Raw genomic sequence first — 72089 nt, 5'->3', positions numbered from 1 at the left:
TAATACAGTAATAACACAGATTAATCAAATAAAATTTACTGCGTACTCCGGGATTTTAACCCGCGACCTTCGGATTACTAGTCGAGAGCCTTACCCCTCAACCACCTAATCCAACTACGTCAACCTACCTATACCTACATTTTTATAATTTAATCAACTGTATAGACTTTTTTTATTTGCATGTAGTTATATTTAATTGATGCATGATTTAGAGAGTACATGTGGTTTTTTGTGATATTTCACCATCCATGCTAGGAATTATATACATAGGTACAGGCTGTAAGAAAATAAAAACAATAATCATTTTTCATAATTAACTTATAATTTAATATGGAAATAAATATTTTCAATTTGGCATAAATTAATATATATATAACAGCAAAATAAAGCAATGCGAATAATACTCAAATGCAACATATTTATGAAAGTAAAGCGAAGTATATAAATGATGTATTTTGTACATAAAATGAATTTACATAAGAAATATTTCAAAGGAACTGAAAATAAAAAATAATTTACACGAGATATACGGAGACGGGACGAGTAATGCAAAGCAATTTAGATTGTCAACAAGGAAGAAATCAAGCATCCGAAGATCTCTTATGTACCAGGTCGTCCAACTTTACAACTTAATCCCGAATAAAATTACTGAGATGAGAATATAAGATTGTTTTTAAAAAAGAACAAGGAATGAACGTCTACCTCAAATATTGATGTTTTGTTTGTGATTAATACGTTTAAATTTTAAATATGCAAAGAGATATATATGTTTTTAAAACTATTAGCACATAAGACGATATGAACTAACTTAGGATTAAGATTAATAAATAAATTAACTTGTTACTTTATTGAAGCTTTGATTCAGAAGCTATGAAATCGGAAAATTCCCTTCTAATGCCAGCCTATCACGACAGAGTGCATGTTGTGAAGATATTATTGAATCAATCAATTTCAAGTCATTGCATCAAGTCTTAACGTGCTGCCCCCCGGGCTGTCATTTAGAGTGAATAATCATATTTAATTGCGCCCCTCAATCTATCTGCATTTCAAATGGTAAACAGGGTTTAGCTTTTGACACTAGGGGTACCTACTCTCGCAAAAGCTCGATTTAATATCGACTTTGTGAAAATGGGTAATGTTTTTCAGGCACTGGCGTAGCTATAGCATACACTGGGGGGTGAGAGATTGGGAGGGGGGTTTTGAAACATTTTTCAAGTTTTTTGGGACTTCTACTCACTTCACTTTATAATTTACATCACATTGATAAAAGAGATGGGAGCAAATACCTTTTTTTTCACTTTGCGCCTGTCTGTGACTTTAACTCGATTCGATGAATTTGGATTTATTGATTGTCGCTTTATTTAGTTGTTGAAATAAAAACTTCCATTTTTTAAATTACAGTCGAATCAATTCCATTAATTCAGAATGGAAATGATTCAAGAATTCATAAAAGCGATAAACAACCTACCTATTTAAAAACATTAAATAAATTAAATTATAAACTTTTTAAACTCCTTTATGCAAATTCTACGGTAATATACAAATAACAATATCTATAACTACAAGGTAACATGGAAAGTGTTTCTTTTACCTATATATATTGTTTTATATATATAATATATATATAATATATTTCTGCATTGTGTAAAATTAGACTTTTACACTAAAAACATTTTAACATTTTAAAAGAAAATTATTTTAATTGTCATTTTCAAAATTGGAACTGGTGTGCCAAGAGTTCAGACTACGCCATGTTTTTTCACAGATCTGCGCTATTAATATTCTATTTTTCCAGGAATATAATTACGTGTAGATACTATTTTTTTTTATCGGGGTGGGTGGAACCCCCTAACACCCCTCTCCTTTACGTAGGCCCACGTTCACAGGTCTCTTAGTCAATATGTGAATGGTAATAATGGTACGTCGGTGATACTGGAGGAAGGTCATCATCAGGGTGGAATTTCGCATCCTCCTTAACGTTTTTTTACCAGTTTCGATTCCCAGCAATTTGTGTCTAGTTTTCTGACCTTCTTTCTCTGCTCCAATCTTCTTCCCCGCAGTCAACCCGCCTCTTCCTCGGACTGCTTCTTGGTCGCTTCCACCCATGACACCAATTGGTTATGGTTGTTGGTGTCCTTTCATCTGGTTTTCTTTATACATAGACAGCCCATTACAGTTTTTGAGACCTACAGACTAGAAAGAAAGATGAGAGATAGGTATTATAAGAAAAACATTAAAATAAGACGCGTATTTAATAGATTTTATAAATTAATTCTAATTATACCATCAGAGTTAATTCATGTCGCTTGTCGGCAAGGGTAATACTAGAGATATAAAGTATATTAAAAATATTATACTAAAACACAAATAACTTTGTTAACATCACTTTAATATATATAACCTCTACATGTTTCATGAAAAAAGTTCACCTCATCAGGAGTCAGTATATACTGATGAGGTGAACTAAAGTTATGTAAACAAAGTTATTTGTAATATGTCATCAAAAAGTGATAAGCTTTCAGAAGAAATTTCCTTCGAAAAATTTATATTAAAAATATTACATAATGTATCAAAATAGACCAATAAGCGTGTAGATACAAGTAACAATGGACAATAAATAGCAATGAGCGGTGATTAATTAATTTTTATATATAAGAAGAAAAAAATGATGCAATTATTGTATTAAATAATATATATTTTTATAAATATGAAAATGATGTTATTAATACAAGAGGGCTAATTGAAAAAAATATATTTTACCATTTTTAATATTTAATTTACCACTTTTTCTCATTAGCAAAAATTCAAATTTATCTAATTGTAATTCTATTGTATTTGTATGAACAAAATTTAAGTCTTTATCCAAAGAAGGTAAACTTTATATTTGTCATCGAAAGTAAGTACCTAACTCGTACGTGTTACTAATTACCATTTAGGTGAACCACAGTCTTTAAGCAATCTTCCGAACAGGCCTTCCATTGATATGCTTGGTGTAACTATAAGTGACCAGCTCAGGTACGGGGGCTCCATCGAAGCCAGAGTAAAGTTGGCCTCTCAGAAGCTGGGCGTACTGTACACTGTACAGGGCCCGCAGATACTTTAATAGTACACAACTGCTGACCCTGTACAAATCGCAAGTGTGCCCTACTGTCGAATTTGGCAGCCATCTCTGGTCCGGAGCCCCTAAATACCTGAAAAAAACCCTTGACTCTGTGCAAAAACGGGCTGTCCGTTTGCTAGATTCCCCAATCTTAACAAACGGACTGCAATCTTTAGAGCACAGGCGTCAGCTAGGTATGCTGTCCTTGTTCTATCGGTATTACAATGGAAGATGCTCTGAGGAACTATCGTCATTGATCCCTTCGGCACCGGTGCGTAGTCGGGATACACGCCAAACGCGCGCCCAACATTTGTACACGGTTGACATCTGTCACATGAGAACGGGTCGCTTCTACGATTCGTTCTTAAGTTCAACAGCTCGGCTGTGGAACGAGCTGCCGGCCTCTGTGTTTCCTCTCTCCTACAACATGGGACTCTTCAAGACCCATGTTCACTCCTTCCTCTCCACAAAAAGACCCTCCACACAGCATCCCCAAAGATGACATAGGCCCTGAGGGAAATTATTTTCTTCAGGGCCTCCTGTGTGGAGTTAATATAAAAAAATATATATTCAATATCAGGTAGAATATTTGTTACAGTAGGTACTGTGATGGTTTTAATACAATATGACTCATTTGAGGAAAATGTGTACTGTTACTGTTTTGAGACCGGCCTACACTTTTCACCAGAGGGGATTTCTCATTTATATAGATCAGCAATAAATCTGTCAGTAATGCCTTCAATAATTTCAATACGCTCCCCTTAGAAAGAAAGAAGGCTCTAATGGCGCATGTACCGCTCGGAGTGCACTGCGCCAGTGCGCATGCCCGGGGTGCTATTTCCGCCTCCGCTGACCAGTGACCACGTGCTGCCTCGCCGCGGACCCGTGCCCGGAAGCAGGATCCCACGCTCGGAGATACAACCATACCACTTGAGGCAGGACCATAGCGGAGCGAAATGGGGTTACGTTTAATGGTGGTTTCCTGTTGAATATTGAATAAATATTACGTTTTATTTATACCTTCATACAAATTACTTTAAATTCCAAATAAATTCGATTTAGTTTATTACGATTCTTTGAGTTCCTATCCAATTAACAACTTGTCAGTCTTCGCCACATCACGTGCTTATTGTTATTCTGTCCTCCTTCTAGCACAAAAACATTTCATTATTTAAGCAGAATGAATTCTGAGAATGACACGTAACAATCACGGGATAGTCTAAATTCTTGACACAAATGTTCCGATTTTTAAAATGACAATTAAAACAATTTTCTGTTAAAATATTAAATTAATGCAGGAAGGTAATTTTTTCGCTTGTCTGAATTCTTCAGAAAGTTTCAATTTTGAAAAATATAATTTACACTTGAATTTAAAGAATATCCGAGTTCATTGAACCGGATTTACAGACCAAGTTCACAGACCCACAACTAAAAATAATATTTTTATGATACCGTTTGGCAAGAAAAATCTTGAGGAAGACTTCATTAGGACGTAAATAAATTAATTCTACTGATTTAATCATATAGATATTGCTTTAGCAAAGTTTATTATTATCGTTCAGCAAAAATAATTTTCGAATAAATAATTATCGAATACAAATAGATATTCAAAGTAAATTGCACAAAGAAAACATAAGTAAAACACAATGAAACGGGACAACCTAACCTAACCTAACCTAACTTTTATTTTTTTCTATCAATATGTTTTTTTTATAATTACTGTTAAATGTTCCCAATAAACAAAAAAACACATGAATAATAATATTTCTACTAAATAGAACAATACCAAAGAATGGCTCATGGTTCGCAGCCACTTACAGGGCTTTAATAGAGAGCAAAATTACACTCCAAATTGTCTCGGGGCTAAAAGCAATGGACTGGGAAAGCGGCCGTATACTGTGCATTATACATTGTAGATTGTTGTACATAACTCGCTGCAAAGAATGACAAAAATTCCAGCCTGAGGCGAGATCGTGTGCCTCAGCAGTCGGCTAATGGATTCATAAGATTATTATGTACCAATATCCATAATGCGCAAATTTCTTATGATTAACGACTATTTAACCGTGGCTGTCTCTGAAAGATAATTCATAATTAGCGATAAATCCACGCCGCAGTTTACCGGAGACCAGAGACCAGTTAGTTATATATATATCAATACCTAATGTCTTGCGTCGACAATGTAAAGGTTTTGTAAATGTAAACTGGAAGATAAGAACATGCTGACATCATAAATATATTATTGAAAAAACTTTGCGAAAGCAGAAACAAAATGTACATGACGTGTAGGTACATGTTTTCCTTCTAAACGACATATTATAGGAAATAGATTTTCTCTTAAACCCCCGCATACCCAATCTCTACCGATTTATAACAAGTTTCTCGTCAACTTTTTAAGTTTTTAAGTTCAAAAAAATAATTATGTTGTTTTTGAAGACAATATCTAAACATTTGTTATGCCTAAACGTTAATTATACGAAATTCCCTCAATAGAAAAAAAAACGTTTTTTGTTATTTAATATATTATAGGTATGAATTCAAAAAAATCATAATGTATCTTTAAATGCAAGTAAAGCATTTGACGAGAGACTTTTGCTCTATTTCGTGTCGTGTTTTATTACATATTTTCACCATTTTCGCTTAATTATTATCGTTTTTTTTTAATTAGCGCGCTTCCTCTAACATTCGTATTTACATATCTCCCTTTCAAACCATCTTTGAACGCTAACTATGGGGCCTTAACCGATTACCTCCAAAACTGAAACATAAAATGATTAAAGAGTAGATTATGTTGGTTAATATGTCCGGAAACTAAAAAAAAAAAGTTTTTTAATAAAACGATATATTCGTTTAAAAGGATTTCACCTGTATTATTTTTTCAATATACTCATAAACAGTACCGTACATACGTGTGACTGATAAAAAAATATATTTCAAATAATTTTAAAAGTAAAAAAGATGATTACTATGCAATTATAATAGTACGATTTTACACAAATTTAACATTGACGACCTTTTTGTGTTGATTGAAATTCGTTTTCCGCCATTAATTTTACAATAATTAAAAAAACTAGAGTATCAGTTTCCGTATCGCTGTACTAGCAATGACTGTCGGCATTGCTAACTGAGCTGAAGGCATAGACCACACGCACTGCCGTAAAAGCTCCAACTAATGGATAAGGAATGAATTGATTTCAACAACCAGCACGTAGATTTGCTGTTGTCTTTTGCGTTTGTTCTACATATTTGACTTGCGATTCAGATCAAATTCTCAATATTATATAGATTATATCAGTGTTGCGTAGAGGATACGGCATTATAATGACTGGTAACATATACTATCTCATATTTCAATATCATGTGTGGATATTGCACCATAAAAGTTACATTTTTTGACAGAATTTGTTTTTTACAAATTTTAAAAAGAATGTGACCTCACCGGGGTACCCAGATCAGAGGTCACATTGTGCATGGTTTTATGATTGAAGTCAAGATTTTTTTTTAAATATGTTGATTTTTTTAAAGTAAGTTTTGTAAGTATGCTATAATGTATATTCAAACAAGATGAAAATTATAAAGCAGTATAGAAGAAAAACATAACATTACGTTGTTCTTTGTTTGGTTTCAAAATTGTATCTAAATTCTTCCTTCCCGTGTCCATAATCCATATCTTAATACTTCTTTCGAAGTAGGTTATTCATTGAATGGTTTTTTGAAGTGAAACTTCTTTAGGCGCGTAATGGATTTTCGGGGACGGAGTAAAACCGAGTCAGGATCGACACGAAAATGCGGGTACCCCCACCACCGCTCACCGTTCACTGTCCCTCTCTCACCATATGCGCTTGTTGAGGTGGGGGAGCCGCTCACGAACGTTTTGCTTTGAGTTACGAGCGAGATACGAGTTCGGTTTAGCAGGTCGGCCGGTAGCGCACTTGCGCGGCCACGCCCACCACGGCCAGTGAATCAGTTAGCAGCGTGCTCCCGCTGTGATAAGTTGTGTTCGCGTTTTGTGTTGCGTTTACATTTACATTTATAGTTGTAGTTCATTTAATTAATTCATTTAATTTTTGATGAAATGAAAATAGAGAGAGAGGAATACTAGAAGTTTCACTTCTGTCTTGCGTAGGCTTGACACACCCACTTTTTTATTGCACGAGGGAGGATATTAAATAATTTTATAAAGAAATATTTGGCCAAAAGTTATTTTAGTTGTAGTTGGCTGGCAGAAAGCTTTATTACAATCTCTACAGTAGCCTACAATACAATACAATTTTTCACTTTTTTTTCGTTTAGAAAATTTATTTTATTTTATCAAAACATGATTTGGTGAGTACATGTTGTTTTTTGTGATATTTCACCCTCCATGCTAGGGATGACCCTGTGTTATAGCGGGTGAATTTTACAGTTTGCGGATATAGAATCTAAACATTACTATAATATAAAAAATAAAAATGATGTATAGCTAGTTTGGGTTGCAAGAAGAGGATAGAGAAGTTAGAGAATTATGAGAAGATGAAAAATTTGAGAAATTATTAGTATATAGATAACACTAATTAATTATGTACATACTATACCGCTAAGTTAAGGAATAAGGATATATTATGTTTTGTCTGAAAGGTGATTAAATTGATAGAGTGTAGAATGAATGGGTGCTGTAGTTGTAATGTATTCCGTGTGTAAGGATCCATTTCGTAATTTGTTTATTATAATAATGGGATTGACTCACAGTTTTTAGGTTTTCAGGGATAAGGTTAAAGATTTAAATGATATGAACATTTTCGTAAATAAAAATAAAAATGGTCACCTTTAGGAAATATTTTTAAAAAATTATTCTAAAAAGTAACACTTAAAATATTAACGAATCTGATTTTTTAATTATTAATACCGCACAATATTCCAAACTTCTTCCAATCATCTGAAAGCAGCGAGACTACGGCATCCCTAATTGGGTTATCTTGTGACAGAGGAGAGGGGAAGGTAAGAGAGAAAAGGTAAGTGGCTATTCAGATCTGGTCACCAAACATGGCTAAATCCTTTTCAAGCAATGTTTCAATTCTGAATGGTGCTTACACACGATTAGAAGTTTTCAAACATATTTATTTAAATTGGGTTTTTACTGATGATTTTACTTATGTAAGAAATATCTAGTTGTAAAAACATTAAATTTGCATACAATTACAAAAATCTACCCAGACACAATTGCAAACATCTTAATAAAGATTCAAATACAAAACAAATAAATAAAGAAATTAAATGAAAAATAATCAAATAGAGGCAAAAGACAAAAGATATACAAATAGAGACACAAGTAATACATAATAAATTATTATTTAGTACAACATATTTTTAGCAACAGCACAACATTTTCACTAAAGGCAGAACATTTTTACCTAATATGTTAGGCTATTATAGGTTATGTCCTATCATGTTACTAAAGTTTAAGAAAACCCGCAAAATTAAATAATTTATTCGAAATTGATTCCACTTTTAATCTAAATAGATTTGTTATTATTTTGGAAAAATATATCAAAAGATAATACATTTACCTTTTTAAAACCGTTAAAAGGATCCATATAATTTAATTGATTAAATAAATGCCCTGTCCCTAACCTACAGATGAACGTAACACAGAGTTTAATTTCCTTCATCATTGATTGCAAAACATCAATGGGAAAAGGTAGAAGTGGTCAATAGTTTATTACCGGAACTAATCGTTTATCATAACAGGGGAAAGCAATTTATTGTTGGTCATTGTTGGCCTCTGGTCGTTGGCAGTTGTTGTTGGTTGTTATGTAGGAACTGCGTGCTGAGATATCGATTAATGGCAATTGCAGACTAAGACGCCTTACCAGTGATAAGGTTGAGTCATTAGCTAAAGCCTTGCACTTCTAGCGGAGTATCTCAGGGTACCAGATGTGGTTTAATCAAATGCATTACTCTCACTGTTTAGTGCATATTGGTAGCACGGGTGAATCGTTATTCATTTGTGATCACTTTCCAGAACAGCTCATCAATTAGATGTGTGTGAGGGTATTATCACGTTGGACTAAATTACGGAAACGTTGCATGTAAATAATGGATTGTGTGCCTCTTATTCTTGTGGAGGCGGTGTGGGTACCGCCTCCCCGGCAACCAATCATTGGATAACCAACAACTTTGCCATAGGTGGCCTTAATTGCTTCGCTACATTGCAAGGGTGTCTAGTTTCATGGGGTGGGGTTTGTTCAGGTCTTGGTGGCGGACGCGTATGCCCACGGATTTGAATAGAGGAGGGAGACCCTTTCTCCTCTGCTGCCGGGCTTTCTCGACTCATTATCTTGAGGAGATGAGAAACTATACATTTCCAACTACTGGTGTATATGATTGTCAAAATTTATGTCATGAAGTTCAAAATACCGAAAGCAAAAAGAAAGAAAATTATGTTGAAAAAATTCATTACATTAATAAGTTTTCTTTTATACATATTCTAACTTTTAATGCCATTCTAAAAATCTTATGAATTTGAAGAGGTTCTTGTTAAACAAAATGTGATTATGGTCTGCGATTGAAAACCTTGTACACATATAAATCGAATCGAATATATTTTCCGTTAATTTTTCTATATTGCATTTTTTTCACTTGTGCTTCATTTTTCCAGTCAATATTGGCCGGCTGTCCGGTTGGTGTAATTATACATCTTTTTATTTGTATTATATAATTTAAGCCATAACAAAATGTTACTATTATGTTAAATTTATGAATATATGTAATGAATATGGGTATTTACATCTTTATGTTGTCAGATAGGAAAAAAAATGATAAACAACAATTGTATTGGAATAATTTTTGATGGTTAAACTTATCAATATATCGTTGAAAAAGAAAGATAATATTAATAAATTTAACGACGAAACATAAAATAGAAAAGTCACAGAAAAAATTGAAGAAAAAAAATGACGTAAAATAGTTAGATCCTAACGGCGGAGTTTGTTGAGGCGTTGTCCCGGGTCCATCATTTACAGTTAAAACCGTTATATTTTTCTGTGTCTTTATTTGTTTCATATTTCGTATAGATTTGTTAGTATTATTTTCTGTTTCAATGATTAAAAAAAACAAATAAATACTTAAAATAATTATGTTTATAAAAACTACTTAAAAATAGTCGGCAATGTGTGGAATTTTTAGAAAATATGTGTTTTTGTCAGTCGCTGAATCAATAAAAAGTTTTGACGTGCCAGGAAAATAATGTACGATAGAATAAACATTTTTTAAACTGTTAAAAATGCAGAATACATCAAGGATCGTAATAATAGATCAGTTTATATATCGGGACATTGGTTTGTTTGACTGTAAAACTGTGTTTTTAATAGCAGTTATTTTGTATGTGTTTCAAAGAAACTGTTTTACTTTGTGCTTCTAAATATATTGAAAGTTGAATAAAATAATTACGTTTTGATATTAACAATATGCATCATTAGATCATTTACTGTTTCATGATTCGAACGTATTTTTTGTGTCCATCATCAAGGAGAAAAACGTTGGCTCAAAAAGGAGGACGAAAATAACGTAGATTAAAACCCTGTAAAATCGACAAATAATTATAATTAATAATATAATTATTTGACAGAGAGAGTTTTCAAAATAAAGTTCAAATTTGTAGATATCTACAGTATTTGTTATGCTTTTTGATATTGCTGGATTTGTGCAGTTGTGACATCTAATAAAATAAATCATAAAATGTGAACCGTCTACTGCAAACTGCAACACAAACATGTCGTAAAATAACAACTATTTAAAGCTACCTTGAGTCGAATTTATTACCCATTGGTGATACTTATTTAATATATCTGTGCATGCAATTAACAAAATGTGTTGTTTATATTCTGAATGCCTAAAAAGGAAGTAATACGTGTGCAAGGTTGAAGTTGAGTGGCTTTCTATTATCTCTGCCTACCCCTGCGCGATGGGCGTGAACTAGTTGATTAAGATATATTATTATCACGCCTGAATTGTTCAACTTCAGGGTTAACTGCTGTTCAATTGTGATTTTAGCGTTATGACTGTGAATAAAACAATTAAACAATATTCCTGGTTTATGAATACATACTTTGTGAGGTTTTTTTTGGAAATCTGCATGATTTAATTGTGTTTGATTCTTTAAAGAAACACTCCTCACTAAAATGCGACAGTTGTGTTATACTTTCTAAATAATATGCATATATCGGAAAATCGGATGACGACATTACTGCAGTTAATATACGAAATAAATGTTGGTCTTACCCGATCGGCATTTGGTGAGGTCGGTAGTGTTGTCAACTCCAGTTTCGGGTAGGAAGGTTTAATCCTCAGTCAAACCAGAAAAAAAAGTTTCAAAGACATTTTAAAATAGACGTTTTATAGTTAAAAACTGTGTTTTTTACTATCATGGGCGTGACTTTTTTAAGAAGATTTTTTTCAGTTACATACTATGCAATCATTAATTTTATGAAATATGTCCTGCAGTTTGAATGCACATATAATTCAGAATGGGTTAATACGGACACGAGTATCGCAGTACACAGTGGGCAGTAAATGCACACTAATGAAATGTGCACTACTTTTAAAAGTAATAATCGCGTGCAAGGCTTTGTACAGTTCTAATTATTTTAAGCATTATTCACGATATTCAACCAATATAATCTGCGATGTTGATTCGATATCCCAGGCCAGGGGCTGCAAACCTTTTAATGCGCGCAGACCAAAAAATCAACCTCTGGCTTTTCTTCAACAACGAATAAATCTTTCGCTCATTACTAAAGATTTCGGACACCCAGAAGGAGACAATCCAAAGGACTCAGAGGGTAGTATGGTAGAACTGGTAGGACTACTAACGAGACACTGCCATATCAGGAGACAAATGTAGTTATTGGGAGTGGAAATGATGCAGCAAATATGAAGAGGATGTTTGTGCAATTCACCCATGATGCAACGTCCTGACCTGATGGGAATTTGGCACACATACCTTGGAAGACACATTGTAAAACCAGGAGACAGCCAAATATCCAATGACAACCGCGATGAACGTTATTAAAAGGACCGGGTTGCTATTAAAGGAGTGACGTGAAATGGGATAAACACAAAGTTGTTTATTAATAGTTTTATATATTAATAGTTATTATTTGAGATTCTCATGGCCAAAAGTATTATATTGGGATATTTTTGAGAACACTATAAAGTGTTGCAATACCTCATTCTTCAGAGCCGATTCTACCCCAAACGAAGACATAATTGAACAATTGCCAAAAGAAAGCATGAAGACTGTCTTCAGAACCACGACAAAAATACTTACTGAGTTACTAAAAGACTTACTGAGGCCTGCAAAAACAATGTTTCATTTCGGGACGGGATGTGACAAGGTTTTATGTAGGCCAAACAGAAGGGACCATCTCCAAAACGATATCAGAACACTTTCGAGCATGTAATCTCGACCATCATGACAAATCGGCTATTATTTCGGATTTGTCCCTGAAGTCCTGGGAAGACCAAAAATGCACAGACAATGCATAATTATGGAGGCCATTTTAAAATACTAAGCATAACACAATATCCCAAATTTTATAAACTGTGATTATTTTAAATAAATTATATATTTGTAATGATATTTTTAAATGTTAGATTATTATTTTTTTGCGTGAAATTTGAGTAGGGTTAGTTCTCTTTATACGTAATTTCTTCAATATTTAATTCCATCCGTATGTAATAATTCCAGCACTGTTATGTTGTTAATTACGTGAAATTCACGCCAGTTCAATTTTGTCACGAAACTTTCCTGTTAATTATCTATCTCCCGGCACGCGAGCCAAAGGTTCCCTGTCGCTGCTAAGCTATTTAATGATCGAATCCATTCCTCTTTAATTAAACTGACATTACGAGATTTGATTCACTGTTATGATCCAATTACAGCGCGAGATTATGGGAATGCTTTTATGGAGTAACTTAATATGTAAATCATTAATGGGAAAGTATATTTAATACAATCAAAAACGCATTAATTTAATTTGAATAATATCTAAATAAGAACGTTACAATTAATTAAATTTTCTTCGGTCATTTGGTTATTTAGCCATTATTATTCCGTGGATCTTGAAGCGTGCAAACACCAAATTAAATACTTGATTTATAATAACTTTTATCGATTATACAAACCATAAATTTAAATTATAGATATCGTCTAGTAAAAATAATAAACTTTTCAATAGGACCTAAAGTTCAATCCTCTGTGGGTACTTATCTGCAAGATCCTATCATCTTAGAATATTGATATTCCCACGGTTATTTTATTTTATCTAAGTCTTCATCTTTGCGATGATTTTGATATCATAAAAATAATTATATTTCCATGAGTCGGTACTACTAAACATAATTCAATTTAAGTAAAAAAATAAAAATTATAATTTAATGTACATATGTATAAATTATTTACTAAAAATTCGCTGAAACATACAGGGTATCTCAGGGCGTACTCAACAAAGTGATCTTGATCAAGAAAAAATATTAACGGCAACAACTCATTAATAACAGCATTTATCGTGAAAAAATTTTCTTGATCAAGATTATGCAAAAATTTTATTGTCCTTGCTTATGTGTTCTTTATTTAAACGTTCAACTTCACAAATCCTACAATTATAATATCGCGTGATTTTCACGGGTCTGTAAATTATGTCTAGACACATCAGTTCTAATTTTGAAAATAATTTTGTTTTACGCTGTACGTACTTTATCGCCCGTCCGAACTTTTGATACAACCAGTTCTTTTTTTGAAAATGACATTTTAAAAAGTTTCTGTTAAAATATTAGATAGTACTTAGGTACTTTATCGCCTGTCTGAATTCTTACCGCAATCAGTTCCAAATTTAAAAATTACACTTAAATTCAAAACAAATTCGAGTTACAATCACTCATAGGCAGATCCACAACCAAAATGAGTATGTGTGACGACCGTGAAAAATCACTGGATATTTTGTTACTATATTTATATATATATATTTTTTATTTGGTACAATATTTTTTACATTTCAAAGTTTTCCAGTAATGTTGGCCTCACTGGGTGGCTTGCCCGTGCTGAGGCCTATTTATAGCTAGTTTTAATAATAATAATTAATATTTAGCTAGTGAATAATATGGCTTTCTTGAAAATTGAAAAGGTGCAGGCCCAAAAATCACGATTTTTGACTTATCAAGATTAACCGTAAGAAATTTAAACAAAATAAATACATATTTCAATTTTAGAATTTATTGTAGTAAAATAATTTTCAAGTAAAAAAAATAAATTATTATTGTGCGTGTACTTTAGGTACTCAAAAATATGTATACATTTTTTGAAATATAAATAGGTACTTGATTGATTTATTGCTTTATTACTTTCAAAGCGAATCTGAGTACTAACTTCTTTAAACCAGAGTTACAGACAGACACAACTGAAATTAGTATATTTGTGTATGAAATATGCATTTTTCGTCACGGCGGCGTCCACGTTAGGAATCCCCGGCAGCAGAGTTTCGATCCCCGGGCCGCAGAAGTCGCAGGAGGTAAAGAGGACCCGCGGTACCACCAGGTCACCACACCACCAGTATGGTCCCAGCAGAACTCAGACAATGGAATTACTTATCTCCGTTCGCAGTCTTTATATATTTTTTGTATGAATGTTTTTCTGTAATAAATTGTCTCATTGTCTATTGTGCGATCAGACTTATTTCCAATCGCGCATTTTAAGCATACTTACATAGCTACGAGTACTCATTCCTTAGCTACGTAGATATCTTTACCTTTAAACTTTAGCTCTGGTCTCCGTTCTCTCTTGTTCAACGTTCATATCGGCCTTTTGTTTCGGCAGGCGAGACAGCGTGTATTTGTTTTGTTGCTTTTATATGACAATGGAATTATAAAAAATATGCGCAAACAATGATCTTATTTCACTCTTTGGATTTGGTAATCTTTTATTTTAGATACAGTGTTTGGTTTTTGTGGGCAGGTACCTACTTGCTTACACTGAATGCTTGCGATGGAACCTTATGGAACGTTCTTGTTGTTTTTTACTCTTACAGTCATTCTCTTAGATCGAATATTATAACCAGTTTATTTGTATAATTATTATTTTTTTAATACTAAGACGCTTTGTTTTTTAAATGCTGTAATATACATTTATAATTGGCTTTTAACCGTTGTCTTTAGACCTTTGCTTAAAGGAGATATTTATTTGTTTTTTTTAAATTGAAAGTTTAATAATTTGATTTATTTCGCTATTGCGAAATATTTGAGGAAATTTTTGACTGAGTGGGAGATGTTCTTACTTTTATCGGGCAAATAATGAATACCTATTAAAAACGTATCTACTTAATCCTTTAAACCTGTACACACAATAAGAAAACGTCTTTTAAGCAGTTTCGAAGACGAATTTTTTTTTTATCTTTGAAACTGCTCTTATTTGGTGAAAATCGTTTACAAAGTTCTATATGGGTTTATTGCTACTATTTATCGTAGGAAACCTAAATCTTAAATTTGTAGAAAATATATTTTTACCTGTACCTGCACAAAGTCTCCAAGGAAAATGGGGCGTTCTCGCCTGATCTATTTTAGAGAATCTATAGTCTATTTATAGAACAAAAATTCGAGCCTATTCAACTTTGGGTTTCTGTTCCATAGAAAAGCCTGTTCTTAAGGATCTATTTCATGGAGTCTATGAAACAGATCAAAGAAATGATCAATTGAAATCCCGGCTATAGCTACGGACTAACATAATTTACAGACTTAATTCTACATAGAATACCTAAGTAATTGCAACTATTTTCTGTAATCTAAGTCATTTCTATCATGAGCGCTAGAACATAGAAATATCCAAAACTGTTAAAAATTTGACCAAATTCAAAAAAATTTCTTCCAAAATAATAGAAAATAATGGGTTGAATTATACTGAAACCGTGTCAAATTGATTTATTCCGGTTATTTTTCTTTTTTGTAAGCTTCGACACTTTCATCATAGTATGAAACAAAATTACGGACGACCCCGGGTTGTAAACCAGTCAGATATAAAAAAACTCTAAGATGTTGTTGTGCAATCATTATTAATTACATCTAAGTAACATTGCGGATAACGCCGGCGAATGCCTCATTTTCAAGGTTATAATTTGTGGGCGAGATTAACGAGCTAATTTATGATTATACTCTTCATACGGACAAGTATAGCACTCTGGAGTAACCTTATATTTATCTTTGGTATTGAAGCTGGTCCGGTCCCGCCCCGCGACACGCAGAGTCTGGGAGGCTGGAGGAATGGACCAACAGCCTTGTTAACGGATGTTAATCAGGTTCTGTATTGATGATATCGAGTGCATTAACACCAAACAACTATTTTAAAAGGTATTTTTGAGTTTATGTGAAAGAAAATGGTGTTTGTAGTGCGAGTAATATTTTATTTAATATGAGAAGCGTCCATGTCGTAGATACCACAATACACAAATAAAAGGCATCCGAGGGTTTGGAGTCAGTTCGGAATGCCATCCGTTGGTTCTAGAAAATAAATTATAGCTGATGGATATTAGCAGGTAAGGTTTCACAATACCTGACTCATCAAATCTGGTTACTAAACATAGCAAGACCCATTTCGAACAACGAAAAGTTTCGATTCAGAATTTTGCTTAAAATCACCAGATAGACACTATAAATATCAACCACTCTGAAAGGATGTGAATTCTATGCATCACAACTCCATGTTGTCTTTTTTATTTGCATTTTTTCGGGTTTTAAACCCGTAAACTTTATGAGTTAACCCGTAAAGTGCAAGAGGTTACCACTCTGCCGTGGAGATTCCTGTGTAAGAAACATATAACTTTTTACAAAGTTTAAGTTGTTTTACAGTTCATATATGATTTGAGATTTCGCTGCCAAAAATATTGTAGCCATTTATTTTTGCGGTATTATGCCGTGCTGCGCTACCTCCTTCTTTAGCCAACGTTTCGTACAGTATTACAGTGGCCATCATCAGGGCAAAAGTCTAATCGAAGATTGTAGTGCACACGCTTCAGCGCAATCTTTGATTATACATCTGCCCTGATGATGGACACTGTAAGGCTGTCAGAAATGTTGTAGCGCGATATGGCATAGTACCCCAAAAATAGATCACTATAATGTTTGATAGTTATATTGTACATTTCTCATATCCACTATCTAAGACAAACATAAAATATGAAATACGAGGGATTTAAATAAACCGTGATGAAATTCTGTATAGTTTTCTTTATTTTTAAATTCAATATTTATTTCATTACTAAACTATTTAGTACAAACACAGTATTAAAGTCAAACCAGTATGAACAATCAATGATAATTATAAAATTTAGTTTTTCTTTTGTATATTCAATAATAAATAGAAAATCAGTCATTATGATTACGCGTGAAATCTGTATCGCCCTCTGAATGCATTATCAAACTGATAATGGCTTCAAAGGGCTGTTGATAAATAAACTGTATTTAACAAATTTTATAATAATATTATTGAATATATAAAAGAAGAAAACAAAATGGAGTTCAACAAATTAAACTTGACAAAAATATTTTAGTGTTAATTACGAACGTTTTCACTATATTACTTTTTAGGACGTTCTTTAACATTACATTCTAAAGAAATAAATTATTACAGAATATACAAAAATAATTAATGTCTCGAAAAATATGCTGGTTTGACTTTATTTATGTATCAGAACAAAACATAATATAAATAATTTTCCTCTAAAGTACGTACTTATTTACTTAGAGTGTATTTATAAATTACAACAATTAATCTAGCACTACAATAGACATAGGTAAAGTGATTTTAACATTTTCTTATTTTACAACTCCTAAAATAAAATCAACAAGTCTTGACTAATTTTTGGTAAAAATAATTTGTTTTTATTTTTCTTTATATTTGAGAAGACATTTCATATTATTAAATAATTTCATTGCCAATATTATACAAAAATTAAATATATAGATCATTTTCAGTTCATTAATACTACAATACAATAGAGAATACAATAGGCGTAGGTACCCATATATACTATTATTTACACATTTTAAAAGCAACCAATGTCATTAAATTTCATATGTTACAAGAATATTGGTAAACATTAAATACAGATATTTTGGACGGTTTTCAAAACAAACAAAAAACAGTGATAATCATCAGAATTTCAAAAGAACTAAAATGTATGTGGTCTTTGGTATATATAAATACGATAAGTCCCAAAATGGTACTATTTGAAAATACATTACATTTAAAATAATTAAATTCGAAAAAAGATTTTAGAAAAGAGAATTTGAAATTTATTTCTAGGCTTATTATAATGTTTCTCAGATGTCTTATTTTCAATCCAAAAACACACGATTTTGCAACTTTTTGCATTAATTCGTATTGCATCGCCTCAATTATGTATTTAAATGTTTTTTTTTTAAGTTAACTATTTATTTTGTTTCACATTACTATTATAGGTCTATTTCATAAGCCGTGTTTCGTGACCAGATCTGAAAAGTCTCATACTTCCCGCCCTTGCTGTTTTTCTCCCTTTTCTTTCTTCCCTCCCTTCGGCCTCACAACATGCCTCAATTGGTATTGCCATAGTCCCCACAATTCTTGTAAAGTATTCTCATGAAATGTAATGTTTCACCAAACTAAAAAAAATCAGGTGCACTTATCATATTTTTACCTAAGACCACCAATCTTAATCTTTGTAATAAATTATTGCTTTTAATTTAAAATCATTTTCTTCCTATAAAAATAACAATAAACACTATAAAGCCTCAATGTTTCCCTCTGGGTTGCTCGTCTGCTGATGCGTTGCACTCTCCGTTGCTATAGAGGCCTGAACTAACTTCGGCCTACCGTCAGAACTCGTAGAATTATATTCTTCTTCCCTGCAGATGATATGCAAAACCGGCTGTGGTTGACCGATATGACTAACGTAGTGTTCTGGTAACCAGTCGAACGTAAAGGTATTCTGCAAGCTACCGTATCCTGTTAAGGCTCCAGGGGTTCCGGTGGGTGTCAAGGGTGCAGTGGATATATAACTTACTTCTTGATAGCCCTGCGGGACTTTTTGCAAGGCTGTATCAGACCACGGTGGGCTGGGGTTCCATCTGTCAATGAAATCTGCAGGGTCTTCCAATCCTGGTTTTGAGGGGTATCTGTGGCGTTCTGCAGGGTGGGTGAGGGTTAGTAAGGTTCCTCCACCGCCCTCGACTATGACGTGAGATTGTTTCACGGAGGAAAGCTCCAAAGGTTCAAGTTTTGTGAGGGATTCGGAGCTTTTTCTCTTTCGGTGATGGCGGATGCTGGGCATGGGATCTCCGTCGCGGAGGTCACCCAGTCTCATCTCAGTGTCAGCTTGGGGGACATATCTGTTGACAAGGAAATTGTATGAAAATTAAACTAAATATTTTTTTTATTATTTATATATATTCCGCCTCCGGTTTACGTAAATTACCTTCCTCTATTGACAGAATAATAAAAGTAAAATAAGATGTAAATTACTAACAAATTTAACTTAAATATTTAGGTGTTGGAGTGGAAAGTTAACTAAGGGAAGGGGTAGTTTGGTTAGGGAGATTACGGAAAAAATAGAACGGCTTACAGGAAATTTGTCTAGAATATGACTTTATGCATTCGCTATTTCTACCGATTTATAACAAGTTTCTCTTTAACTCATGAATTATTTAAATTCTAAAAAAATATAAGTTATTTTTGAAGATAAAATTGATACATTTGTTATGCCAAAATGTTAATTACATGAAATTTCCTAGATAGAAAAAATTTCAAAGTAAGCTCTGAAAATAATTAAAAACACGTTTGGTTCTGTTATTTAATTTGTTTTAAAATATTTTCAACATTTTCGCTTAATTATTATCGTTTTTTTATATTAGCGCGCTCTCTCTAGCATTCTTATTTACGTACCTCCCTTTCAAACAGTCTTTGAACGCTTACGGGGGCTTATGCGAGAGTTTACACTAGGCCTGAGTTTATACTTGGCTTTGCATCAATCAAGGGTCAGATCACGAAAATATCCGAGCGAGACAAAATATTTTTTTTCCCTCTATCTACAATGTTAACAGTGGCTGTGCTCCTGAATGCAAACATCGTAAGTGTTCTGTAATTGTAATATTTACATTTCTCACAAAAATTAACAAAGAATAAGTACGGCCATTTTTGTAAACGCGTCCAAAGATAGTCTCTAAACTGTGTTGAATGCATCCAAAATGACTGGCGCCTAGATATTATGTCAATGAGGAAAATGTATTCCTTTGGTTTTCGACCGTAGAAAAGCGAATATTTTACTTGCAGTTAGCAATTAGATAAAGCGTGTTGCACGAATTGGGGTAAACGCATGCAAAATTCATGAAAAAGGTAATTTTCTAAGTCAATACGGATCTCACATACAATACATCAAAAAATCAGTAATTTTAAAATTAATTTGCCAAAACATTCAATGTACATTGATATTGAATAAAAACCCAAACTAACGAATTATTATTGTCAAGCACGTATTTTTTATAAAATTAACAAGCAACACACATTTAAAAAAAAAAATTGAGACCGCTATTTTTGAGAACTTGGGAGTTGGCGAAAAGTTAAGGTGTGTAACATTTGGAATCGGGCCGCTAACAATAACACTCCTTATGTAAATGGCAATAAGGCTTAAATTCCAGCTTGATGCCAGCTGCCTGTTGTGATTTAAGCAAGAAAAGAACATCGCCGAAATGGGTGTTTTTTTTTGTTGTGAAGTTCAGACACAAATTGGCAGTTTTTTTTTTCTAAATAACTTAATTTGCCATATTTTACAATTAAACCATTACCGAAATTCGGTTCATAATAGTAGAAGTAGAAGATTTTGAACTTTAAAGCAGTTTTTATAGGCCTGATACTTAATTTTTTAATGGCTTTATAAAAAAAAGGTTTGATTATTTCAAAGGAAAAGATGCGTTATACTTGCAGTATTTAATTCAATCCTGTAAAATATTGCATAAGTCTATTAAAATATATGAACCAACGTCTTTATATTTTTAACATATTGTGAGCTTTTGAGCCCGGTAAAATATGATAAATTAATTTTCTTTCATATTATTACAAACTTGTAGAGTATTGTTGTATTGTTACCATCGTACAAACCCTCACTACATAAATTTGAAACAAGATTTTCCTCTCGTAATGCCCAAAGCAAACTAAGTATTATTCCTTGAAGGACCACAATTTTTTCATAAAATTGTACCAAAACCGTTCACAAAACATCAACCAATAAAAGAAATATTAATATATACCTGTCACGGCATAGATAGGATTTCAGATTTTTATGCATTAACGTGATTTATGTCATGTGTATTATGCAGCGCTGTGCTTCCTCCCTCTATAGCCAAAGTTTCGGTCAGAGCGATACATTGTCCTTGATCAGGGCAGACGTGTATTTTTTGTGAAGAGTATGTTTATGCATGTATAAGTGATACCACGTTGCACGCGTCAATCCTCTTAGCACCGATATTTCAGTAAAATAATTTTAATTAATGTGGTTATAGGCGTTTAGTGTTGGTGTAGACTTCAAGTCTTGGATACCTGCATAACTCGGATTACTATACTAATTACAGATTTAATTGAGATGCACAAAAATTCCATTAATATTATTAAAGACGTAGGAGCCAAGCTTAATATTATCGGAATCCGGTATTTGACTATACTAAAACAAAACTCTGAAAAGCACATAAATTTAACTTATTATTTTACTGCTATGACGGCCATAAAATTATTGACTGTCGTAACACAGTATCACTTCTACATACATTAACACACACTTCACCACAATCTCCACATCTGCCCTGATGATAGACACTGTGATGCTGTCCGAAACGTTTATTAAGAAAGAAGATGTGCAGTACGGCATACATCCCAAAAATTAATCACAATTGATGTCATGTGGCTCAAGTCGTGTTTTACTGACTTCACCACAATATACAATTATCCAAGAATCACAATGCAATAACTGTACATTAATGTCATGTGGCCTAAGTCGGTTTTACTGACTTCAACATAATATAAATTCTCCAAGAATCACAATGCACTAACTGTACATTTATGTCATGTGGCTTAAGTCGTGTTTTACTGAATTCTCCAAGAATCACAATGCAATAACTGTTGATTTTTAGAAGTACTGCGCAGCTACTAGTGCAATAGTTTTTATCGCTTTCCCAAATCCACGTATTTTGAAAGACTTCTCATCGAAGCAAAGTGATTGAAATTGATTGAAAACTCGTAAACATGAAGTTATAGAAGTGAGAAAGCTGATTTGGAGGAGCTTTTTTCAAATCAATTAACGCTTTCAGGTGTCTTCACCATTTTCATAATCGTGCCCAATCAATTTTATTTCCAACGTACTTGCAATTACAGTAATTCTGTAAAACTTATAAAAGCTACGTGATTCAAAACGAAATGTATTCGTGAAACGGATTTTTTCTGCAGCCAATCTATGAAGAAAGTTTAAACCTAATCCCAGCATCGACTTAGAAAAAAAAACTCATCTCGATATATTACATTTTAATCACATGCAAGGTTTTTATTTAAACTCATGAGGCGCCTTGTAAAAAAATAATAAAATCATCAAGACCCGAACGGTAATGAATATAAATTAAGCTAGCGGTGATAACCAACAATGTTCCCACTGGTGAAAATAACTAACCGTCAATCAAATAACAACATATTGATGGATTTTTGACGTTTTTGATATATTTTAGAAGAGTGATTTCGACGTGGAAAAAAACACAGACTAAAAGTATCGAATGTTTCTTGAAAGCTTATGGTCGGTGTGATCGTTTTTTGAAGACGTTGAGACATTCCTACTTAGAGGCCTGCTATGCTCTTATATGCAGTGTCATGTTTTCTTAGCGTTTATGTTTGCAATGCTCTTGAATGATAATTGATTATGCTATATGTATATGTAATTCATTACATTACATATTTATTTCAAAAATAGGTGAGATATTTTTGCGTTCTGTACGCATTATATATATTTCCGCGTCAGCTGGTTCAGGTAACGCGGTGGTAAGCGCGTGCGTTCCAATGAGACGATAACAAGACCATGAACATGAACATGAATAATTTGATTTACTCGATCATGTCATGTCTTCCACAATAAAAAGTCCAATGAATCTTCTTAATATCGCCGAAGTTTTAAAAACGCATAACTCCCGTCGTAGAGAATTAAGAATTGAGCACATACACCTGTTTCTGATGAGAGTGTACGTTATGAATAATAATCAGCTCCTGCAAACAATAAATAAATCATCTCGCCTGTCACATTTTCGTCATTATTTGTTTGTGAGGTAATAAAAAATGATTCTCCCAACAATTTATTTGTTAAACCATCAATATGCCTGATACGCGTGAGACTTGTGAAAGTGTGTACCTAAACCATACGTACACATGTGTAATGTGTATGGGTATGTGTTTTATGATGTGCACATTTGTATATATATATGTGTGTAATCCCTTATACACGTGCATCTATCGGTGTGTGTTGAACTCGTTAAATTTGGTGGATCAAAACACAGACCTCTTTCTCATCTGTGTGAGAATCTATCATATATAACTTATTAAGCAGGTTGGATTATATTGCTGTGAAGGATGCATGATGGAAAAATTATCCATATATTTTTTTTTTTTTTTTTTACAGTTTGAAAATGGCCTTGTAAGCCGAAACAGCTGTCACAATAATAAAAAACTAAAACACTTGCAGAACTTAATAATAATATTATCAAATTTAATCTAAATTAAATTTATAAAAAAATTAAATGGAGTTCTACGAATTAAACACAAAAACAATAAATAAAAAAAAAAAAAAAAAAAAATCCATATTTTTATTTGCAAATTGTGTTTGGTTATTTGTGAGAAATGAAGCATGCAAATTTTCCAAATAATGTTTTTTTTTACTTTCATGATTATCACTTTATTATTTTTCCTTTCCTTAATTCGGTGAAAGGCATTCCCATTTCGTGTCGTGCTGTCGGATCTTTTCAATTTCATTTTCATTCGCATTTAAAATGATGATATTTTTTTGATACTATATATCAATTATCCATTTGCAGCAAAAGGTTCTTTTCTTAATTTAACAATGAGGCAGTTAAGTTTAGTAAACAATAAAGGTTTGTGATTATTTAAATAGCAATTATTAAATGCATAATCTACTGTTTTATAAATTTCATTTAATACTGCCATTTCACTTGCCATGCCATGCTGTGCAAGTACGTCTGCTCTGCCGTGTGGTGTTTTGAACAAATCGTGACGATGATTACTGCTGTCGTCACAATTGTTGACTTATGACGACTTTCAATTTAAATGGAGTTCTGACACCTGAGCCTTAGTCTGACAAACTGACAGTGTTAACTGTAAATATCTGTGTTGTAATACCGTAAGTAATAAATTTGATAAAAAGAAGTCCAACTAAAAGGTCATGTAACACAACCACCAGTTATATCATCATTAGCTGAGAAAATGTTAATACATGACTGGTACATGACTTTTTATAGTATAATTTCAATGATCGGTCTCACCTGTTATCTTACCTTAAGTGCCGAGTGACCAGATCAGCTTGTTATTTCAGCCTCGGAGATGTTCATAAGGTCCCTAACTGCTTATTATTCGACTTTCATGTAATCACCTTGCAAAACGTTACCTTATAATCTTGCTATATTGATAAAGGTAGATTCCAACTACCCAAGTTATTAAATAATAGTCGGTACGTTTTTACACTTAATACTCAGAATGCATTTTTGAACATGAGAAACCGTTAAACTCTCGAACGCTATATTCTTTAATTTTGTACCACTTTTTCTATCTAGAATTTCGGGGTCATTTTTGTCATGATTTTAGCTGTGATATTTCATCACATTGCATAAAATGACTACTCTAGCATGCTCCTACTTTTTATGTCATCGCGTGTTCACTTACAAAAAATTAAAACAAATCTCGTACTTCAATTGGTTTTTAAGAATATTTTTAAAATAATAAAATTAGGTAGGTATACATATATTGATTTTTTTATGTGGTAAAAGACAAGAATAACGTCAAAAACCTATAGCGACATGTGGCTTTAGGAGTAAGAAAAAATAATAGGAGAAATATTGTACACCTCATACATCAAATTATAAACAATAGTATGAACACATTGCGATTCTTGCTGAGAACCATTACTAAATTTACGAAAAAGAATAGTCGTAAAAACTTTATTTGCCTCATTAGTTCGCAGACAATTAGGGACCCATGCATATGTTTGAAATTGTAAATTGGGGGCTCGACTGTTGCGAACTCCTGAGTCTAATCAACATATGAGTTCTTACTCGACATAAACTAGGTATTAGTATCAATTTTAATGTAACCGGTTAAAATGCAAATTATCCAATTCCTCGCTTACGTAGTTTAGCAAACGAATATACAAATGATATCGACATTTTTATTTTTACTAATTCGATGTTTAAAACAAACATAAACACTTATATAATTTTTTTAATCATTTTATCTACCCAAGGTAAAAGCCATAATGGAGTAAAAAATTTATAAAAGAAATAAATATAATAACAAAATAAATAAGGTTTCGGGGTAGGTTATGGTGTAAGGAAACAACAGAAAACACAAAGAATAAAATTACGAACCTTTCGTGGCTGTTCGGTGTGTAGGAGGAAGAGTGTCTTGAGTAGTCTACGGGCCCCCGCTCTGCCATCGAGGGCTCAAACCCAAACCCCTGGTTCACCATGTGGTGCACCCCTGAGTGCCGAAGCACCCCTGGGGTCCCCTGTCTGGACGGGTGCATCCCTTGCAGCTCCACCCCTGGCGGATCCCCGTTCATCATGTGGTGGTGCACCATATCGTCGTTGGAGTGTTGCGAGTAGGGGGATTCTTGGTTGATGGTGTAGGGAGACGGGGAGAAGTTGGATAAGGAAGGGTGGTAATAGTTTGGCACTTGAGTGTCGTAGGATAGGCCGTATTGAAGCTTGCTTTGGACGCTGTAATAATGGTATAGCCAGGAATTAGCTAGCATTATTGAAGCTTCACTTTCGCTGTAACAAAGAAATACACAAAGTTAGTTTATGCAACTTGTTTAAACAATAAGCAATAGTGATGTGGTGTGGAAAAATATAGGAAAAGTGGCAAAAAGAAAACCTAAATAGAAGAGAAGTTTTGTAAAGGCAACGCATGTAAAAAGTGTTGGAAATAAACCGCAATCTTTTAAGAAACTGACCTACCCTAGATTCAGTTGGTCTCTAACACAGTCAATCAAGTATGTTGAGAGATGAAAAGAAAAAAGTAGAATGTTGCCTCTTGGAAAGAAAAATAGAAATGTTCTTTGGTGAAAGAAAATAGAAGAATGTTGTGTGATGGAAAGAAAAATGGGTAATATTGTTGGGTGGAAAGAAAGTGGATAATTTTTTGCGATTGAAAAAAATGAAGAATGTTGTGGGGTGGAAAGAAAGTGAATAATGTTGCGGCATGGTAAGAACAATGCATAATATTGAATGGAAATTATATAAAATATAAAGTATAGAAAATTTATGGAGTGGAAAGAAAAAGGGGAAACGGGACGGATAAATAGTAGAATAAGAAAAGTTGTGCAGAAAAGAAGTAGTCTAAAGAATAGGTATACCAAAGGCGTTGAAAATTAGACGGAAATCTCTTACTCATTATAGGCACTAAATGAAACTGGACCCAGCCGATTAATTATTACGAAAGTAATTATAAATAATATAAATACGTAAATAAATCTAGTTCAGGAGGCGGGCTTCTATCCCGACACCGGAATCTGATATCATATTCAAACTTGATTAGTGATTATAATAAACGATCGCATTATCAATGGAAGTCGACATTAATTTTTAATTAATGTTTTATAATTATTATTTACAGAATATTTGGCATTTGCTTTCTAATATCTTGCCTAACTAGTATCTTCGAGGATATCGTTCTGGTGGAACCTAAATTATATCTAAAAAAACTGACTTTGTACATGATAATAACATAGTTTTACATCAGTCATTGGAGTCAAAACACTCTTAATTGTAAAATGTTCAGTGAATTCAAGATTATCTATGAACTAAATATATTTTTACATGTACAGGCTGATGACAAGAAGAACAAGAGGAACAATGCGAACAAGAAGAATAAGCATAACAAGAAGAATAAGAATTACAAGAATTACAAGAAGAACAAGAAGAACAAGAAGTATAAGAAGAACAATAAAAACCAGAAAAACAAGAAAAATAGAAGAACAAGAAGAATTATAAGAAAAATAAAAACGAGAAGAAGGAGAAGGACGAGAAGAACGAGAAGACGGAAAAAAACTAGAATAACGATACAAATAAGAAGAACGAAAGAGAAGAACAAATAGAACAAAAAGATCAAAAAGAACGAGGAGAAAGAGAATAACGAGAAGAACGAGAAGAAAGAGTAGAACGAAAATAATAAGAAGATTAAGAAAAAAATAAAAAAAGAACAATCATAGAATGGGTATAATATTTAACTAGCTGGCTCACGGAGATGTGAGATTTTTTTTCATTACTTGGGTTTTGTTAATAATTTAGGTAATGTATTCACCTGAGAACTTGATTGGTGCAAACGATGACAGGCTGTTGATTATTTTCCATATTGTCCTTGACTTGCAGCACAGAATGAACCCATAACCAATCACCAGATTGCTTTTGGAGTCGTAGCAAAAGGATGCAAGACCTTTCCTGCTCTGACTGAGTTACTGGAAGAAAATTATAAATTATTATGACCTATTTACTATGTATTAGCATAATCACATTTTGCACAGAATACAATGTGATGTATAGGCATAGAAAATCTTAATATCTTTAGTTGTATCATACTTACTTAATCTGTGTTTTGATTGGGCTTCCCGCATACACTCCCAGTGCAGAAGTTGATACCAGGATATGCCTTGAAGTTCAGATTTTTCCCATCCCAGGTACCATTCTCCACTGTTGAAGAAAACACACGTTAGTAATTTTCTTTAGAACAAAATGTATCTTAAAATGCAAGATAATAGGTATAAATATTTTATGAAAATGATTAATAACTATCCATTTTTGTCCGATTTTTAACATTCTAGCAAGACAAAATAGCACTTGAACCTAATTAAATATTTTCATTATAAAGAAAATATTAATAAATCTAAGTGAAAAGAAAATAAAAAGGTAACGGTAGCAACTGGGATCCAACCCAGGACCTCTGTCTCATCATGACAATACTAAATATTGAGACCTGATTAATTTCTTTCATTTTTGTCGATCTCATATTTCAATTTAATAATTCTCAATAATTCCCATGTTTTGTTGGCTGCTTACTTTTTGTACGATTACAAGGTAGTAACTGAATTTTAAATCATCTAGAAGTGATTGATAACGCGTTTGTAGAAATCATTATTTAAAAACTCCGAATCATAATTTGCATACATGATTGGAAATCAAATAAGTATCTATATTTCAAAATAATGAACTTAAACTATCAAAAAAAGCTTAAAGCTATGAGTAGCTGGTGGGCAAATTTCTCTAAATAATTGAATCATGAAGTGGTACAGAAATTTCTACATAACGGATCGAAGCAATAAATCTTCGTCCACTTTATTAAGACACTAGCGTTGAATCTTTTTTAAATTTGTTAGAAGTGCGTAAGTAAGTGCGTAATGCGTCTTAGAATGAATAATGGGCTTTGTAATAATGCACGTGAAATTATGCCACAATCAATTATTTGTGTTGAAAGCAGTCACGTGTAGCATTATTTTAGATAAATAACATTACTCGTGTAACGAGTTAAGGCTTTACGCAATACCATAAGCTCTTATTTAAATTGCCTCATTCGCTCTACGGTGAAATCTGCAATGGTCTGCTTGCGGTAAGGGGTAGAATTTTTTAATGAAATTTAAAAGTTTTTTATGTGATTATAGCACGTGAATCCAAACTGAGCGCACCTAATCGGAGTGTGTGGGAAATAGAAGGAAATTGGGTAGAGGAAGGCTGGAAAGTACCTTTTTATTCTATATCTGATCGACAAAGCCACTAAAAGCGACGTTTCTATTCTATATGTTGGTCTTTCACCAGGGTGGTTATTATGCCTACCACTCCGGTATTGAAGATAGTGTTCAATTTTCTACGATAGTTTTTCGGCAGCATTTCAGGGATCAAAATTTAAAAATTGAGATCTAATTGTTTTAAGAAGGTGATGTTTATTAAATTTTTTATTTTACTATATATTATTAGTGTGGCCGATAGGCAAAAAAACCTTACAAATTATAGCTACGCGGAGCTTAAACCGTACAAAAATATAGTAACCTGGACCAGTGGCGTTAATGACACTGAGCATATTTGAGAATACTGAGCTAATTTTTTTAAAAGACTTTGTAGAACCAGTTGTAAAACCAGTTGTAGTTTTTTAAAATAATTGTACGGTTAATATTTAGAATTCCTAAAATTGCATGTGTTTTTGATACAATCAATTATTATTATTTCTTTCTAATTTGTATCATCCTAATTTATTTTACTAAAAATATTAGTAAAATAAATTAGGATCAATCGATCGAATTGTTTTAATCGACTGTGCCTACTTAAAAATCCAATCGGGCGTGCCTATAAATATGGAAATCTAATCAAATTTATACAAAAAAGATAATGAACAGATTTTATAGTATCCAACTTAATAAAGCTGATATCATTACATTAAATTATATTTATTATGAATATTATGGGCAACCTTAACATCGCGTTGGCTTTAATTAGTAGGAAATTAGTTCATCATTTTACCATGCGATACCAAAATGTGGGCGGGCGCGAATTAAGATGATATATTTTTGGGTTAATCAGTTTATTCTAATCTTAATCAGATAAACATTTACTTGTGAGACTTGAAATTAGGATTTATTCCGGTTATTATACCTAGCTAGAAATTTTTAAAACTTATTGGCCGTGAGATCTTCTTATTAGCAGTGCCCAAATCTAGGAATATAACTGATTGATAGGTAAATAACTAACTTAGCATCGCACCGTTTCTTCAAAGGGGTAGGCAGAGAGGACGGACCACCAAACAACTTGTTTTGGTACACACTTCTTGCCTCATTCACATTCATACAACGTCTCATACATACTGTCCTATTATTCTAAAATTGTCTGAATCACTTGATCGTGCCATGTCTTCCTTGAGCGTCCCCGACTTCAGCTACCATTCACATTATATTCAAATCATATATTCTCCTCGCACTTTTTTCTTCTTTTATTCGCACTACATGCCCAAACCATCTAAGCGTACCTTTCTAAATCTTACTTATTACGCTTACATCATTTCCAGATATCTCAAACAATCATAATCATAAGGTTGGCCATTCTATCCTTACACACAGATATACTACTATTTATTTGTAATTTTTTGACATACTTTGTATTGAGGCGCAACTTGCGATTTTTTTTTAAATCCTTAAAGTTAAAAAACATTTTTTAATGTTGATGATTCATTTTAATGCTTAAATGCTTTACATATGAGTAGGCTTGCAGTGTTGAAATATTGTTAACTAGACAAAGCATACTCATTTGTAAAACATTTAAGCATGAAAATGAATCATCAACATAAAAAAGTTTTTTTTTCAACTTGAGGATTTAAAAAGAAAATCGCACGTTGCGCCACAATACGAAGTATGTCAAAAAAATAAAAATAAATAGTAGTATATCTGTGTGTAAGGATAGAATGGCCAACCTTATGATTCCAGAGATAGACTCATTTTTAATGTCAGTGCCATACAATTTTTTCTTAAAAAATTGAAAACCCCTTCATTTGTACACGCAATTGCTTCGTACGAAATTTTATAGCATATTAATGATCAGCAAAATCCATTTCTAGCCAAAAAAAATACCCTTGAAAATTCAAGTATCTATGTCTATGAAAGGCGATTTTCAGCCCACTGTGCGACGCCCGAAAAGACATAATGGATATAGAACGTGCCCATATTTTAAATATTTTTAGTTGTTTTAAACATTCTCAGTTGTCAAATGTGTTAAGATATATGCTCCCAACTATCCACTGAAGACCCCGCTCGCCATACGCTTATTCAACTGCAGTTAAGGTATGGTCGCGGGTAGGCAGGCCGCCAGAAACAGCGGCTGCACACCAAGTGGCAGGAAGGACTTAGTGAGTGGAAAGTACTTACTTCTTATCGATGTGTTTGATCTTCATGTCCATGGAGTGTATGGTGGTGAAGACGTTAGTGGCGCCCTGCACCACGCACTCCCTGGTCTCCGGCATGGCTACGGGCGAGCAGGCCGCCAGGAACACGGGCTCGTTTCGGCTGCATAGCGGCAAGAACGACAAAAAATGGCCTCGTACAAGCACCACCTGATAACAAAGAAAATTCTCATTAATTTCATTTCACCACATCGTTAGAAAAACCCTTAAAACATCATATAATTGAGGGTAATATCCTTAAAGAGTCCTGGCAACCTGGACGTGCCCGACTAACTTTGTCCGACGATGCGAAGCTCATTTCAAAATGACATATTGTTTTACTAGCCAAAACATTAGCTAAAACAGTCCGCACCACGTGCTACATGTAGCTTTCCTATACTCGGGCACTGGCGTAAGCGTCCACATTTAAGTATTCAATTCTTGAACACTTATTTCGGTTGTCTGTGCTGTGAATTAGTCCTGCGTGAAATCTGGTTGGATGAACTCAAATTCTCTTTGAATTTGAAAATTATTTTTTTAATATTGGAACTGTGAATAGTTCGGTAATAAGTCATAAATTTTGTAGGTACCCACCTATTATGTAATATTTTTAACAGAAAAGATTTTTAATTGACATTTTCAAAATTTTAACTTATTTTTATCAAGAATTTAGACTATTCCATGATTTTCACGGATCTACGTTAGTTAAGACAATGCACAAATGGCTCGTGTATAGTGGGTTAACAATCTGTGTTTAATGTTGTTAATATCTATGTAGTACGTAGTGTTACAACGTGTATAGTTATAATAAAATTATTTGTATATTTGAGTTATATTTCACACTTTCAAAATCGCTCGTGAGGTTTTGTGTCACTAAAATGGAGCCATATGTATGTATTGAATAATTATTTTTGTTAATTATCTTAGAACAATCAGCGGTAGATTCATTTAGCGATATCGTACAGTACATATGTGAAATTACCTGATACACTTTTGGCACCATCAAAATACGACGTTATCTTAAAAACTCATCGGTTATCTACGTAAGTGAAAAGTTACATATCAAAAGTCGTACTAGTAGTATTTTGTAAAATATTAGCATCTACTTACATAAATTCTGATATAACTCTTCTAGGTGTAACACGGTAATAGTTACGCATATCGTTTTATAGCTAGTTTATGAGTACCGATAATCTTTAAGTACACTTTACAAAGGTAATAAATGTGCATCCTTACAATTTTCTTTAAAATACTTTTTACTCGTTATTATACGAAAATAATCGATTTTTAAATAAAATACGTGAGTTATTTATAAATGTCGCGGTCCATCAAAGAGTTGAGATTTCATGGAGAAACTAATACAAAATCAGAAAAAAACCACTAAAAAGTCGTAAGATAATTTTACAGCTGGTTTTTACTCACCATTCGTTCTATCTCCTCCCCAATTCTTCACTTATCCCTAGTCTCGCCTCCACCTCCACTTCAACACCTAATATATGTTCACTCAATTTTGAATTTCTAATATTGAGTCAGTATATATTTTGCCCTGGGGAAGGGTCGGTTGTTAAGAAAAAAATTTCGAAAATTTTGTGATTAAAAAAATGTTATATTGTTCTATATAAGATAATTTTATAATGCAGAAACGACTCTTCTTTAAAAGTTAAAAATAAACGTTGGTTTATCTGACTTCAGAATGCAAGAAAAATAAACCTAACCACAAGCTAAAAGTTTAGCAAAAACTATAGACTTATCTTTTTAGTAAATTGAACTAAGATCTTTTGAATCACATTTCTGCCATCGTTTTCTATATACAGCCTTTATGCAAATCAAAATGATAAACGATCCAAATAATTCTCCTGTCAGTTCTGGAGACAAGGCTTGAAAAAAGTAATTGCAAAAGTCGGTAACGTAAATGGTAACCAATTCGCAAGTCATCCGCACTCAAAATTCCTAATTTAGAGCGATCTGCTCTGTCAAGAATCGCTGTGATACAGCTCTAATAAAAATAAAAAAAAATCGTAGTCGAGTGCAATAAACTGCAAAATGATGAATGCATTTTTTGTAAAATTGACCAAGTAACATTGGAAGTACGTAACAACTTGTTTTATAATTTAGGAGGTGTTCGATGTAATTTAATACGATCCAATGCTTCTCCCAAATCGAATTAATATTATTAATCATAATTTGACACGGATAGAGTTACGTTGTTTATGGGGTGTACATCTATATGAGATTCTTCGTTCTTGAGCTAACGTTTTGGACAGCCTTGCAGTATTCATTAATCATGGAAGATGTCACATCTCAACGGATGAACTTAAAAATATAATAAGCAGTAATTGTTGATTGAAGTCCTAGTATATATTGAATTATTTGGCGGATTGGAAATAAGCCGACGGGGCTCAGTGGTTCAGAGCGTCTGACCGGATATCAGAAGACGCGGGTTCAATTCCCGTCGGCGGCATTTATTTTTTCTCGGGAGATATTTTCAATTTGTATTTATATTACAGGCGACTAATTATTGCTTATAATAATTTATTAACGGCTGTTATAAGTATGAAATATATATATTTCTCATCTTTGGGGTGATGAATTGCACAATTCAAGATATCTAAAAGGAAGAAAAATATACTTTATTTGGGAATATTCATGATTAACTATATCTAAAACATTTATCCCACCCTAAATGTGCAGTGATATTGTAATTTAATTTTATGTTAATTTTTATCGTCAATTTGGGAGGCGGGTATGGGTATCGCTGTTCCGGTAACCATTTATTGGATATCCAACAGCCCTGTTGCCATAGGTCATCATGGTTCGAAACGTTTGGTGACTTAGCAAGAGTACCGGATCGGGAGAGGTCGGTTGAGGGATAGATAGTCTTTGACCTCTCCAGCCCGACTTACTCGCCTTGCACCGCAGTAGGAGGGGTGGTTTCGTCCGCAACTCTTAGGACTCCCCCCAGATTACTACCCACTCGTCGAACCCTATTCCTTCCCATAACATCATCTCCTTCCTTTCCTTAAAAACACTTTCCACACAGCATTCCCAAGTATAAAATGAAGAAATATGATCCTCAGCTCTTTCTTGAGAAAAAATCTTCTCATCCCCTTGGATCTCATAAATTAGAAATTAATATGCATGGCGTATAATATTTTATATAACGTAATCAAATCAATGCCTCCTAACTGCATATTATTATATGTATCAATTTATTACGATATTATTATGTTATGTATGGTGTATGATGTTGATGTATGGTTAAATTTATCTCTTAATACTGTCAAAGATAACCTGAGATATTTTTCTAGGTGGCAGTATTATGTAGATAAACATCTAGCAAAAAATGAAATGCCTCGCTTGTTTCGGTGGAGATATTAAACAAAATTGACAACGGAGTGTTGGTTTTACACTGAATTTGTTGGAGTGGAAATATTAATTGTGATTAATTTGTACTTTGTAAGTTCTATGAACAGCCAAGTGTGTGGAAACAGGATGTTTCTGAAAATGGTATCAATATACTGGTTAAACTTTAAATATAAAACTCTTCAAATATATATTATAAAAGCTTCATCACTGTGATAGTTCGAGCTACTAGAACTAGATGGATCTTAGGTTTTAGAATTATCTGACAGATGTCGGTAGTATATAGGTTCGCCCCTCCATGGTAGGTACAAAGGTTTGGTGAGCCGCAAGAACGTTGACCTCTAGGCCATCCTGCAAAATTGTTCCTGATTATATGATTTTAGTATGAATAAAAAACACGTGATTTGTCGTGAAAATTGAGTTTTTATTCGAAGATCCATTGATAACAATTATAAACAACAATTTTGTGATTTTCATATATTTTATTTTAATTAAAATAAACGAAAAAAAAATAATCGATCTCGGCATTTTTATTTATAAGTATTAGTAATTTTTATTTGATATCAGAGGTTTTTATATTTTAAAAGTTATCACTGAAATCGGAAGCTACGGGGACCAAAATATCATTTCCCAATACTGATAACGTACCTAATATCTTATTAGTCTTAACTTGTGATAATATATGCCCAGCAGTTTATGTAATTGCTAAGCAGAAAAGCGCTCAGAAGGTGAGCTTTTGCTTCGTGAAATTCGCGCAATTTTCTCTCTCTGTATTTTCTATGGCTTGTCACTAAACATAGCTCAAGCAATTTCAATAAATTTTTCGATACATTAATAACCCTCACCAGGGCGACAGTGATCGTTGGAGCTCCGGCTCACTCTGGAAAACGGGCAAATACCTACGAATTACCGGTCAGTGGCTGAGTTGGCATCGCATTTGGATCCCACCCGAGCGTCGTGAGCACAATCTTACTGTAGTGGTAGAAAGAAATTTCAATTATTGTCAGATTATTCGTAACCCAAGAATGTTTGTTTAAAGAATATATATATGTACATGTACATATTTTGAACGAATGAATTCAAAAACTTTGTAGTAAGCTCGAGGACTAGAGCAAAAGCTCTGAAACGATTTTTTATAATTGCTTCGCTAATATAATCAGATGATGGCGGTATATTGAAAATTAATTCGAGTTTAAATTTTAGCTGTAGGTATCTTAAAAGTGTTGAGAAATTTAATCAAATTGCTTCTTATAAAAACGCAACACGATATTTGTTGTAGATTTCTGCCTTAATGAAGCCGTTAAATCACACTTACATTAGAAGACATCCTAATCGTATTTTAAATCTGACATTATGGAACATACAGTTTCCTTTGGGTGACAAACAAGGCCATACGAATTGATTAATAACATTTCACTTGAACTGGGACAAGACATTTATTGATTACCAACTTATTTAAACAAGTCGGAATTTTTTTCAAATGACACGCTTCAAATTTATCAAAAATAAATACATGTTTAACAATTAACAGACATACCTACAATAAAACATACGAACAAATGAGATGTTGACATCATATTACATACGAGAATTATTTAACTCCGGGACAGGTTTTTTTATTAGATTATGATTAATCTGTGGCAACAAACTTCTTAAACGCATTTCATGATTAAAGGTTTAAGCTGAGTAAATTTATACTTGGAAAAATTGTCTCAAGAAGGAAGAGGAATTCATTTAAATACTCTACAAATCTATGAACATTGGTGCAATTCAGTAAATAATCTGTAAAAATCTGAATTGGATTCACGAAATTATAATGATAGATAACTGTCGTGTTCCGAATTTCCTCAACAACTCTCTTATTACATAAAACTCCGGCTTCAAAATAACACCTGGACTTTTAATATGATAGATTGACAATTGCTCTGATATCATTATCATAATAACAGGCGGTTGGAATAATCATCCCTTCGGTCGTGACAATACTCGACATCTAACGCCATCTATGGGTAACCTAATAGACTAATCTAGTGCCATCTATGGGTGAGCTCAAACACTAATATCAAGGATAGCACAACAACGAACTTGTCAAAATTCCAATCCAATATTTTGTTTCCACGCTTCTTAAACATTAGAATTTTTCGAAGAAGTTAATGTTATTAACAGAATTATATTTCTTTTCATGTATTTTAACATATCTTAATTATTATTTATCTTATGGAATCTATTTTTTTTTTACTATTTTCGAATGTCTGTTATGTTCATTAGTTATTCCTGCGTGAAATTATTTCTGTTCAATGAACTCAAATTTGCTTTGAATTTAAGTGGCATTTTCAAAATTGCACAAATTGTTTGAAGAATTCAGATAAGCTTAAAAGTAGGTACCTATAGTTTTTCTCAAAACTGGAATTATAATATCCCATTATTTTTGTTCACGGTTCTGCGCTAGTTTAAGAAAACAAACATAATTTTGTAAAGCGTCCGTTAATATTTCTCTCAAAATTAGCTTCAGAAATTAGCCACGAATTGTTATTAAATACTTAACTAATATTCCAATCACCTGCATTTATAGTTCGTTTGCTATAAATCATAAAACGTGTTTAATTTGTTTAAAATCCTACACTTTGCACAAATAGATAACGTTTATAAACGCTAAACACTGTAATTTATCGTAAAGCTGCTATGCCCAATAGATAACATTATACATTTAATATACATAAATAATATTAAATGAAACCTGTTGCATGCATAATGCTAATACAAAGTTAAACCGATAACAATCAGAGTAAAACTAAAAAGAAACTAAGTATAGTTTAACTAAAGGTATAATCGTATAATGACTAAGCTATGGCTGGTCAAAGCGGACCTCTCAGTTAACATTTCCCACACTCCCTTATGATATCACTTTATACTAGTGATGAGTCGTTCATGAAAGAGCCGCACAACCGTACTATGGCTCAATTGAACCATAACTCTTTTTTATCAGGAGAACTTTTTGAAAAATTGCGTTATTAAAATGATCCAAGTATTGATTATTTCTATCAAATAAAAACCCGCTACCGCGGTTTGTAAACTTTAACGGTTCTTTTTTTTAAACAACAGGGGGTGCCACATCCGTTTACAACAATTCTAAGCTATATAGTCATTAAGATAATAATACCTTCAAATTATATACTCAGAGACGTGAACGGCGTTTGATAGTCAGTCAGTCGACATCTGGACTTGGACATGTGTACATACATCTACTAATTACCTAACATTTTATATTTCTCGCTATACGTGGCGGCGTACCGGTAGCAGGAGTCATACGCTCATCATACGCTTACGCTGGGGAGCTGGGAGCCGTATTGGGGGAGCCCTATCGGGGGATCCATACCAGGGGAGTCGTCTCGGGCAAGCACAGTAAGCCCGTTGCGCATACACTTTGAAATAACTGCTCCCGTTCAATTGACGCGTCGTTTAATTGAGTCACTCTTTGAGTCGTACGATAATATTGAGCTGGTACCGTGACTCCTGTTCTTAATAAAATGAGTCTTAACCTATCGCTACTTTATTATACTTAACGTTCCGGATGGTGGATGGTTTTTTATTACAATTTGTTTTTTTAATCATTTTTTGTGGTTTATACATGGAATTATGACTACTATATAAGAATTATAGCTTCATTGTTTTATAATAATTATTAATTACTATGAATATTTTATCAACATTTTTCCTTAAGATGGTAACACAATCATCAGTGATACATAGAAATTGTGGACAAATCTGTTGCGAACATTATTCTTCAGATATAGTCTGTAGTTAAATGGAAGGAAATTTGTATTTATTTTGAGAATCAATCACCTGTTGTTTTATGACATCATCTGTGGCAAAATGATCAGAGTATAAAAAAGAATTAAATGGTAAAATCTCGAATTTATTAAAAAAAATCACGTTACGATGTTTTAAATTTGCCTTCCCAGTTAACACGTCCACTCCGGTAGTGGGTCAGAAATGACCCAGACTTTGTAAGAATAATTATTACGCCATAGATATTTTGTTGAGAGTTATTTCTATTAGTTTTGTATTTATCAAATATTTACCCACAATTTAAGTAAAAAATAAATACAATCGGACAAGTTTCAAGTGATTTATTAGCATACTTAGTTTTGTATGAAAACGGGCTAAAACGCGCACCATAGTCAGTTGAATTGAATTTAACTAAATACTTAACTAATAACGGTCGGAATAGTGATTGAAATATTTGTATAGCGCCGTTTTAGTGAGAAAATCACCTCAATGGCGCAAATAGAGAAACAAAAAGGGATCAGTGTATCGCTCTCTCTAAGCAGCTTGTGTTTGGTTTTGACCCACCGCATAGTTAAATTAGTTATTTCAGATAACTACCAAAACTCTTTTGATTTATCACAAATTAGCCTGAGAGAAAATACATACTTTAAACTATTTAAAAACGTAAAATATACATAATGGCGGTATTGAAACTCTTAAATAAGACTAAGGAACTAAGTAAAATATGCATAATGGCCGTGTTGAAACTCTTAAATAAGACTAAGGAACTAAGTGAAATGTACATCATGACCTTATTGAAACTCTCAATTAAGATTAAGGAACTCAGTAAAGTTTACATAATGGCCGTATTGACACTCTTAAATCAGACTAAGGAACTAAGTAAAATATAAATAATGGCCGTATTGAAACTCTTAAATAAGACTCAGAAACTAAGTAAAATATACATAATGGCGGTATTGAAACTCTTAAATAAGACTAAGGAACTAAGTAAAATATGCATAATGGCCGTGTTAAAACTCATAAGACTAAGGAACTAAGTGAAATGTACATCATGACCTTATTGAAACTCTCAATTAAGATTAAGGAACTCAGTAAAGTTTACATAATGGCCGTATTGACACTCTTAAATCAGACTAAGGAACTAAGTAAATTATAAATAGTGGTCGTATTGAAACTCTTAAATAAGACTAAGAAACTAAGTAAAATATACATAATGGCGGTATTGAAACTCTTAAATAAGACTAAGGAACTAAGTAAAATATACATAATGGCCGTATAAAAACTCTTAAATAAGACTAAGGAACTAAATAAAATATACATAATGGCCGTATTGAAACTCTAAAATAAGACTAATGAACTAAGTTTTTCGTAAAATAAAAAAGATAAATTTTAATTCTCTAAAATTCATTGAATTGATAAAATTGAAAATATTGATTTTAAAAATTAGATTAAAAAGTGCCTTAAAAAAATAGCACGTTTTTAGACACATTGACGTGTTAAAATATTGTTGTAACCTTCCCATGAAGGCATTTACTGTTCAAAAACCACCGATGAAAAAACAGCCTCAATAAAATATAACAGATACCTACGTAAGCAGAGATTGAATAAAAATGTATTGACTCATTCCTTTTACCAGTTAATATGATTCCTCCAATGAAATCATAATCAAGTTTTTTAATTACCTGCGTTATCGCAGTAAGGTGATTCAACAACAATACTTCGAAGTTTATAGTATGAAATCACGTTCTAAATAAAATTAAATAACATATGTACCCAATGCAATATTAGATAAAAAAATTATAATATTAGCTTTTGTCAAAACTTTATCGCTGACTGCCTTTGAATTCAGTTTTCAATGGAACTTTAATTAATTTTTATTGGAACAACTTTTCTTTTAATAACTTTTAAATGTAATATTTCATTACATATAGGATGATACTAAAAATTCTAAACGAAACATTACAGAACGAGACACAGAATCTCTATCTTACCAGGACAACGCCTTTAACCACTCAACCTTTGGGACCAAATTATTATACGTCATTTTTGTCAACCTCATATTTAAAATTCAGAATTAACAATATCATCTTGCAACTAATTTGTCCCAACTTTTTAATGATTACAAAATGACAAAATGGTTTGTAACCTAGATAGGGTCTCGAATAAACATATCCCATTTTTATTTAAACGGAATACCTATCGACTTTTTCTCAAAGTTATTGGAGATTGTTATTTATTTGACTCTGTTATAACTATTTATTTTTCTGTGTCTTTTTCTATTTCATGTTGTGTTAAGATTTACTAGTATTAACTTCTTCTTCAGTGAGACTTTCTTTGTTTTACGGCTTTATATTAAAGGATTATTTTTTATAATCCTTTAATATAAAGCCGTTAAGGATTAAGGATTATATTTGTCTTTGTACGAACATCTATATAGGTATACATATTTATTTTATTTTTTATGGTATCTATTTAAACACTGTACATACAAAATATAATAATGAATATATGAATAGTAAATTTATTTGTTAGTCCTCTCCATTAGGATGGCCTGTTCTGAGGCGGACTAAACTTATTCACTTCTATTTTATTTGTTTTTAATATTGAATTGTTCGTTTTCACTACCTTTATAAAACAGCTTTTTTAAATGTGTCTGAATTGAGAATTAGTTATTAATTAATACCCTAGTTTGTGGATGGTATTGCCTAATAGCTGTTTCGGCGTTCAACGATGTTTTAAAGTGGCCGAAATAGTTGTCACCCAAAGGGATCCACAAACTAGCAGAACTTAGTCACAACATTTCAGTAATTTTTTTAATTTTTAGTTCATCAAAAAATACAAATTAATGAATCTGTGCTTGATTTTTTAAAATTTAACCTCGTCGAGGATTGAACCCTGACACTCTGGGCTCAGGGCCAATAATATAAAGCTCTGCCATGTGTGCTAATTTCCACGATAATTTTTATCACTTTTATAGATTAATTGTTTTTTTTTTACAAAATAAAAAACATGATAATTTTTGGTTTTGATTCGAGATAGCCACAGCTAAATTATTATCGTGGTTTATTTTTAGCGTATTAAACCGGATTTCGCTTCCTCCTTCTTTGGTCAACGTTTTGGACATCGTTACAGTGTCCATCTTCTGCCCTGATTATGAACACTGTAACTCAAACCGAAACGTGCTAGGTTAAAGAAGGAGGTAGCACAACACGACATTATCTTCAAAAATAAAACTAAATTACGATAAATTTTGATTTATTTTAATGGACAGTAAATACGGCGGTATTGAACAAGTCTACCGCTTCCAAATAAAAACATATTATTTAAATTGGGAGTAAATATGGCGGTACTGAACGAGTCTACCGATTCCAAAGACAACATATTATTTCAATTGAGAGTAAATACGGCGGTATGAATAAGTCTACCGCTTCAAAATACAACATTTTATTTCAATTGAGAGTAAATACGGCGTTACTGAACGAGTCTACCGATTCCAAAGACAACATATTATTTCAATTGAGAGTTAATACGGCGGTATGAACAAGTCTACCGCTTCAAAATACAACATATTATTTCAATTGAGAGTAAATACGGCGTTACTGAACGAGTCTACCGATTCCAAATACAACATATTATTTCAATTGAGGGTAAATACGGCGGTATGAATAAGTCTACCGCTTCAAAATACAACATTTTATTTCAATTGAGAGTAAATACGGCGTTACTGAACGAGTCTACCGATTCCAAAGACAACATATTATTTCAATTGAGAGTTAATACGGCGGTATGAACAAGTCTACCGCTTCAAAATACAACATATTATTTCAATTGAGAGTAAATACGGCGTTACTGAATGAGTCTACAGATTCCAAAGACAACATATTATTTCAATTGAGAGTTAATACGGCGGTATGAACAAGTCTACCGCTTCAAAATACAACATATTATTTCAATTGAGAGTAAATACGGCGTTACTGAACGAGTCTACCGATTCCAAAGACAACATATTATTTCAATTGAGAGTAAATACGGCGGTATAAATAAGTCTACCGCTTCAAAATACAACATTTTATTTCAATTGAGAGTAAATACGGCGTTACTGAACGAGTCTACCGATTCCAAAGACAACATATTATTTCAATTGAGAGTAAATACGGCGTTACTGAACGAGTCTACCGATTCCAAAGACAACATATTATTTCAATTGAGAGTAAATACGGCGGTATGAACAAGTCTACCGCTTCAAAATACAACATTTTATTTCAATTGAGAGTAAATACGGCGTTACTGAACGAGTCTACCGATTCCAAAGACAACATATTATGTTTAATCACTGCTATTTACGTTCCGCGGCGAATCTAAAATTAATTACATACTTTCGTTTCATAATTACCTAGTAATGATTGACCAAAGAAAAAAGTCCTTTATCTTGTTATTTCGGATCTTTTTACCTGTTATCAAAACCGCAAAAGCAATAAAATATATGTTATTATCCAGATAGGTACGTCAGTAAGCAGTCGATTCGATGATTTAAATTATAGTGTTTGGTTAATCGGGTTTAATTCGTGGAAGACCTATTATGACAGATGGATCTTATCGAGGTTCGAGCTAATTCTTTACGACCAGTTTTTTATACTTCGAGATGAGAATTACGTTCTGCGTATCTGATGACATTTGTTCGCTGTTAGAGGGAACTTAGTCACTAAAATGGACGTTATTTTTGTCATTGAAATACGTAGATCTTTTTTATATGTCATGCTAATGAATGAGTCGCTCTTTTCGAAGTCCGTGGGACTATGCTATCCACATTTGGGAAAAAATTTAAGGTGAAAACAATAAGAGAAATAAATGACTGAAAAATATAATCTGACAATATCAACAACATTGAATTTCCGTAGCAGTTTTGTAGGATATCACTTCAAATCTAATCAATTAATTAACACCTTAATATTCAACGTCATAAAGGGCTCTCCCGTCTAAACCTTGGTATCGGCAATTCCCCCATTTTATCAAAAAAAGTGGAAATGAAAATTGGACAGTCCGCCGTTCCCTCTCACTTCTTTTAAAAATTCTCGTGCTTGTCTCCCCAGATTGTACTTGGTCTAGAACGGAAACTTTAATTCACATATTTTTTGGTTGTTCCTTTTTTCGATTAAAAAGTAAAATTGCCTCGCCTCCATTCAACATGTCATCTCTTGTAAGATTGAACTCGACTCCGATCCTCCATGTATACATATATTTTTTTTACATTATCTCCACACAGGAGTCCCTGAGGATCTAAATTTCCCACGTGGCCTATGCCATCGTATGGGATGCTGTGTGTAGGGTCTTTTTAAGGAAAGGAAGGAGAGAACGTTAAGGGGAAAGAAAAAGGTATGAGGGATAGGTAAGAATATGGGGTCAGTGAATCCAGGAATGAACTTATGAAACCATCCCTCCAACTACGGTGCAAGAAAATGTGCCGAGATAGTCCTGCTGGAGATGTCAAATGGTCTCCCTCAACCAATCTCTCTCGTTCCGGCCCGCAATGCGGTAGGTGCACAGACGCATTACACCACTTTTATTTAAAAATAATCTACTTTCAAAGCCGGTGGCTTCTTCGTCGGGACAGTGAAAATTAACGAATTTAAAAATAGATAAATATATACAAATAAGTACAAAATAAAAAATATTATTATGACAGGTGATTAATTAGTTATAATTTAAAATAAAATTATAAAAAATAAATTAAATTATCATAAAATAGTTCATTATTACACGCATCAAAAAAATTATGAGCTAACACAATTACACTTAAATCGAAAACATTTATAATTCAACATTAAATGATCACATGGTAACTAAAATGTATAAATAACAAATATTTTAATTATTATCAATATAGGTTTCGTTAATTTTTTGAAGTGAAACTTCTTTAGGCGCGTAATGGATTTTCGGGGACGGAGTAAAACCGAGTCAGGATCGACACGAAAATGCGGGTACCCCCACCACCGCTCACCGTTCACTGTCCCTCTCTCACCATATGCGCTTGTTGAGGTGGGGGAGCCGCTCACGAACGTTTTGCTTTGAGTTACGAGCGAGATACGAGTTCGGTTTAGCAGGTCGGCCGGTAGCGCACTTGCGCGGCCACGCCCACCACGGCCAGTGAATCAGTTAGCAGCGTGCTCCCGCTGTGATAAGTTGTGTTCGCGTTTTGTGTTGCGTTTACATTTACATTTATAGTTGTAGTTCATTTAATTAATTCATTTAATTTTTGATGAAATGAAAATAGAGAGAGAGGAATACTAGAAGTTTCACTTCTGTCTTGCGTAGGCTTGACACACCCACTTTTATTTTTTACTTTTCTACGATATATTTTTATCGAAATGTGTTCCCGTATCAGTAACGTGAAAAGGACACCATCCCACATATTGTTGTCAAAAGTGTCCCTTCCTAAGGAATAATAAAAATTTGACATGTTTTATGTATGTCATACAGTAATTACGTAAAAAAATGTCTGATGCGACAAATACGGGTTTTTTCTCTTTTACATAGAAATATTTTCCAATAAAACTATCATGAAAATCATTTACTTCCATACCTTTTTATTTAGGGGAAATTCGATTTGAACGAAACGACGGAATGCCCCGTATCAAAACAAAAATAAATTTAAGAGATGGAGATTTAAAAAAAATGGTTATTAATAATATTTTATTTACTATTAACACTTTTTACAATTTCTAAGATTTTGAAGTAATCTAATACACCCATTGTATTTGTACGTAAAAATTTCATCCCTTGAATATATCTGTATATATAAAAATTCAGTCTGCGTATATTTTTGCTCGCAAAACTCGAAAATTAGTCGACCGATTTCTAAAATTATTTTCAAAGTTTGTTTTTATTAGTGCCACGAATGTTTTTAAAGAGTAGTTTGAATGGTTGAAGTCGGGGATGCCCGAGGAATACTTAACGCAATATCTCTGCACCGAAATGAGTTAAATTATTAGAATTAAATTCAATTTAATGTTGTTTTTTTAGCAGTAACCTTGTGGTATACAGTAGTGACTTGTGGAAGCAGTCATTACATTTCTAGCTTATTGTAATAACAATAACAATTGCCCACAAAATTAATTGAGACCAAAGCAAGCAATCACCACAAATATAACCATGAAAGTGACTAAAAAACCTAGAAAATCAATCATCGCAATCACACCTCCTGCAGTTTTTAACAGTAAACCATCGCAACAAGCCATTGTGCCGAGTACATCATATTTTCTATTGCAATTCAATTATATGCACGCTTTGGCGCACACAATCACCACACCGGCCCTTGTGGCCTCGGGTGATTATAAACATGTACCACTGACGTTCAATGCATAATATATCATATTGGTTTCCATTGGAATTATTGTTTAGCCCCGTACAAGGAATTGTAACCGAAGTTTCCTCGTAAATGAATGTGTTATACACCTCGGCAGTTTCCAGCTATCTCGGGGAAGGGGAATTCGTAATGTGGAATTAATCTGTTCGGGGTCTGCCCACCGTATGGCCAACGGTTCAAGTTATTAGTTGCATCAGCGTTAATCTGAGAATTATACGTTTTATCAATAAGATGAGAGAACTCTAAGGAGGTGTAACGCATGACGGAATCAGATGTATCTAGGAAAACATTATCATTACGTAGATACTTAAAATATAAAAAATTTTAAATTGACAATGTTTATCGGATATAGTTTTATATAAAAAATATCAAAACTATTTATATCTACGAGTATATAGTTAATCTGACCTGGCCGACTCATTATCCGGTATAGGTAGGAAGTATTACTTATTCTTCAGTCATCAAAACAAAAGCACTCGAATTTGCACAATATTCTTGCCATTGTTCCAAATTTGAAATACTCTTCTGCAAGGTGATGGTTAGGGATAGGTAGGACATTGATAAATGACATCCCGGTAGGAACTAAGCATGTTCTCATTTCAAAACCATACAGCTATTAATCAGAATATTTGAAAAAGCTTAACATAGCATCCTTTGAAAAATTGGTAAATTATGTAGTTGATACTTATTGAAATCAAATAAACACATTATTTAAAAAAAAAATTAACATGAACTTTATTTTTCCAAGTACCTACGCATACATATTTTAAGTGATCTATGAAATAGCACAAAAAGACGTGTGACGTTGATTAAATTACATAAGCGGCTTATTAAATAAATTACATGATAAGTAATAAAATACAATTCCAGTAATTTACATCGCATGCATCGTCCATAAGTATACATATTATTCTACATTATAATGTTTGTTAACCGCTGCAGTAAATGAATTCAGTATTCAACAATAAACACAGTGACCTTTTGGTCCCGGAAACCTATAATACTGCAGTACATACCTAGTCACTGTATCTGTGTAGGTACATGGATAAACTGATCAGCATTTAAATATAAATAAACATGGAACGGGGAATATGACGCCACTTCAATAATGTCACGGAGTTGAGAACTAAAATGGATTTATCACGGCAATAATGCCAGATGTGGCAATTTCACACTTTACAAGAGAGTAGAGTAAAATATTCTGGTGAAATTATACTGTGATATCCTAGATATTAGTTTAAGAGGTTACTCATAGATGGCACTGGTCAAAAATAAGGCTGTTGATAATGCAGGGATTGTGACTTAGATAAATACGATTGCAATCCCAAGATCGAAAAGTAAAATCATTCCTACCACCTGCTAAAAAGCCATTCGAGCTCATTGTTATCAACCACTGAATAAATTTCCAGGTGTTTTGTTTACCCCGGAGTTTTTTTTAATTGTTGTGACACAAACCCGGAATTACAACAATAACGAAGACAGATTTATTTATGGAGAAATTGTTAGTTAATTTCACCAAAAGACCAATGCAGTTGACATGTGGAAACCATATATTTTTTTTAAATCATCTTTTCAAGAGTCCCCAATCAAACAAGCAAATCGGAAGTATACTATCCTGGATAAATAATTTCTAAATTATATCAGGAGTGTCGTCCTTTTTGTGAATGCCGCACAAGAGTTCCAACTGGTCCCAACCGTCTGGAGCCAATGAGACTATGACATCCACAATTGGAATATGTTGTAAGGATGAAATGGTAGTGGGTAGAGATAGGAGATGGGGTAAAAGGAAGGTGGGGAAATACTTAGCTATTCGGACGCAGTCACCAAAAACGGCTAAAGCTATTTCAAGCAACGTTTTGATTCTGAATGGTGGTTTGTCACCAGGGCGAGACTAGAAGTATTTACCACTCTGGAACGTGCCGTTAATGTGTGAAATTAAATAAATAAAATTAACTTGTACACGTCGGGATTTGAACCCGTAACCTGAGAATTCGAAGCCAGGCATCGTAATCACTCAACCACGGAGCGTAATTTGGTTCATGGAGTTTTCATTATTTTCCTCAATTTTATTATTATTTGAATTTGACTTTGATTTTCCTCGTCTTCCTCTTCCCCATCTCATTCCTTTCCCCAATATCATCAGCATTTTTATGTACCCAATTTGGAAATGCCCAATATGATCCATTTTCGATTCTTATAATTAAATACCTGGTTCATTCTAAATTAAACCTAACCTCTAACCAGAACCCTGAATAATTGTTGTTTCGAAATAATACAATGCATCATTTTTTTGACAATTTTGTATTGCATAAACAGGCCATTAATTAGTAATGCAAGCATTCTCGTTAAGATAATGATATTTATTATCCATTGTATCAAAGATATTATCTCTCTACTCACCACCTATTGATATATGTGACATTAATTTCTATAATTCTATATGATCCTCATATCCTTGCTATTTACATACTTCTTCATATGATTTATAATATAAAATGAGAAAACAGAATATTCACGCAGCGCTAAGAAACGTTAATCACCTTATTGACAACATGGCATTTAAACATTCTTGAACATTTACACAATCGTTATATTTATTTTGACATTTGATTTCAAGGATCATAACTATAGTACAATTTAAGATATGAAGATGTAATTATTTGTCAGTTTTACGTCTACCAATCCCGGAAGACGCGTATATAGTTAATTTGCAATAATATCAAATTAAAGCTTGCTTTGATGTTGTTAGAAACTCACTTAGGTAAGAGTAACTAGCCTGGGTTCGACAGATCGCTTACTCGACCATATTTAAAAAAATAGCTTACTTTGTATTATTTGCTATCATAACCTAAAAAATATCTATTAAATATTTCAAAGCAGTGTATTTTTTCACAAAGGAGACCATAAGTAAAATAGTTTCCCTCGGGACTTCATATTTGGTGATGCTGTGTGGAGAATTTTTTATGATGGTGGAAGTAGTTTAAGGAAATGAAGATCTAAGAAAGAAAAGTTATGGGGGATACGTAGGAATCTGGGATGCAGGAGTGACGGAAGTTTGAATTCATCCCTCCTACTGCGGTTCAAGGCGATTGGTCGAGGAGTGCTGGATAGGTAAAAAGATCACCCTCAATTAGTCTACCCAAATCCGGCCTGCAACGCAGTAGGTGGGCAAACGCATCCGCTGCCAAGACCTTGAAAATTCTCACCCCATAAACCCGGGCACCCCTCCTAAGTCACCAAACGTAGCGTCAGTTTATAATGAGTTTTTAAAAATATGTTTAGGGAGTCAAAAAAACAAGGTGATCGAAATCACCTTTTATTTTGGCAACTTTTTTTGATGTACCATGTTTAATACCAAAAAAATGCAAGTTCGTATATTGAATTATGAATAAATTTACAAGGAAAGACACTCATATACTTGAGAATATAGATGAGATGAAATTATTATACTTGTTGAAGAATTTAAACATGCATTTTCCTTTTTCTATATCTGAAAAAATCTATAAAAAAACAGCTTTCCAATTTTAAACATTAATTTTGCTTAAATATAAAATATAAGACCAAATAATTTGACACTTATTTTTAATGCGTCATTGTATAGACGTCACTCGGGAAAAAATCATGAAAGAGAGTTAAGAATCATCAAAATAATTTTTGAGCAGTAGCGAGAATTATGCACGTATCCGGGATGAGATAAGTCACCCCCCGATTAAAAAAATGCTCCATATCACCATATATTATTATATAAGGATCTTACCTTCTGATCTCCAAATCTCATCTGCCTCCTCGCATTCCTTGCCACGTTGATCCTGCAGAGGAACATCCTTGTATCGCGGGGGTTGGTGGCGCTACCAGGGGGCGAGCCGGGGGCAGGGGGTGGGTGTGTGGGCCGGCACAGTTCCGCCTGCACCCCCTGGTGGTCCTGCTTGTCTATTATATCGTATACGCTGTCTCCGTGGATCAACAGGTCTTCCTGAGGGGAGAATAAACAAAAGCAAATAATGTAGGTAAGCAATAATTAAAAATATAATAATTGTACTACCTATGTTACCTTCATTTCGGAATTTCTCTATTTATAATAATACATAATATGACTATAGTAAAACATATATTTAAAGTAACATTTTCTATAAATCGCTCCAATTTGACGGATAAATTGGCTCTTAAGGATTTTGCATGATATGACGTCAATGTCCCGTCTGATATCTATGTCGTTAGAGCCGATCAAGAGCGTTTAGATTTTGGTTTTTAAATAATTTATCACGATTAATTTATTGATTGTTGGATCTTTCTGTCTTACCAATAAACATGTTTTTAATTTACTCAACTGATAAACAACCATACACCCTACTTAAATAGCTTTTTATTAGTTGTTAAAATTTCAAACACGTTTATTAGTAAGGTTCTTTATAATATAATTCACATATTTATTCAGAACCAAGATATTTTGTTATTCTATCTCAAAATGTTTTTAGTTGTCATATTGCTAGTCAAGGGCTTTACCCTATCGACCACGGAGGCCGTCTAATAGGACATTTTGAGTATTTTTACACTCGAAAAAAATTAAGAACATTACGAAAATGTAATTTTCTATTCTGATTTAAAATGTGTCCTTTGTTCGTAAATTTTATTCCTTAATTCGGCGGCGTTGACGACATGCCGGGTGATTTAGGTGACAGCCGTCTTACCAGATGTTGGCATTTTCTATATCCGAAGAATGTTTCGTTTTTGAAATCCATAATTAGGAATGAAAATAACGCAATTTTAGGACAACGATCAGAATCAGAAAAATAATCTTTTAGGACGTGTTTTTTCGGAGAATTTGAATAATTTATCAAATTTCACAGTTAAATATTCAAGGACTGTGAAAGTTCTATTATTATTATTTTAGTTCTGTGAAGCAACTAGCCCATGTTGATATAATAACAGAACTTGAAAATTAAATTTGAAATTTGATGAATTATTCAAATTTTCTGAAACAACCCGTCCTAAGACTTCAACACATTTCAAGGATATTCATAGTGCGCGAAAATACCCCAGTCTATTGACGATAAATTGTGGATGCTATTTATTATTTAAAATTCTGTAAATGAACTCACCATAGAATGACCCAAGTATTCTGCAGCATTGTCAGAGATATAGAGGAGTTTTCCGTTTTGTGTCATCATCATCAGAAATCCATTCAAGGCCTGTGGAGAAAAAAATACACTTTAGTGACCTAGCTACCTTGAAAAATCAACCGACAGCTAAATAATTTTTCAGTGTTTTTTTTCCCATTGAAAGATCATCGACGATAATAAAACTTTATTTCTCATTAATTTTATTAAATGCCGTAAATTTTATTTGTTTTAATACTGGTATTTGATTATTGTACCAATCCTTAAAATTTATTGAGGTGTTGATAATAAATGTTATTTTAATTAAGATTTGCGATGGGTGTTAATAAACTTGATTATGATTATTACACACAGTGTTCACACCAAATGTAATTTTGTACTTGTTTCAGAAACAAGGAGAAACCAGTCGTTTTGTAAACTAAAAGAAATGCATTTTTTAATTACTTTTTATGTTTATACCCATAAACTTAAAATATCATCGCAGAAAAAGATAATACTAATAAATCTAACAAAACAAGAAACAGAACAAGATACAGAAAAATAAAAAGATAGCGGCCTCAAGTGGAAGTCAAACCCAGGATCTCTGTTTTACTAGAACAATGTATTTAACCACTCAATCATTGCGACATAATTATTATATGTCATTTTTGTCAATCTCATGTGTCAAATTCAGAATTAAAATTTTTTTCTTGCAACTACTTTTTCCCATAAAATATAAATCGGAGAGGTTTATCCAAAACATTATCTTAGTTATAAACCAATTCTTTAGAATTTCGAAAACATTAAAAAAATATGGAGAATTGGTTGCAAGATAATATTGGCAATTCTGAACAAAAACATTAAATAGAAAATAACACTTTATTTAGTCATTGGACAAAAATTAAGTATACTAAATAGATCCCAATGGTCGAGTGGTTAATGATGTTGTCCCGGTGAGACCGTTATCTTTTATGATTTCTGTGTCGTGTTATGTTTACATTTATTAGTATTATCTTCTTCTTCAATGATATGAAAGAAATGCCTTTAGGTAGCCTTAAAATGATAAAAAATATTATCTGCAATACAATGGGTATGAATGTAGGTACTAACTGATTTCATTTTTTATAAATATTTGGAATGCAAACAAATTGAATACAGTTCTGTTAATATTATTATTCGTTTTTCACAATATTTACTACCGAAGAAAAATGTTGTCACAGGAAATTACTACGTTACATACGACTGGGAAAACAAATTAGGATATTATTGATGACAAACATTTTAAACTGAATACACAATCAAATAATATGAATTGTTCATTTTGTTCAGGCAACCGAACGAATGGTTCGCTACTTGGCGACTCTGGTTCCCAGGTTCATGGGGGTGAAGCTTATCCAGGTCTTGGCCACCAAATTTGGAAAAACTATTAGTTATTAATGCAAAAATTACAGCTGTACAAATGTGTTCAAATTGGGCATTTCTAACACAATTAAAATTTTGTTATTAATAATTCGCGTTTGTGAAAAGGCTCAACACAAAATGTTTATAAAAATCTATTAATATTTAGTAGAACTTCCCTTGGCTTTAGTTACAGCTTGCAAATTTTTTGGTGTGCTCTGAATGCATTCTTACAGATATAGTAGCTTCTTATAAGCTTAATTTATAATTGTTGTCCTTTGCACGCCAAGTATCGTGTCTTTTTCGTACATTTTCTCCTATTTTCCAGGAAATATCACAAATTTTTCGTTCATTTCGAGCGAAGTGGCAATTGGCAACCCACTGTATATGGCATCTAAGATTGAAGAAACCAGAAGAAAACAAACCTTCATCCTGAATGAGTTATATAATATAACGGTAATGTAAGTACAGATTAAAAACAAAACATAATTGAGTCAACTTACTTTGGAAAATCCAATATTTGGCGTCGGTGCGTGATGGTGATAATGGTGAGAAAAGTCGTGACACTTCAAAACTAAAGGACAAAATAATATAAAATCAAACGTAAGTGCATAAATAAATAAAAACAACATAATTTTTAAACAAAAATACAAAAAAACACAAAATAACATTTGGAAACCGCCCTCTGCACTTGCAAACAAAATTCATGTACCTGAAGTCTATGATTCAATCAACGATTTAAGCTAAAAATTGTTACCAATCAAAAATTCTTTTCTGCTACACAAACAAACACATATTTTCGATGGCCGACCAATTTATATATATTAATAATATTAATTAAATATCCAATGACTAAATACTAAATGTCCGTTACGAGTTGGTAATTAATAAATAAACTACAAAAAATAACATATTAAAATCCCGCGGGTATTTTTGTGCCTTTTAGTACACATTACATTGATAACAGTAGCGTTTTTTTGTGCCCTTTACGGCACAAACTGAGACGGACTCAGTTTGTGCCCTTTACAGCACAAACTGAGGCGGACTCAGTTTGTGCATAATTTTAATAATATTCGTCCGTTTGTAATATTAAAATCTGAAAGATTCCTCTGATTTTAAAAACGTTTGAAAAGTATATCTTAACGATGAATCTATTTGAAAATTAATTTCTACTGGGAAAACTTGTGAATAAACCATGAATCTGACAAGTCTTTTATAGCATCTTTCAAAATATCGGAAGGATTAACAGACTGAGTTAGGTAAATGTTCGATTGAATCGTCGATTTCACAAAAAAATGACATTTAATTTGTCAATAGTGTTGAAAGCCATTAAAGAAATCTTTTATCAAAAATAAAACCATTCGAATAGTGCTATTAAAATTATATGAAGGCGTGATAAAATACAAATATAGATAATAATTGATATGTACGGTGTAGTTAAAGAAACGAATGACATTTGCATTGCCACAATAGTTTTAAAACACAAGAAATGTAAAATGTCGTGATGACAAAGTAAAATAAAGCGTGAACACAAGACAATAGAAAACATATCATTGTGTTATTATTTTACGTGCAATAAATTATTATCAACCTCTAAACATTGTTTTAATGGCTTCGGAAAATATCTAAATATTCCTTCTTATATTAATTTCATACAGACGTAATAGAAAACAGGTTGTAAGCACATATGTGTGATTACCTACAACGGTTTGTTGCCATGCAAAAAGCTTATATTTATAGAAAATGTGATATAACTTATTAAATCTTACCTAATTGAACAGCGAAGTTTTATGGAATTAAAATCATCAAATTTATAAATGTGCCCATACTGAAGACTTCTGAACATGTCGTGGACGGTATCGGCAAAGGAGTTTAAGAAGGAAATACTGTTCTTGGAAGATGTAGAGGGGGGTTTATAGGATTTGCATGGTTGTTGAAGATCTTCAAATTACGGTCTTTTTAAGATGTTTTAAGAAGAAGCTTTATGGATTAGTTTTGACCAAATATCATTTTAAAATAATTACAGTTTAACTGGCAATTACCTCAATTTAAAGAACGTTAATAATTGACAGAATGGATGCAAAGCACCTTGATTTGAGGAATATTTGGAAGTTCATCAGAATAAAAGTAATTTCAGCGAACTTGGTCAACAATTTAAATGTTCTTATAATAAATTTTAATTTCGGTATGGTGGTCCCTCCATACTGTAAGTTTTATTAACGAAATGGAATGCTTTAGCTAATATGAGTCCGAATTTTGCGGCTAACGAATTTTCGTCAGAAATGTATTTAAGATGTAAAGAAGCTTTATCTGTTGACCCAGAGTCATCTTTGAGGATTGGATGCCAGAAGTAAATGAATAATTTGAATGGGTCATTAATAATTATAATGTAAATTTGACACAAACGAAAAAACTTTGTTTTCAAGGAGAAAAAATAAGCATCAGAATGAAAAGAGTTATTTAAAAAATGTTTGTGGTCATCAAACGGTCTCAAACTTCAAAAATAGTTTGAACAAAGATGACAGCATTTTTAAGCGATTACCATTCAGGGATGAATCTGGAAGTAGGTAATCTGCTCTAAGTTTTTTAAAAGGTTTAGTTGTAAAGAACTAAAAAAAATATTTAAAACCAGCTTGTTTCGGAAAGATTGTGAAAGCAAAAAAAAATCAACCAATTTGATCAACAATTTAAGCGTATTTAAAGTTTAGCATGGTGGTCCCTCGGCAACTGGAAGATTTATCCACTCTACAATGTAATGCTAATATTAGACAATGCCAGTACCTACGTGAGTAAATCTATGTACGATTGTTTATTTGCATTTCACTGAATTAATATGATGTGATCTCGGAACCCAGACCTCTGCTTTTATCTTACATATTAAAAACATAAACTATTAAATTGTTTTACTGTTTGCAGAGTTATCCTGGTTTTCACAAGATCCTTTTGGTGCCATTCTAAAAGATGTTGGATTGGCTAGAAACTATACCGTTAATGATATTATTCGTTGCTATGCAGAGTGGGGAAACGACTGAAAGAAGCTAAACCAGGACATGAGGCCTACCTTGCTGGAAGTAATTGGCCTTCCTGACGTAGACGCAGATGAGTGCCATAAGCTGCAGCTGGGAGAGACGCTGGCGCGTGGATGGCGGCAAGGGAAGCAGGTCGCGCAGATTGGCGATCTCTGCATTGATGAGGTCTCTTCGCATCTTGCTGGCACCCTTCGTGGACTTGGTGGGCTCGAAACTGCTGACAAATGAAAAAAAACATTTGTTAATATTCGATTATTGATTTCTTCTCTAGATTTTGATTAGGCAACAAAGGGGACAATGTCGCGAACCTAAAAACTAAAAATAAACCCCGAAACTGCCCATATTCCTTTACAAATAACCAACTTAACCTTCTCACAACTTCTTACGTGAATGTGACGACTTTGCAGCATCCACTATCCACGGATATATTTACTTTTGCCCTTAGGAACTTTACAAAATATCTAAAATTTCTTATTTTCACTTGACCCAAACATCACTGTCTCTTATTTTTTTTTGTATTGTTGCGGCTTTAGGTACTTATTGTTTTAGTTTTACATATATTTGTATATCGATATTGGACGGCCGGTATTAAGCGTCGTTATTTATTTGTCATTTTGATTGTATGTAGACATATAAATATATTTTTTTAAATGACTAACATAACTTAACAACCATCTGTTAGACTTATTTTTATATGAAACTTACTCTATGAAAATAAATAGGGGTTTTTACGTGTACATAAATAATTGCCTTTAGTTAATTATTATAATTTGAAGATACTTTTAGTATTGTCTTTGTGAGAAGGGATATAACGGAATAATTGAAAAGACGTTAAGCAATACTTTTATTTTGAATAACTATTCCTTTCTTGGCTTCCTATTTGCCAAATTTAATCCGTGCTACAACATTCTTCCTTCGGGAATTTTATCATCCAACAGTTCCGGGTAGTGCCACTCTTGCGTGGCATCCGCAACCTATTTACTAAAATAATGTCCTTATTAGCACCGAGTTATGCAACGAAACAATGAAAATCCGATTATAAATTGACGTCAATCAAAAGCCCAGCATTTACCTGCTAATAAATGTCCATAATTTCGCTCAATAGCCGTCGCGACATGAAAATAAAAGAGCCACGGAGGTACTGGGAATATTAAGTTGTGTGCACAGAGAGGACAAGTACAGGACGGGAGCACTTTTAGACGCGGGTCACGTCACATCAGTCTGTAAATTGTCGCAGATATAAAGCGTCAAAATCGCCATTAGTCATCGTACACCCACTTTACTGACGGAATATCTGATTGGGGAGGTGATGGAATAACAATAAAGGATTTTTTCAACGAAAAAATGGACTGGGAATTTTTGTAGAGGGAGACAAAACAGTTTTCTGAATTCAAATTCATGGCCAATTTCATGAGATGAACTCTGGAAGTAATGAATTCGATTACCAATAAAAAATTATAAATTGATATGATATTTTATTTTGTATTCATTTTTAGTTTCGATTTTAACCCCTCTATGTATGTTGGTAGCTACATAAACGAATGTAACTACTGTCACAAGAAAGAACAAAATAACTGACTAACTAATTGCTAGGGAGATGAAATGCCACGATCCTCTATCGTGGCATACACTTCTTGCTTCATCCACATTCATCATTTATCTCATTGACATTCGTTAATCGTAGAAGAAGTCGGGGACGCCCAAGGAAGTGCTTCAGTCGGGCCATGTCAAGAGTCAAGATAACAGAAGTATAGGTATGAGTCGGTGTATAGATTTGCCAATAAGTGAGTGTGTGTAGAGAAATGGCATGATCGTTAGTTAGTTAGTTAGATATGCCCCATGTAGACTATTCTTCGACATCTAAGATTATGCCATAAAACAATTAAGTATAGGAGGTGAGTATAATACCAAGTTAGTAAAATTGTAGAAGAACCGAAACTCAGTTAATGTTTTTGTACCGTTGAACTGCAGAAAATAAAACAATATTTTAAAAATATTATACAGAGTGTTAAAGGAGGTACTAGACTTTTGTTAACCAGTGATTACTGATATTATTTTGGGTAAAAATATGTTAATAAAATTTTGTTCTCCGGTGAAATATTTGGTGTATTTTTTTTATCAAAAAACATTAACAAACCAGAAGATGGACAGCTAGGGTGGATATGAGGGTTGGGTGGTTACTCATTTGAGTGGCTAGAAACAACATATGAAAGAAAAAAAAGAAAAATTTTGAAATAAAAATCAAAAAAGACACCGGAGACCAAAATTTTATCTACTTTTTCTACTCCAAATAATGTCAGGAATCACCGGTTAAAGAATGTCATGTGCGTCCCTTAACTCCTTGTATAATATTGCAGTAAAGTTAGTTCAGAAATGTAATTGATTTTAGTATCTAGCTTCGCAAATATCATAAGAATATTATAAATTTGACGGCCCACATGGTCGGGGAATAAGGCTCTCGCGTAGCAATCCGAAGGTCCAGGTTAAAATCCCGGAGAATAAAATATTATTTAATTAATTTGCGTTGTTTCACAATAATATAAAGGATATTTGAGACACGTTCCAGAGTTCTCCATACATTCTCGGTATTGCCCTGGTGTAGAACCACCATTCAGAAACGAAACGTTACTTCAAATGACTTTAGCCGTGTTTAGTGACCGGATAGCCAGTTACTTCCCAACTACCATTTTCCTCTACCTTCAGCCTCACAAAAAACTCAAATTGAGGATGACATTGTCTCACTAGCTCTAGATGTTTGGGAGCAGTTGGGACTAGTGTGCGGTATTTCACATAAAAAATAACAAATAAATTTTCAAATATTTTTAAAACTTGTTTCGACAGCAAAATTCTCATCACACTGCTAAATTATCTACATTTATATAATCTACGCATTGGGTTGTAAATTATTGGTATGCCAATCGATCCGTACGGGAGCCAACCGAAAATTTTTATTAGTTATTTTCATTTTGGACAGTTTGCTGATCTTCTGGTGATCGGCATTGGGCCCACGACCACCGTGATTTAGGGCTGGGACAATCATATTATATTTAATTATATACTAAACTGTACAAATCATACTTACTGTGATAGTTATGTGAACTATTAAAATGGCCATACCTTAAAAAGCAAACAACATAATTAACAGCATACACAGAAACAAAGTTTGTCGAAAATTAATCCAATATTTTTTGTGTTGAATACCTTTTTGGTATTCAACAACTCTGAAAATTGACACTTTTGGCGTGTTCTCATAAATTCCCTGAAATGTTATTTTATAACTAAAATTTATCAAATACATTCAACGAATGACCGAAAATTGTGACATCATGTTTTAAAAAAAAAACAATGAAAGGGTTTCTTAGCATCATCAGGAAAGTTACTGTATACAACATTACCCAACTAAAAATCAACGCAAATATTAATGAAAGGTGTGGCGAAGTAAAACGTCGCGGCGCCATGCTGCACCTCATGACTTCGAAACTTGCATATTTGATAGGAAATCAATTCTACAGAATTGCTACATTCCTCTGTCGACTAGGTTTGGATTACCCATTTTACCATCCATGAATCCATGAATGGCAACATAACCTATGATAAGTACTTTCTGCTTCATTAATACTTTAAAATTGCAATATTAATTTTCATACATACATGCATAGTGTATTCATTTAATGTTATTTCCTCATTATTACAATGTTAAGGTTTTTGGCATAAGGTGCACTTCAAGTGAATTATCACAAAACTGTGCTATCTGTCTTCTTTCTACATATAAAAATTAGATTTTCTGTAGATGCTTTGTTTTTTATACAAATTAACAGCTTTATTCCAAGATTGATGAAATTTTGCATGCTTGGTCTATAAAGCAAGAGAAATATCACTTTATGAGAGGTCAAAAAAAACCCATCCACTTTTTCCATCTCTTTTTTATGTGAAACCACACAAGAGTCCCAACTTCTCCCAACCGTCTGAAGTGAGTCTGGTAACTCCAGTTGGAATATGTTGCAAGGCTGAAGGTAGTAAGTCTTAGGTATACCAGGGCAATTTTTAGAGTATCTTCCACTCTGGAAAGTGCCGCAAATATATTATATATTATTTAACACGATTAAGTTGTGAACGAACAATGAAATCAAATTTAATCAAAAGAACTGTAATTTTTATTTCAATTGCAGAATGAAAGAAAAAAATGCAAGAGTCCCATTTTGTAAATTTCAAACCTATTTATTTCGATGATAATAAATAAGACAACAATAACAATGCAAATTCAAACCACATAATTAAAATTGCCTCGAAAGCTCAATGATTCGGTTATTGTCAGACTGCGAAACTCAAAACAAAATTAGCATTGTTACAATTTAGCGAATGAAAACTGATCATTTTTCCCCCTAACCTAATTGCGAATTTAATAATTTAAGGTACTTTATATTCGTAAATATAAATGTTACACTTAGCATTGCCTTGATGGAAATCGACACCCCATCTCTCCCATGAGCCATGAGTATAATTGACACCCACTCTGCGTGAGCCACCTCGGAGATAACAATCTCCACAGAGGATATTACTCTTTTTGTTTTCGGCTGATGAATAAATTGATTCCCATGAGATTACCATATTAGCAGATCACACTTTACATACTACCTCTGCGACTGCTGCTCTCCTGGCACTTATTCTCATTCCGAAGGTGTAGAATCTTTTATCTAATCTTGTAATGAGGGCGAGGAAGGAATTTTAAACAATTTCAAATGGAGACATATTAAAACAACTAAAAACCTGCCGAAAAAAACTCTGGCATTCGCGCTAAATCGATTGAGCAATAATAATTTAAAACGGTCGCTTCTTGTGGTCAGTAGATTTTTTGTGATATAAAACTGTTTAATTTTTGTTTGATATTTTTTACGTGTAAAATGGTTGAGAACCCTTTTTTGTACACCTGTTTGGTACGTTTTCTAGAATCGATCTTATTCCGGAGAATCATATTTTATCGTTCCTAGAAACGTGTACATGTTATAATCATATTCAAGAGTTGTACGAGTTGCTTATTCAAAATATTGTCAATACGTTTTATGCATTTTAATTATCTGCACGTGTATAACATTGAAAATCTCAACGAGAAAATGGTTTCATTATTTTTGGTACTTGATTGATATATTATTTTTTTTAAATAAAATTACTGATTTAACGTTCATCTGTTTGTATGATTTGATTTTGACTTTGTCGTCACGAAATTCTTACATATAAAACATGTTCTGTATAAAATTAAGCTTTTCGCACGGTTTCAATTGAGTACAACTAAGATACAATAATTAAAAACGTCATAAAAAATATAAGCGTTAAACATATTTTTTAACTAAACTACTAATTTTTATTTATTTATTTAGTAAATTATGAACGCATATAAGAAACAAGTATAAAAATACTGTTTAATAGTAAAGATTTTTTGTGACAGTGGCCGTTGATTAACTTTTTTCGTTCTGATAAAATTATTCACAACACAAAATATAAAAAATCACTTTTAAGCTTAAATCGACCATTTTTGTTATTTGTTTTTGGGGTGTTATGCCGTGTTGCGCTAACTTCTTCTTTAGCCAACGTTTCGGACAGCATTGCAGTGTCCATCATCAGGGCAGATGTGTTATTTTAATAAATAACACATCTGCCCTGATGATCTGCACTGCAATGCTGTCCGAAACGTTGGCTAAAGAAGGAGTTAGCGCAACACGGCATAACACCCCAAAAACAAATAACAAAAATACTTTTGGCCGTGAAAATCTTAAATCATATTTAAATCGATCATTTCTAAACTCCGCTTTTCAAGCGATTTTTATACGTGTTACAAAAATTCGTGTTGATATTAGATGAAAAACTCACTTAAGAATAGACATATTTGTATTAAACATTTTTCAGTTTACCTCAGAATTTAATCATGACAACTTCTATTTAAAATTCGTTTGCCTGTCTTGAAATAAGAAGAGATATTTTTTTTTTCATATTTTAAATAGTTCAATAATTGTGTGAAAAAATTAATATCTAGTGAAGGTAGTAATAACTACCTAGGAGTACACTGGTCAATTAATGTGCTGATATATACTAACATCTAATAAATAAAAACTTCCTACAAATATCTTGACGGCCGGCGTGGTCTAGTGGTATACGCTTTTGACTACAGATCCGAAGGTCGCGGGTTCGAACCCGGCGTGCGCAAATAAATTTTATTTGATTAATTTGTGTTATTTCACAATTAATTAATTAAAAATAATATATAGTATATTTGCGGCACGTTCCAGAGTGGAAGATACTCTCAGTATCGCCCTGGTGTAAGACCACCATTCAGAATTGAAACGTTGCTTGAAATGGCTTTAGCCGTGTTTGGTGACCAGATCTGAATAGCCAGGTACTTCTCCACCTTCCTCTTCCCCATCTCCCTCCCCTCCCCAATACCCTCAGCCTCACAACATACCCCAATTGGGGATGCCATAGTCTCACTGGCTCCAGACGGGAGCAGTTGGGACTCTTGTGCGGTATTACTGTAAAAAAAAAAAAAATAATAATAACTAAACCCGTTATTTTACTAAGCTTTTTCTCGTTGTTTTTTACCTTCAATATTTCATACTCGGCTGAATATTTCAGCGTTCAATTTGCCAAACAATGAAAGAATTTTAATTCACAGCTACCTTGAACCTAAAGCAGGTGTCTGTCATGGAATATGGTTTTAATGTAGCAACTTAATATTTGGGAAGTATCCTGCGTAGGTTCATATTAAATACATAATAACAAATTCGCATGCAAATAATGTACTACTCCTGTGTTGAAAAACAAAACAAAAATATTGCTGATATATATCACTCCTTGCAGGTGCTACTATATCTGATGTGAATTTTTATGACATAATAAGGAACAATATTTAAATCAGAAACAAAATGTGGCTCTCCTGGATTTTATTATTTTTTTTATTAAAGAAGAAGAAGACAGTATTAATAAATCAACAAGACAGAAAAAAAGGTGACGGTTTCAACTGGAAATATAACCCAGTATCTTAGTGTTACTGGGACAACGCCTCTAATCACTCGGCTATTAACACTTAATTATTTTTTTAGACTTATTTTCCATAATTTTTGAAAGATTACAAAGTTCGAAAGAATGTATTCGTAAGTTAGATAGTATCTCGGGTAAAAATATACAACTTAAAATTTAATAAAAGAAAAGTTATTTCAAACGAATATATTGTAATACTTTAATGCTTTAATTTAAATCAATTCTTAACATTTTTCGGGTATAAAGACTTAATTTTAATTACCTAATATAATTCAACTTATTTTTTAAAATAACGGGCAACCAAGTATTTTCAAACATTAAAGTTAGAATTTAGCAAAGCGATTAGTGGTTAGTGATTAGTGGTTAGTGGTAATAAAACCTTCTGCTAAATTTATTTCATCTCTTCATATACGACATTGATGCATAAGTGTTATTTTTTTAGTACATCTACAATGTTATTTTTTTGTGCTTTGAAATAATACTGAACAGATAAGCGTAAAGCTAGTGTTTTCTTTTTGCCTATTATTCCTGAAAGCATAATTACAAATCTGAAATATTTATTTTCCTGATATTAATATATGTGAGATTGATAGCTAATTTGCTATTTAAAAATAACACGTTATCATATAACCCTTACGAATAGTATTAGGAAGATAATCTCTACTTTCCAGGCACAAAGTAAGGAGGTCACGCAATCGGAAGCAGAGAAAAAAACCCTCATTTTAATGACCGCACTAATTTGTGTTTTAAATGACTTTGACTTTCAAAATAATTGGTTATAAAAAAATTACAATTAAAAATTACAAATTATAAAGATTCAACAATCCTCGCAAAATGATTGTTTTGTTTCTCTGAAATAGCAACAACTGGTAAGTGGTTAGCTACGTTTGGTGACTTTGCAGGGATGCCCGGGTGAAGAGACTGACTGGGGGAAATCTTTTTACATCTCCATCAGGAGATCTCCGTTTTGCACCACAGTTGCGGTGAGGGGTGAATTCAAACTTCCGTCACTCCTGAACACAATAACTCCCAGATTACTACCCATCCCCCACACATTTTTCCTTCCCAGATCTTCCTCTTCTTTGCTATCCTTAAAAAACCCTCCACCCAGCATATCCAAAGATGACATAGTCCCTGAGGAAATCATTTTTCTCAAGGCCTTATGTGCGGAACTAATGTAAAAAAATTTTTTTTATCAAGAATAATAAAATAACCATTTAAAGATATTTTAAAATGAAACAATATTTTCGCATACCAGTTTGTAAATCCAAATCTTGGGCTAATCAATGTGTAATCTACTTACTATAAATTAAAAAATATAGATCAGTTTTCTGCTTAAATTCTCCAGAAATTAGTTAAGTGAGTATTATTCAGATATTATGCGGACGTATAAGAACAAACCTACTAAACACACCTAAAAAATAACCCGTTTAAAATGGCGTCAAGTCTCTTTAATGCAAGAAATCTCAAAGATTTTGATCAATTAACTGATAGCATAATAATTACGTTTAGTTAATTAATTACTCGTTAATAAACATGTTTCACACGTTTCTACAAGTAGTCAATCCTATTTGTATTTACATCTTTCCAAAGGTTAAACGATGGTTTCAGGCATATCTTCAAATAATTCTCTGGTAAAAAATACAATACCGGTTTATCGCTCTTATAATACTATTATGAATCTTGTTTCAAACCCAATTATTATAAAATTCCATGAACGAGAGGTCATTACTGCGCCGTGGAAATACAAGCCTAACAAGTTGGGCACGTTAGCATTACAGATAATTTTCTTCCAGCATCCCAGCCGATACACAAAATCATATTCCGTAAAGATCTTAAACAAATACTTGTCTACAAAGAGCGTACGTAGGTACCTCATAAATTTTCATTTATCTGATAGTATTATTATCCAAATGACTGTACAGTTTAGGATTATTGTAAACGAAAGTGGTGCCCTCTGTTATTTTCTAAAAGAACCGAAACAGCATTCCCGAAGAGAAAATGTCAAAAAAATATTATACTCCTTGATGTGCATTTTTTTTAATTACTGAATAACTTTATAGACTGCCCTTCAAATATTAAATGCTATTAAAACCCGTGTCTTTTTTAAATTCACTCGACTCCACCGTATTTCCACTGTAACAATCATAACACTGACTACGAGCAACATGACTTATTACCCCAAAAGCCAAACAAAAACTGCAGCATTAAAAAAATATGAGAAATCTACAACTTCAACTCTTTCTACCCAGATAGCGATAAATGAGATTATAATTATTTTTAAATGACTCAATAAGATCATAAATTGCCCTCAAATGTAAAGTGTTATAAATATCCTTTTCCCTTTTAAATCCACTCGACTTCACCATATTTTAATAAGCAAAAACAATTAGTCCTGAATATATGTGATATGTATTTCTGTATTTTAAGTTTGCACTATTATTTTTGTAATGTTTATCTAACTAATGTATGTAGGTACCTACTCTTATTTTAGCTGGTATTAATGTTCGACATGTATATTTTTTGGTTAAGTTTTTAGATTCTCACGGCCAAAAGCATTTTTGTTGTTTGTTTTTGGGGTGTTATGCCGTGTTGCGCTAACTCCTTCTTTAGCCGACGTTCCGACGAAGGAGTTAGCGCAACACGGCATAACACCCCAAAAACAAACAACAAAAATGTATATTTTTTGTTCAGTGAATAAAAAAACTACGCTTAGGTATTTAAGGGATATAAAAGAGAAGATAAAAAGCCACTCATCAAAGTTCTATCTTGTACTCATCTTCAAATGATGGTGATCTTTTCAATCAAGGGTTTAATCAATTAATCAATTTTATTATTAGTTTTTAACATAAGTCCAATTAGACCATGAATATATATTTATATATATTAGTTTTAAGTGACTAATTATAAGTTTTAGTTGTAATACACTAGCAATTATAAGTATTTGATGTGAGTTACTAGTTATACGTAGCAGTAGTTAGTTGCAAGCTATAAGTCTTGGGTTTAAGTCACTTTTTATAATTCTTAGTTGTAAGTCACTAGCAATTATAAGTCTTAGATGTGAGTCACCAGTTATAAGTCTCAGTAGTTAGTTGTAAAGCTATAAGTTTTGGGTGAAAGTCACGGGGTGCAAGTTATGATAAATAAATAAATATTCGCAATAGGTAGAAAACGTTGCTAAATGATCAGATATGTAGTTACTATTTACGGGTTTATGCGCAATAGTAAAATCTGACTTTTTAAATAAATAAATCGAAAATAATTCGTTATCCATTGAATAGTGCTTATCGAGAAGATGGTGAAATATCCCTTAAGGATAAGTTACAAGTTAAATAAATTACGTTACTCCCTAGGTGACTAATTAAGGATTTTATTAATTTTCAATTACAACTTTTCTATTCAATTACATGTGTACTTCAAGGAAAAGTTCAATAAATATAACTTGTTTATCAAATCGAAAAGGTTGACCTGAGGGACTGCTTACTCAATAAGTACTGGTTTTTTCACAAAATTTGAACAATTCGTCAAATTTCAAAGTTGATTTTTAAGTTCTATTCAAGTTCTGTTGTGATTTCAGTTTTGTGAAGCAACTGGCCAATATAATAATAGAACTTGAATAGAACCTAAAATATAATTGTTCAAATTCCGTGAAAAAACCCGTCCGAACAAACTAAAGAAAGTGAATACCGCCAAAGAATTCCAATTGCTCCCCAACCTCCTTGAACCAGTGAGACTATAACATTCCTAATTGAAGTACGTTGTAAGGCTGAAGGTATCGGGAAAAGGATGATAATGATACCATAAAAATATTGCAGATTTATTATCCTCAAGCGATTTTATTATAAACGGAAACTTCAATAGTTGATGTAACTAAGTAAATATTCAAAATGTATAATTTGTTTGTGATATTATCCACATTCAATGAACTCATAGTTTCTTTGTATTTAAATGCCATCATTTTCAAAAATTGAACTGATGTGTTAAAAATAATAATTCATACATGCGATTAATGTAGGTGCCTACTTATATTAAAAAATAAAAATATACAATTGTAATACCTACTATTTTTTTGTTTAAATTTTTGAGAGTTTCGTGATATTTTAAGTTTACATTCAAAACTAAAACTTCTAATCGTCTCTCAAATAATATAATTAGGCATATTATAAATAAAAATTAACAATAGTAGGTAAGTATTTGTTTTTGGAAGGCTATATCCTGAGGCGAATATTTTGAAAAATACTTACAGCTACAAAAATCCTACAGTTGATATTTCGTGAATTTATGGGATGGTGCTAGTAAAATAAACAAAACACTGTTGTATACCTTATTCTTTCTTAATTTGTTATTTGTTCAGTAAAACACAGTTTAAACAGTTAATGGAAATACCTAACAATTTAAGAAAAAACTTTTCTTGTGATCCATATTTTATATTGTTTTTAATCACCTATGAAAGTGGTTGACTTTAGCAAAAAAATTCCAAAGATATGAAGCCAGCAGTCGACAATAGAGTGCTGGAATTTACGCTGATGTATGGCAATGTGACATGGAGCTGGCAGAGGAAGGATGAAAGTAAAATGAATGCTAATTTCTGTTAAAGAGATTTTTATTTTTTTATATGAAAACAGTACATTAAAATTTGATATGAGTCCCAACTGCTCCCAACCGTGAGATCACGGCATCCCCAATCGGGGTATGTTGTGAGGATGAATATTGTGGGAAGGGGAAGGAGATGGGTAAAAGGAAGGTGGGAAAGTCCTCGCTATTCAGATCTGATCACCGAACATGACAAAAATCATTTCAAGCAACGTTTCAATTTTGAATTTTGGTCTTTTACCAGGGCGATTCTAAGAGTATCTTCCACTGTAAATGTACTTTTTATTATTTAAATGATTACTTTGTAAAATATCGCAAACGAATCAAATCAAATTTACTTGCGCACTGAGGTGGAGACATGTGAGGTAAAACCAAGTAAGAGCATGTGAGAAATGTAGATGTTTGCAAAGAATATAAGGCTTATGTAAGCGTATTGAGTAAGATTGAGAAAAGGACGCTTAGATGATTTGGACATGTAGAGTATAAGAAGAATAAATGACTCGAATGAGAATGGAGAAAGAAATCGTGGAATCCCGAGTAAGACGATCAAGTACACCAAACACTTACGCCGGGCCATATCAAACGTCAGAATAACAAAAGGTTTGAGATGATGTATTCATGTGAATGATGAAAGGACTTTTTGTCGGTCCATCCTCTCTGCCTTCCCCTACGGTGAAATGGTGGTGGTTTGTTGGTTATTTATCAAAACAATCTATATTCAATGTTTAGGTAATTTCTAAACTTTTCGTTATTTCAGTATAAAAATAACCATTCGAGAAGATTTCATTTTAAAACTAGTAGATACACCAGATTAATTTATTTGAGATTATATATCATTTAAATGGTCAGCATAATGCTGAGGTTTTGATCACTTCAAAATGGTTTCTGCCGACAAGTATGATATTAACCCACATTGTTGAACTACAACACACTTTTAAATCAAATGAATGTGCTTAAAATGTCGGACTGCAGGATTAGAACTAAGGATAAGTATTTCTGTATTAAATTCTAAAATATTCATTTACGGGTCGAGAATTGCTTGCTTTGATAAGCTTTCAGATTCCACTAAGCAATACGAGGTATTATTTCAGTGCAGAAATTCTGAGACTAACTACCATGTGTATTCCTCATTGCCCAAAATATTTATCAATAAATAAATAGTTTCCTATTCGGTTGTCATGTTTACAATCCTTTTAGTTCGGCCCTTGAAAATTTTTTTCGCCGTAAAGAGATACAATTTTTTTTTTTTTTTCTTTTTTTTTTTTTTTAAGAAAGACAAACATTCAAAACAAACTCAATATATTCAAAAATAATTACATATTTATTAAAAACGTGTAACACCGAGAAAGAACTCTGACTTTTAAAAGAATCAACAAATCAATATTATATGAACTCAAACTCAACCACACCAAGCTTCGGGTTCATGTAAAAATTATTACAACGATATTGTGGAACAGTAACTATCAGGCCTAGAGTTATGATTAATTTAAAGGTAGGTTCTAACCATTGCTATTCGGATCACATCGATATCTCCGAATGGGGGCAAATCTAAAATAATATGTTTCTAACCAAGAAGTATTGTGATTTATTGAGATCCGCCTTTAATTAAAGCCTTAATTGACTCGCTGAAGTTAGCTATAGTAAGGAATACAACAAACTTATATTATATCTCTACGTAATCAGAATATTTAAACGTGTATTGAAAATGTAAGTAACAATAGAAAAGATAAATAAAATAATCATTAAAAAAAATTGTAAGGCGTTTATTTTACGTTACGTTTCAATTTTTTTGTTTTAATTTTTTATTGAGCGCCTGTAGGACTTTTGCAGTAAGGTATTTAGTGAAATTAGTTTAGTTTCATTGTAAGTTAAACATTAAATATGGAAAAAAATGAATCGGTTAAAAAGATGCTGAGATTTTTATTTTTGAAAAGTGCTCTACATGAACATCTTAGATCAGATGACTTACATTTAAAATTTGAAGGCAATTGACTGATCTAATATGTTAACGCAAAATATTTTATGGCCAAAGATATGCTACATTGTTTCATAGCAATATTGATTTTAATGTTGTTAACTCTCATTGTTTAAGAAGTCGAGCATGTTTCACCTGAAATAGTTTTTAAAAAATATCGCCTATTTTAACCCTCTGACCCAAAAGTGTCCACTATGTTACAAAAGGGTTCTGATGTTAAAAAAAATGTTGCTTTTGTTAAAAAAAACCCGTTGCGCTAGTAATATTATTTACAACATGTGTCTCTATTTGTGTACCTTTCTCCTCTTGCCTTTCTTTGTATTCTTTGACATTTGAGTGAGCTTTTACATGATTTTATAATATTGTATTTTAATTTTTTATGTATACAAATTAATGTATCGCATATCTAAAGTAGATTTTTGTAATTAGGTCTACGTATTGTATATTAATTGAGTTTTTATAACTGGATTGTTCTCGCGTAAGTGATCATATGTAAAAACCAAAATAATTAAGCAAATAAATAAATTAAATTTGACACTTAAGAATTACAAAAATACATTTCAGACACATGCGTAAATAATTATTTGTCCATCACGGAGAAGTTTTGAATATAAAGAGAAGGACTTCATTATGTATTGGCAAATCGGTGAAAGCGCACTGTGGTGAGATATGTGAATAGTTAGTGTTACGGTTGTCACGATTTAAAATATGAGTAGTAAGTCATATAGATTAAACAAATACACTGATATTAATAGTACTTAACATTTGAGGGCATTCTATGAAGTATGAGAATCTCAAAAATCGCTCTCCGGGAAGAAATGAGCGGAACTTTTAGATTTGATTTTTTTTTTCATTTGGCTTTTAGGGTAATGAGTCATGTTGCATTTGCCACTAATTTCTTACCTAATAATTTGAATAACTATGCAGTATCGTCAAGGAAACAAAAAAGTGTATTTTTTATATTAGGTACAACAAAAGTCGAATAACATAACACCTGCCTGTTGGAATATCATATAAAAAATGAAAAATTTGCCTTTCTTTGTGATCTAATGCCCCTATCATACATAAGGGGTTGATTAATAATCTAAGTTATAAAAATATTATATTTTGTCTTACACTTATGAGAACACACTTGTTAAGAACACTATTTAAATAAAAGTCGTGTATTTAAATTATTTCTCCTATTTAATGGCAACATACATCATTTTCAAAACACTAATTAAACTTCATATATATATAAATATTTACTTCATGTCTAATTTTAATAAGTTTACAAAAAAAATAAGCGCATCACTTCTGTCAGCTGAAAATGTTAGAAATCGGGTTTGTAGCTTGTCTGACCGTTGATGTTTTTTACCAGCAAAATAATTCACACACAAATATTATGTAGTCACGTACTTTTCAAACACGATAGATCAGTATTGAAAGAATAATATGTTTTAAGTGTATCAAAGGAAACCATTAATATTTATTATAATTAACACCAAAATTAAACAATATTTCAATGGCTAGATCTATAACGTAGGTAGGTACGCCTTGCATAATTTTCCTTCTTTATCATTACATCATTTAAAAAATCAACTGAATTTTTTTTAATATATTTACCCATCTGTATAGTATCAATAAACATACAAAAGTGTGTATATGTGTACATTATAAAACACAAAGACGTAATCTAACTTAAGAAAAATAAATTAATTAAAAGTTATATTAAAACTTACCGTGTAAACATTGTGGACGCAATGATGGAACTTTTTACTCCTCACTTAAATCAAAATGTATTTTAGAAATTCAAATCAAAATGCACAACACGGTTTTTGAAAATAATTTACAAAATCACTTTTCGATAGGTTTTTACCACTTCAAATCACAATGATAACTTCTTACTGTCAACATAAATAAAATATCACAAAAATCCGAAACGAAGTTTTTTAATAAAAACACTGTCGAAAAACACTGATATCAACACATCAAAATTGTCTGAGGACCATCCTGAATTACTCTCAATTCAACTTCCTGAACTGGTACAGTTTTAACTATTGATTAAATTAATTATCCATGTGCCAGATCACAAAAATAAATAAAATTGTTTATCCCCGAAAATCGTATCTACAAATCATAGTGCTTTATCACTTTATGAATCACGTCATTTAAAAAATAAATCAGTTTTAATAATTAAATGTTTTGGAACGCGGTGGAACGTTCTATTTTTTAAATTTTTATTCGTGCGCGGTGGAACTTTTAATCGAAATTTTTATTAGTGCGCGGTGGAATGATTTTTTGAATTTTTATTCTCGAACGCCGGCGCGTGCTTTATGGGTTTTTGTTCTGTGGAGACAACGATTCTTTCCCACCAGCGGTCGGTGTGTACTGAATGGTTTTTAGTGGAAGGTGGGTATCCGCGGGAAGGTATCGCGAGACGGTGGAACTGTCTAGCTTCGGGAATGACTGAGACACTCGCTGTGTCGCGCTCTTGTTCTAGTGTTTAAACGAAATATTCAACAAACTAAGAATTTCGGTCTTGGAAATTAACTCAACTTTTAATGCATACTTAACCAACATTGACCGAAACCAAAAATCGAATCGTATTTCGAACCACTAAAAAAGTTTTTTCAAACTCAAATAAAAATTTATGATGATTTTCTTCTATATAAAATCATTTTAAAAATAGCAGTTAAAAAACACAAATTGTACATAGTTATAGTTTTAAATGTAGTATTGTTAAAATAAAATCATAGTTTTCACCGCAGTGTAATCATAAAAAACATTATGATTCCATCTCTCTTCCGCTTGCAGAAACTTCCAAGAAAACATGACGAATTAGACAGAGACATGTGAAAATCATTGGACCGGTTTGTAGCTTGGTAAAGCGGGACAAAAACACGTTTGAAAGTTATATTTGATGCGGCAAAGTCAATCTGCGTTTTAAACCTAAATCTGAGCGCGGTGATTGGTGCATCGTGTAGCACTAATAAAACAGAACGCCCCTTTTAATATTTCACAGTCCAGTGAACATTTGCGACTTTTTAGTGCATAAAAAAGTTGTTTCAACTTTTTCGCGAACATTTTTTAGTACGCGGACAAATAAATATGGTCGTTAATAAGGAATTTTTTAACAAAGAAGATTCC

The 72089-nt window shown here is 32.6% G+C and overlaps 1 protein-coding gene across 1 annotated transcript; it reads right to left on the bottom strand.

Annotated features, from left to right (window-relative positions):
* Positions 1-18882: 18882 nt before the first annotated feature.
* Positions 18883-71305, bottom strand: dysf (neuronal PAS domain protein dysfusion). Its single transcript, XM_089640610.1, has 10 exons — positions 70682-71305; positions 55396-55580; positions 52838-52908; positions 50940-51029; positions 49598-49813; positions 31312-31496; positions 27993-28099; positions 27714-27867; positions 25778-26182; positions 18883-19489 (listed from the first exon to the last, which is right to left on the bottom strand). The coding sequence occupies exons 1-10, from the start codon at positions 70690-70692 to the stop codon at positions 18883-18885; spliced, it is 2031 nt and encodes a 676-aa protein (XP_089496736.1). The 5' UTR covers positions 70693-71305.
* Positions 71306-72089: the final 784 nt, after the last annotated feature.

The sequence above is a fragment of the Hesperophylax consimilis genome, chromosome 15 (genome assembly GCF_061612785.1).
Source record: "Hesperophylax consimilis isolate HC1 chromosome 15, BYU_Hcon_1.0, whole genome shotgun sequence".
In the NCBI taxonomy this organism is placed as follows: domain Eukaryota; kingdom Metazoa; phylum Arthropoda; class Insecta; order Trichoptera; family Limnephilidae; genus Hesperophylax; species Hesperophylax consimilis.
The sequence above is the reverse complement of the archived record's forward strand: the minus strand, read 5'-3'. Positions and strand labels throughout refer to the sequence as shown.

What these genes read in the sequence shown, in the direction of transcription:
- dysf (XM_089640610.1), bottom strand. An exon ending in TGCACCAATCAAGTTCTCAG is followed by an intron (nt 26,183 to 27,713) that starts GTGAATACATTA and finishes TCTTTGTTACAG; the next exon opens with CGAAAGTGAAGCTTCAATAA. An exon ending in ACACCGAACAGCCACGAAAG is followed by an intron (nt 19,490 to 25,777) that starts GTTCGTAATTTT and finishes CCTTGTCAACAG; the next exon opens with ATATGTCCCCCAAGCTGACA.